The sequence below is a fragment of the Coregonus clupeaformis genome, unplaced genomic scaffold, assembly GCF_020615455.1.
Source record: "Coregonus clupeaformis isolate EN_2021a unplaced genomic scaffold, ASM2061545v1 scaf1700, whole genome shotgun sequence".
Lineage (NCBI taxonomy): Eukaryota > Metazoa > Chordata > Actinopteri > Salmoniformes > Salmonidae > Coregonus > Coregonus clupeaformis.
In genome coordinates, this window is record NW_025535154.1 from 44,133 (window position 1) to 116,221 (window position 72,089).

The window sequence follows — 72,089 nt, forward strand, 5'->3', positions numbered from 1 at the left end:
CAAATGGAGTTGTTGGACTGACTCTGGACTAGTGGAACTAGACAGGTTTCACTTGGACCTTGGCCAAAGAGCTCTGCCATTTTGAGCAGAACTGATCTTAAGACCTTTGACTTGGAAATGTTCAGCAGTGGGTCGTTGTTGGACAGTCTGGTGGATGGTCTGCTAGCCGATCTGTGAACCACTAGGCTTTGTATTTCTGCCGAAATGGCAGTTAGAAAATAGGTCAAGGGGCTGGACGCTCTCCCCTCATTTCCTCCGTTGGCTTTAGCCTTGATGATGCTATCTATGATGATGACTATGACCTGTCCAGCCAGAGGACCCAAGATGGCCTCAAGCTCCCTCTCTAACTCAAGGGGAGACTTGTGGCCGTGTCACAGTTCCCTCAGCCAGAACCCAAAAGCAGACCAGGACAAGGAGAGTTGAACGAAGGTGAGGGTTTATTAGATACGACAAAAGGTGCAGTATAATCCAGGGACAGAGCGGGCGGCGTGGTTGAGTAGTTGGGGGTGCAGTCTGGGTCCAGTGATGGCTCGGCAGCCGCCGACCATCAGGCAGAGGTGGGGTGAAGGTTCCGGACGTGTGACTGCAGGTGGAACAAAAACGGAGGTAAGAACACAAAAACTCAACAAAGTACAAAATAACAAAACTCACGCTAGAACGCTCAACTGATACACAGAACACCTACTGTTCATGGCTAACGATCCGGCAGGAACTGGATGTTGGGCCAGAGCCTAAGAAAGGTGCTGATTAGGCCCAGGTGTGCAGATTGCTAATAGGAAGCAGGTGCGGAAACCAGAGCGCTCCCGGAGCGTTCCCGAACCCTCGGGAAACTGGAGATTACGACCAGACCCCGACTCAGACAGCCGGGATCGTTACAGTACCCCCTCCGACGAACGCCACCGGGCGGACTCCCGGAGCGCCAGGATGGAGGCGGTAAAAGTCCCTGATGAGATCCGCATCTAGGACCTGTCGCCGCGGAATCCAACTCCTCTCTTCAGGACCATACCCCTCCCAGTCCACGAGATACTGGAAACCCCGGCCCCGCCGTCTGGAATCCATAATGCGACGCACCGTGTAGGCAGGACCACCTCCGATCATCCGAGGAGGAGGAGGAGGAGGCGGAGGAGGCAACAGAGGACTGAGGAAGACAGGCTTGAGGCAGGAGACATGAAAGGTGGGATGGACTCTGAGCGTCCTCGGTAGTTTGAGTCGCACTGCCACTGGATTGATCACCTTCTCCACCACAAACGGACCAATAAACTTCGGTAACAACTTCCTAGACTCAGTCCGTAACGGAAGATCCCGTGTGGCCAACCAAACCCTATCTCCGATGGTATAGGTGGGAGCGGGGATCCGGCGACGATTCGCCTGGAGCTGATACCGGTCCGAACCTCTAAGGAGTGCCTTTCTGGCCCGATGCCAGGTCCGGTGGCAACGCCGAATATGGGCCTGAACAGAAGGCACTGAGAGCTCCTTCTCCTGAGAAGGGAACAGGGGAGGTTGGTAGCCATACAGGCACTGGAAGGGAGACATCCCAGTGGCAGATGTAGGGGAGAGTATTGTGGGCATACTCAACCCAAGGCAACTGAGAGGCCCAGGAGGTGGGGTTGGAAGAGACCAGACAGCGTAGCGTGGATTCCATCTTCTGGTTGGCTCTCTCCGCCTGACCATTGGATTGGGGGTGAAAACCAGATGTGAGACTGACTGTAGCTCCAATGGCCAAACAGAAGGACTTCCAGACAGCAGAGGTAAACTGAGGGCCACGGTCGGAAACGATATCACTGGGCAACCCGTGGACCCTGAAAACCTCCCTAACCAGGATCTCGGACGTCTCCGAGGCAGAGGGAAGCTTGGCAATAGGCACAAAGTGGGCGAACTTGCTGAATCTGTCCACGATAGTCAGAACGACCGTGTTCCCCTCAGAAGCGGGCAACCCCGTGACGAAGTCCAGGGCCAGATGCGACCATGGACGCGGGGAATAGGAAGGGGATGAAGTAGTCCAGAGCTGGGCCGATTGGTACTCTTATTCTGCGCACACACTGGACAGGCAGCAACAAAACCCCGAGTATCCTCGGCCATGGCAGGCCACCAAAAACGTCTGCGAAGAAACGCCATAGTCCGAGCCACGCCGGGGTGACAAGCCATCTTGCTGGCGTGGGACCATTTGAGGACAGCAGGACGAACCGACTCAGGCACAAACAACCGACCGGGTGGACCGTTACCGGGACCGGGCTGAGTCCGAAGGGCCGCCAGCACCTCCTCCTCAATCTTCCACCTCACTGCTCCCACGACGCAGTTCGGGGAAGAATAGTCTCGGTCTTGGACCCACTCTCCTCCGTCTTGGAGAACATCCGGGACAAGGCGTCCGCCTTGCCGTTCTTAGATCCAGGTCGGAACGTCAGGGCAAACTTGAATCGTCCGAAAAACAACGCCCACCTGGCCTGACGGGAGTTGAGACGTTTAGCCGATTGCACGTAAGCAAGATTCTTGTGGTCAGTCCAGACAATAAACGGTTGCTCCGCCCCTCCAACCAGTGGCGCCACTCCTCCAAGGCAAGTTTCACCGCGAGAAGCTCCCGGTTACCCACATCGTAATTCCTCTCTGCAGGCGAAAGGCGACGAGAGTAGTAGGCGCAGGGATGGAGTTTACTGTCCGTGGAGCATCGCTGCGACAGGATGGCGCCAACTCCCACATCCGACGCGTCCACTTCAACGGCGAACTGACGGGCCGTGTCCGGTTGAGAGGGAATCGGTGCGTTGGTGAATCGCCTCTTCAAATCCAGAAACGCACGATCCGCCTCCGGATTCCACTTGAAGGTCCTGATACTGGAAGTCAAGGCAGTTAATGGAGCGGCCACACGGCTGTAATCCCGGATGAATCTGCGGTAGAAATTCGCAAACCCCAAAAATCTCTGGAGTTGCAATCTCGTACCGGGCTGGACCCATTCCAGAACCGCTCTAACCTTCTCCTGATCCATCCTAATCTCACCCCTGGAGATGATGTACCCGAGAAAGGATGTAGTGTGGGCGTGAAACTCGCACTTCTCGGCCTTCACGAACAGACGATTCTCCAACAATCGCTGCAGAACCTGCCGGACATGCTGGACGTGGTCGGAAGGTTCCTTCGAGAAGATCAGAATGTCATCCAGGTAAACAAACACGAAGAGACCGATCATATCTCTCAGGACGTCGTTCACCATACTCTGGAATACCGCTGGAGCATTGGTCAGTCCAAACGGCATCACCTGATACTCGAAGTGACCCATCGGTGTATTGAAACCCGTCAACCACTCGTCCCCCTCTCTGATCCGGACCAGGTGATACGCATTGCGTAGGTCTAGCTTGGTGAACACCGTAGCACCCTGTAAGGAGTCGAAGGCAGAACTCATCAAGGGCAGGGGATACTTGTTCTTGACCGTGATGTCATTCAACCCCCGATAATCAATACACGGTCGAAGAGAGCCATCCTTCTTTCCCACAAAGAAGAATCCTGCCCCCAGGGGTGATGACGAGGGACGAACGAGACCAGCAGCTAGGGACTCCTTGATGTAGGTCTCCAACGCCTCACGTTCAGGTCGGGAGATACTGTATAACCTTCCCTTGGGGTAGACAGCTCCAGGAACCAGGTTGATGGCACAATCATATGGTCGGTGGGGGAGGAAGTGACAGAGCCTTCTGCTTACTGAAAACTTCCCCCAAATCGTGATATGTCTCGGGAACCAGGGACAAATCTGGGGGGTTTAGCCTCAATCACCTGACTGGGAACCGCATGGGGGCAGGCAGTCTTGAGACAGTTAGCATGACAATCAAGGCTCCAACTCGTTACCTTGCCCGTCGCCCAATCGAACGTGGGATTGTGTTCCTTCAGCCAGGGGTATCCAAGGACCAGAGGAACATGGGAAGACGGCAGAATGAAAAATGAAATCATCTCCGAATGATTCCCCGACAACCGCATCTTAACCCGGTTCAGTCCTCATCGTGATACGTGCCAGACTACTGCCGTTCAGAGTGGTCGCTTCAATGGCTTCCGGCAATTGCTCCTTGGAAAGCCCCAGCTGTTCCACCAACTCGGCATCAAGAAAGCTTCCATCGGCACCTGAATCGATAAAAGCGTTAAGCGCTAAGCTCTGATTCCTGTTCACAAGGGTAGCCGGGAAGCGGGGTCTGACAGAGGTACTGAGAGGTTGAAACTGGCTCGCTAAAAGTCCTCCCAACTTTAGCGAGCCGGGCAGTTTGACGACCGCCGGGAACAAGTGGAGATGTAATGTCCCGAGCGACCACAGTAGAGGCAGCAGTTGGTCTTACGTCTATGTTGACGCTCCTCCGTGGTTAACCCGTGCCGCCCCACTTGCATGGGTTCAGAATCGGGAGAGAGGTCCTCTCTACTAATCCTTAGTGGTGGAGAATGATCGACGTGTTCTGGTCCACCACCCGATCCGACTGGGAACTGAGAAGCTGATCGATTGGACGGACCCCATTGCTTCTCCCTCCTTCGCTCTCGGACTCGATTATCCACCCGAATAGACAAGGCTACCAAGCTGTCCAGGTCACTAGGCTCCGGATAGGAGATCAACTCATCCTTGAGCTGCTCCGACAGGCCCTGGTAAAAGGCCGCTTGCAAAGACTCCTCGTTCCACCCACTCTCCACAGCCAACGTCTTGAACTCGATCACGAAGTCGGCCACGCTGCGAGTTCCTTGGTGAAGAGAAAACAGACGCCTAGCTGCGTCCCTCCCTCGGACGGAATGGTCGAAGAGCTTCCTCATCTCGGCCGTGAACCCCTGGTATGAAGCCATGCAGGGATCCTGTCGTTCCCAAACGGCTGAAGCCCACTCCAGCGCTCGACCACGCAGCAACTCAATCAAAAAGGCTATCCTAGCCTTGTCAGTGGCATAAGAGTAGGGCTGTAGATCGAACACTAATCCACACTGCATAAGGAAGGAACGGCATCTTCCCAGCTCCCCCTCATATTTATCCGGCGTCGGGACCTTGGGCTCACGGAGGGACACAACTTCAGAAGCGGCAGGCGAGATGGGTGAAACCGGTAGTGAGTCCTCCACCGGACACTGGCGTTGGTTCTGGACCTCCGTCAGGCCGGTAGAAAGGTTCCGAACTGACAACGCGATCTCCTGTAGTACCATGCTATGATGGCCCAACATCTTCTCCTGCTGGGTAATGGCATGGCGAACAGAGTCCAGGTCCGCTGGGTTCATAATTGGCCGGATCGTTCTGTCACAGTTCCCTCAGCCAGAACCCAAAAGCAGACCAGGACAAGGAGAGTTGAACGAAGGTGAGGGTTTATTAGATACGACAAAAGGTGCAGTATAATCCAGGGACAGAGCGGGCGGCGTGGTTGAGTAGTTGGGGGTGCAGTCTGGGTCCAGTGATGGCTCGGCAGCCGCCGACCATCAGGCAGAGGTGGGGTGAAGGTTCCGGACGTGTGACTGCAGGTGGAACAAAAACGGAGGTAAGAACACAAAAACTCAACAAAGTACAAAATAACAAAACTCACGCTAGAACGCTCAACTGATACACAGAACACCTACTGTTCATGGCTAACGATCCGGCAGGAACTGGATGTTGGGCCAGAGCCTAAGAAAGGTGCTGATTAGGCCCAGGTGTGCAGATTGCTAATAGGAAGCAGGTGCGGAAACCAGAGCGCTCCCCGGGCGTTCCCGAACCCTCGGGAAACTGGAGATTACGACCAGACCCCGACTCAGACAGCCGGGATCGTTACAGAACGCAAGCTAGGTAATGCAGCCTGGCTTGGGAAGAAATCAACTGTGGGATACTATTAGGAAATGGAACACATACAAGACTCACTGATAATCCCCCTCGATCTGGGGCTCCACGCAAGATCTCACCTCGTGGGGTCAAATGATCACAAGAACGGTGAGCAAAAATCCCAGAACCACACGTGGGGGACCTAGTGAATGACCTGCAGAGAGCTGGGACCAAAGTAACAAAGCCTAACATCAGTAACACACTACGCCGCCAGGACTCAAACTTGCAGTGCCAGAGACGGTCTCTGCTTGACGCTGGTGGTCGTCTGAAGTTTGCTAGAGTAATAGATGATCCAGAAGAGATTGGGAGAATGCCATATATTGAGTAGAAACCAAAATAGAACTTTTGGTAAAAATTCAACTCGGCTGTTTGGAGGACAAAGAATGCTGAGTTGCATCCGGAAGAACACCATGGTCTGATTGTGAAGCATGAGGGTGGAAACACTATGCCTTGGGGCCGTTTTTCTGCAAGATATTAGGAGATTGATCGTAGTAAAGAAAGAATGAATGGGGCCATGTATGTGAGATTTTGAGAAAACCTCCCTCATCAGTAAGACATTGAAGATGAAACGGGTTTTAGCATGACAATGATCCCAAACACACCGCCGGCAATAAGAGTGGTTAGAAGAAGCATTTCAAGGTGAGGGTAGCAGTTAGATCTAACCCCATAGAAAATCTTTGGGGGAGTTGAAAGTCCGCAAGTTGCCCAGCCGACAGCCCAGCATCACTGCCCTAGAGTGGAGATCTGCATGGAGGAATGGGCCAACATACCAGCAACAGTGTGTGGAAACTTTGGGGCAAGAATTAAGAAACGTTTGACTTGTGTCATGTAAAATAAAGGGTGGTATAATAAAGTATTGAATCAGAAACAATTTTGTATAGACTTCGCAAATACTATTATTACAATTTGCAAATAAATGCATTAAAAAATCCTATAATGATTTTCTGGAATTTCTTTCGATTTGGTCTGTCATAGTTGACGTGTACCCATGATGAAATTACAGGCCTCTCTCATCTTTTAAGTGGAGAATATGCACACAATGGGTGGCTGACTAAATACTTTTTGTCCCCACTGTAGCTCCTCTCACGCATGTAGTAACATGGGACTGCTAGCACTAAACCATGATTTGATTGATCTTCAATATGTGGTCTCAGGATTGGATGAATCTGGCACACATTTCTCTTTATGATTGGTTGAATCTTGAAACCTTGACTTGATTGGCTACACATCTCTGGGGTTAGGGCAGGATTAAACCGATGTTTCATGGTGTTGTGTAGATGTGTTGCCGCGCCGCCATCGAGCGTGGAGCTTTCTCCACAGTACAGCCGTTAGAGAGTTTGGAGGAGCCCTGCTGCCAGTGCGGCGTTGCCATCTCTCAAGTACTGGCTGAGGGCATGCAGGGCCAAGACTGACCGGGCAGGGAGTACGACGCAGAGACGGTGAGTCTCACAGACACAGACACAGACAGAGACAGAGACAGAGACAGACACACAGACAGCCCACCACAAGATTGAGAAACAAGCCTAGTGTCAGTGCATTATTAATACCTTTCATATTGAGCCTTTGGCCAGTGTTCTCTGAAGAGACAAATCCACCCCCAATGGGACCTGGATAAATAAATAAATATAAGTGAATACTTAGTCAGTTGTACAACTGAATGCCTGAACGCATTTAACCCAATCCTCTGAATCATAGAGATGGGGGCTGCCTAAATCGATCCGCTGCACCCAGGGAGAGAAGTGTTGTTGGGATTTTCCCACCTTGACGGCTCGGGATTCAAACCAGGGACCTTCGCTTACTGGCCCAACACTCTAATCATTAGGCTATGTCATCTATTGAAGGGATTTTATAGTGCCCTTAATGGACACAGACATTGACTGTCTCCGAGACTAAAAACAAAGGCTGCATGTACTGCCTATAATTTTGAGGGAAACGCACTCGTCATTATTTGATTTGACTAGCAGGGCAGCACACACAAACTATACATTAGTCAATAACAATCCATGAATATAGGTGATAAATAAAAAGGGGTTGTTATAGGACACAAGAGCACGCCTACTGGGACAAAGCTGAGCACCTGGTATTCCCAGGCGGTTCATCCAAGTACTGACCAGGCCCGACCCTGCTTAGCTTCCGAGAATCGGACGAGATCGGGCGATTCAGGCTGGTATGGGCCGCATGGTGGGAACAACTCTTGTACACTATATAAAGTCAATGTGTCACTCACCTGAAAGGACACAGAAAACGTATCCACTTTGTGATAAACTGAAGAAGCTCAACCTTGTTACATTTCCAATAAATATATATATAGTATATATATATATATATATATATATATTTGAGTCTTGTTGGGGGAGAGGGCATATCCTATGTTGATTTATGACAAGTTCATTGACTAGGCCTATAAAATAAGAAGACCGAATCACGAATCCAGACATTAAACCAAATTCAACAATATTCAAACATTTATTGAACTTAGTAAGAAATCAATTCTAAATCTATTCAACTTGTTAGAAAACGCATTCATTTGCCCAATAATCATAAGACATGGCAACAAAATGCATCAGTGATTCGTGACGCATGAACTTTCTGAAACGGCACAGGAATGCCCCTGTCTGTGTGCATGTGTGCGGGGCACAAGGCAAAGATGTCTACACTTTGTGTAGCCGTGAAGGATGAGATAATAATGATAACCTCTTCTGGTAGGAAGGAATGGCTTTCAAAACCTTTCTCAAGTGAAGTAAATGTTAACTACAGTAGCCTATGCCTGCCTGGTAAGAATTATATCAGGATTATTTACATCAATCCAGTATTTATTTGTCCCATAGCAACACCGCTAAACCAAACAAAGGTTCTCCTGTACGCTTGCATTTAAGGTAACTACATCCCAAAATCTAAATGTCTTACATTTTTCCAGACTCACAAAATGGTCACCTGATAGGGTTTAAACATTGTTGTGTGGACATAGAAATATTCAATTGTGCTGTTTGCTATTAAAAAGGTGTATTTTTGAGAGCGAAAACCTGCTAAAACAGGGACAACCAAGTCAACGGGGAAACTAAACGAGAAAAGGGAACTTGGGAATTAACGAATCAGCAAAACATTGAAGGGATTTTAGGAGAAGTGCCCTAATGGACTACAGACATTGATCGTCTCTGTGACTAAAAACAAAGGCTGCATGTACTGCCTGCATTTTGAGGGAAACGCACTGTCCATTATTTGATTTGATCAGGCAGGGCAGCACACACAACTGCATTTAGTCAATAACAATCATGATATTATTAGGGTGATAAATAAAGGCAGTTGCTCATGACACAAGAGCACGTTTTCCACTGGGACACGCAAAAGTCACAGCACCTGGTATTCCCAGGCGGTCTCCCATCCAAGTACTGACTAGGCCCGACTCTGCTTAGCTTCCGAGACTGACTAGAGATCGCGTATTCAGGCTGGTATGGCCGTAAGCGAGAACAACTCGGTACACTACATAAAGTCAATGTGTCACTCACTTGGAAAGGGACACAGAAACGTATCCACTTTGTGACACAAACTGAAGAAGTCTGTCTTGCTTACATTTCCAATATATATATATATATTTGAGTCTTGTTGGGGGAAGAGGGCACATTCATGTTGATTTATGACAAAAGCCCATTGACTAGGGCCCTATAAAATAGGCTATGGATCAATCACGGAATCCAGATGCACATTAAACCGAATTCAACAATATTCAAACATTTATTGAATCAGTAAGAAATCAACTAAATCTATTCAACTTGTTAGAAAACGCATTCATTTGCCCAATAATCATAAGACATAAAACAAAATGCATCAGTGATTCAGAGTTTCATGAACTTCTTGAAACGGCACAGGAATGCCCTGTCTGTGTGCATGTGTGTGCGGTGCGTGCTGTGATATCTACACTTTGTGTAGCCGCGAAGGATGATGCTAATGATAACCTCTTTGGTAGGGAAGGAATGGCTTTCCAAAACCTCGGCAAGTGAAACACAACTACAAAGTAGCTAAGTGCCTGCCTGGCAGAATTATACGTGATCATTTGCATCACCCAGTGGCCATTTGTTCTTGGCAGCAAACACCGCTTTAACCAAACAAAGGTCTCTTCTGGTGCAGCTGCATTTATGTACCACACCTCAAAATCTAATGTCTTACATTTTTCCCAGACTCACAAATGGTCACCTGATAGGGTTTAAACATTGTTGTGACATAGAATTATCCAATTGTGCTGTTTTGCTATTAAAAAGGTGTACTTTGAGAGCCGTAAAACCTGCCAAAAACAGGGACAAACGGTAATGGGAAATCTAAACGAGAAAAGGGAACTTGGGAATTAACGGAATCAGGCAAAACATTGAAGGGATTATAGGTTTAATGGGATTGGCAGATATTGAATTGTCTCAGATTAAAAACAAAGGCTGCATGTACTGCCTATATTTGAGGGAAAGCACTGTCATTATTTGATTTGATCAGGGCAGGGCAGCACACAAACTGCATTTAGTCCAAGGTAACAACTATGGATATTATTAGGGTATAAATAAAAGCAAAAGCACGATGACACAAGAGCACGCTCTACTGGGACAAAGTGCTTACAGCACCTGGTATTCCCCATGCTGGTCTCCCATCCAAGTACTAACCAGGCCCTAATGCTTAGTTTCTGAGATCGGACGAGATCGCTTATTCTAGGATGGTAGGCGGTCAGTAGTTTGTGAACAACTCTTGGTACACTATATAAAGTCAATGTGTCACCACTGAAAGGGACACAGAAACGTATCCACTTTGTGACACAAACTGAAGAAGCTCAACCTCTTTGCTTACATTTCAATATATATATATATATATTTGAGTCTTGTTGGTGGGGGAGAGGCAGATTCATGTTGATTTACATGTCATTGACTAGGCCCTATAAAATAGGATGCTATGACCGAACTTAACCAGATATTAAACCAAATTCAATAATATTCAAACATTTATTGAACTTAGTAAGAAATCAGACCAAATCTATTCAACTTGTTAGAAAACGATCTATTTGCCCAAGTCAATCATAAGATATAAAACAAAATGCATCAGTGATTCAGGATTTTATTGAACTTTTCTGAAACGGCACAGAATGCCTCTGTCTGTGTGCATGTGTGCAAAGTGCTGGTATATTCACTTGTGTAGCCGTTAGCGACATGCTAATGATAACCTTCTTTCTGGTAGGGAAGGAATGGCTTTCCCAAAACCTTCTAAGTAAATGTTAACTACAAAGTAGTTATGGGCTGCCTGGCAGAATTATACCGTGATCATTTGTATCACTCCAGTGGCCATTTGTTCACAGCAATAATCGCTAACCAAACAAAGGTTTTCCTGGTGCACGCTTGCATTTCATGCACCACCCTCTAAAAATCCAAATGTCTTACATTTTTCCCAGACCTCACACAAATGGTCACCTGATAGGGTTTAAATATTGTTGTGGACATAGAACATCCAATTGTGCTGTTTTAGTTATTAAAAGGTGTACTTTTTGAGAGCTTAAAACCTGCCAAAACAGGGACAAACGTCAACGGGAAATCGAAACGGAGAAAAGGGAACTTGGGAATTAACGGAATCAGGCAAAACATTGAAGGGATTTTTATAGTGCCCTAATGGACTACAGACATTATTCATCTCCTAGACTAAAAACAAAGGCCGCATGTATATATTGAGGAAGACGTCAATATTTTGATCTTGATCAGGCAGGCAGCACACAAACTGCATTTAGTCAATAAACAATCATGATATTAGGGGTGATAAATAAAGGCAGTTGCTCCACATGACACAAGAGCACGCCTACTGGGACAAAAGCTTACAGCACCTGGTGGCTCCCATGCGGTTCCATCCAAGTACTAATCCAGGTCAATTGCTTAGCTTCTGAGATCGACGAGATCGCCGTGATTCAGATGGCAGGTGGCCGTAGTTGAAAAACAACTCTTGGTACACTATAGGTAAAGTAATGTGTCACCACTAGTGATGACAGAAACGTATCCACTTTGTGACACAAACTGGAGAAGCTCAACCCTTGTTACATTTCCAATATATATATATATATATTTGAGTCTTGTTGGTGGGGGAGAGGCATATCCTATGTTGATTTCATGATGTCTATTGACTAGGCCCTATAAAATAGGCGCTATGGACCGAATCAATGAATCCAGACATTAAACCAATTCAACAATATTCAAACATTTATTGAACTTAGTAAGAAATCAACTAAATCTATTCAACTTGTTAGAACGATTCATTTGCCCAAGTAATCATAAGACATGGAACAAAATGCACAGTGATTCGTGATTTCATGAACTCTGGCACGGCACAGGAATGCCTCCTGTCTGTGTGCATGTATGTGTGCACAGATGTCACTTGTAGCCGCGAAGCGATGATACGGATAACTTTCTGGTAGGAAGGAATGGCTTTCCCCAAAACCAAATAAGTAAAATGTTAACTACAAAGTAGCCTATGCCTGCCTGGCAGAATTACATCGCGGATCATTTGCATCACTCCAGTGGCCATTTGTTCTGAAGCAGCAACACCGCTTAATCCAACAAAGGTCTCTTCCTATGCACGCTACTAAGGGTAACTACACCTAAAAATCTAAATGTCTTACATTTTCCCAGATTCCTCACAAAATGGTCACCTGATAGGGCTTGGGAACAGTTGGTTGTGGACATAGAACATCCAATTGTATTGTTTTGCTATTAAAAAGGTGTACTTTGAGAGCGAAACCTACAAAACAGGGACAAACGGTAACGGGAAATCTAAACGGAGAAAAGGGAACTTGGAATTAACTGAATCAGGCAAAACATTGAAGGATTTTATAGTCCCCTTGACGACTACAGACATTGACTGTCTCCAGACTGAAAACAAAGGCTGCATGTACTGCCTATATTTTGAGGGAAACGACTGTCCATTATTTGATTTGATCAGGCAGGGCAGCACACACAAACTTACTTAGTCAATAACAACCATGATATTATTAGGGTGATAAATAAAATACAGTTGTCTACGACACAAGAGCACGCTCTACTGGGACAAAGCTTACAGCACCTGGCATTCAGGCGGTCTCCATCCAAGTACTAACCAGGCCCGACCCTGCTTAGCTTCCAAGATCTGACAAGATCGGGCGTGACCAGACTGGTATGGCCTCGGTAAGCTAAGGAACAATCAACCTTAGTGGCCAATTATATAAAGTCAATGTGTACTCACCTGAAAGGGACACAGAAACATATCCACTTTGTGACACAAACTGAAGAAGCTCAACCCTTTGCTTTGAGATTTCCAATATATATATATATATATATATATATATATATATATATATATATATGAGGTATATATATATATATATATATTTGAGTTTGTTGGGGAAGAGGGGTATCCTATGTTGATTTACAGACAAGTTATTGACTAAGCCCCCTATAAAATAGGCTATGACTCAATCAATGGAATCCAGACATTAAACCTAAATTCAACAATATTCAAACATTTATTGAACTTAGTGTAAGAAATCAACTAAATCTATTCAACTTGTTAGAAAATCCATTCATTTGCCTGTAAGTAATCATAAGACATGAACAAAATTTTTATCGTGTGATTCGTGGGCTTCATGAACTTTCTGAACGGCACAGGAATGCCCCTGTTCAGTGTGCATGTGTGCGGTATGCTGCTGCATATCTACACTTTGTGTAGTCATGAAGGGCGGATGCTATCAGATAACCTTTCTTCTGGTAGGGAAGCACAAATGGCCTCTCCCAAACCTTCGCAAGAACAACCACAAGTAGCCTATGCCTGCCTGGCAGAATTATACTGCAGACTATTTGTATCACCCAGGCCATTTGTCCTACAGCAACACCGCGCAATCAAACAAAGGTCTCTTCCTGGTGCACTCCTGTATTTGGTGGTAACTACACCTCAAAATCTAAATGTTCAGATTTTTCCTCAGACCTCACAAATGGTCACCTGATAGGCTTAAAACATTGTTGTGGACATAGAACATCCAATTGTGCTGTTTTTATACATGTGTGTACTTTGAGAGTAAAAACCAAGCAAAATAGGGACAAACGTCAACGGGAAATCTAAACGGGAGAAAGGGAACTTGGGAAGTCAAACGGAACTGAAAACACAAGGATTATAGTGCCCCATCGACTACAGACATTGACTGTCTCTGGGACTAAAAACAAAGGCGTATGTGTACTGCCTATATTTTGAGGAAAACGCACTGTCATTATTTGATTGATCAGGGCATGGCAGCACACACAAACTGCATTTAGTCAATAACAATCAAGATATTATTAGGGTGATAAATAAAAGGTAGTTGCTCATGATTACAAGAGCACTGTTGGATGTAAGCTTACAGCACCTGGTATTCCCAGGCAGTTCTAATTCAAGTACTAGCTGTGCCTTCTACCTGGGTTTAGCTTCCGAGATGGACGAGATCGGTATTAGGATGGTAAGGGCCGTAAGCGAGGGAACAACTCTGTACACTATATAAAGTCAATGTGTACTCACTCTGAAAGGGACACAGAAACGATCCACTTTGTGACACAAATCTGAAGAAGCTCAACCCTGCTTTACATTTCCAATATATATATATATATATATATATATATATATATATATATATATATATATATATATTTGAGTCTTGCTAGGGGGAAGAGGGCATATCCTAGCGTTGATTTATGACAAGTTATTGACTAGGGCCCTATAAAATAGGCGCCAGTGACCGAATCACGGAATCCAGACATTAAACCGAAATGCAACACACAAAAAATATTCAAACATATTGAACTAGTAAGAAATCAACGAAATCTTATTCAACTTGTTAGAAAACGCATTCATTTGCCCAAGCTTCAATCATAAGACATGAACAAATGCATCAGTGATCATTTCATGAACTTCCTAATGTGCACACAGAATGCCCAATTGTGTGCATGTGTATGTGTATGTGATGTCTACACTTTGTAGCCGTTAGCGATGATGCTAATGATAACCTTCTGGTAGGAAGGGAATGGCTTTCCCAAAACCTCATAAATGTTAACTACAAAGTAAATGGTGCCTGCCTGGTACACTATAGTGATCATTTGCATCACCCAGTGGCCATTTGTTCTACAGCAACACCGCTAACCAAACAAAGGTCTCTTCCTGGTGCACGCTTGCATTTAAGGGTAACTACACCTAACCCAAATGTTCACATTTTCCCAGATTCACAAATGGTCACCTGATAGTTGAAACATAGTTGTGGACATAGAATATCCACTCAGTTGAGCTTATTAAAGGTGTATTTTTGAGAGCGAAACCCAAACAGGACAACGGCCAACGGGAAATCTAAACGAGAAAAGGAACTTGGGAATTAACGAATCAGGCAAAACATTGAAGGGATTGAGAACTCTTAATGGACTACAGACATTGACTGTCTCCTAGACTAAAAATAAAGAAGGCATGTACTGCCTATATTTTGAGGGAAACGTAGTCCATTATTTGATTTGATCAGGGCAGGGCAGCACACACAAACTGCATTTAGTCTAATAACAAATCATGATATTATTAGGGTGATAAATAGCAGCAGTTGCTCCATGACACAAGAGCACGCTCTACTGGGACAAAGCTTACAGCACCTGGCATTCCCAGGCTGTCTCCCCATCCAAGTATTAACCAGGCCCTCCGCTTAGTTTCAAGATCGACAAGATCAAGACCCAGACTGGTAATGGCCGCAAGCTTAAGGAACAACTCTTGGTACACTATATAAAGTCAATGTGTCACTCTGAAAGGGACAGAGAAACATATCCACTGTGACACAACTGAAGAAGTCATAACCCTTGCCATTTAATATATATATATATATATATATATATATATATATATATATATATATATATATATATATATTTGAGTTTGTTGGGGGAAGAGGGCATATTTGGTGTTGATTTATGAGCAAGTTATTGACTAAGCTCTATAAAATAGATGCAGGACCTAATCACGAATCCAGACATTAAACCGAAATTCAAACAATATTCAAACATTTATTGAACTTGCAAGAAATCAACTAAATCTATTCAATTTAGAAACGATTCATGTTTAAGTCAACGGCAAGACATGAAATAAAATGCATCAGTGATTCAGATTTCCATGAACTTTCTTGAAACGCACAGGAATGCCCCCTGTTCAGTGCATGTGTATGTGCGCTCGCATATTCACACTTTGTGTAGCCACAGAAGGCGATGATGCTAATGATAACCTTCTCTGTAAGGAATGGCTTTCCCAAACCTTCGGTGAAGTAATCACAAGTAGCCTATGCCTGCCTGGCAGAATTATACGTGATCACTTGCATCACCCAGTGGCCATTTGTCTACAGCAACACCGCTAACCAAACAAAGGTCTCTTCCTGGTGACTCTTTACTTCAAGGGTAACTACACCCCAAAATCTAAATGTTCACATTTTTCCCAGACCTCACAAATGGTCACCTTGATAGGGTTTAAAACATTGTTGTGATATGAACATCCAATTGTGCTGTTTTGCTGGCTAAAAAGGTGTACTTTGAGAGCAAAACCCACAAAACAGGAAGTGAACTGGAATAACGGGGAAATCAAATCATGGAGAAAAGGGAACTTGGGAATTAACGGAATCAGGCAAAACATTGAAGGGATTTAGTATCTAATGGACTACATATAGATATTGACTGTCTCTAGACTAAAAACAAAGCGCCGTGTAGTTTATTTTGAGGAAAACGCACTGTCCATTTGATTTGATCAGGGAGGCAGCACACACAAACCGCATTTAGTCAATAACAATCATGATATTATTAGGGTGATAAATAAAAAGGCAGTTGCTCCATGACACAAGAGCACGCTCTACTGGGACAAAGCTTACAGCACCTGGTATTCCAGGCAGTCTCCCATCCAAGTACCAGCCAGGCCCTACCCTGCTTAGCTTCTCCAGATCGTATCGAGATCGGGCGAGATTTTTTTTTTTTTTTTTTTTTTTTTAATAACTCAACATAGCTTACAGCTTTTTTTTTTTTTTTTTTTTTTTTGCATATCATAGCTTCATATTTCATCACATCTCATAGCTTCACAGCTATTTTTATGTTATCATATAGCTTCATACTATATCACATAGTCTACAGCTTATTTTTACATATCATAGCTTCATATTTCACATCTTCACATCTCAAGCAGTTTCATGTTTATTTACATATCAGCTTCATATTTGGCATCACATCTTCTACATCTCATAGCTTCACAGCTTATTTTTACATATCATAGCTTGTATTTACATCACATCTTCACATTCTGTATATACTACAGATTATCAGTCCACTATAGTTTACATGCTTACAGTGAACTGTATTCCAAAGGTATCCCCCATCCAAGTACTACCAACCAGCCCTAACCTGCTTTATTTCCGAGATCTGACGAGATCGGTTTATTCAGGATGGTATATGGCCGCAGTTTAGGAACAACTCTTGGCACATCATTATATAAAGTCAATGTGTCACTCACCTGAAAGGGACATGAAACGTATCCACTCAGACACAAACTGAAGAAGCTCAACCCTTGCTTACATTTCACATATATATATATATATATATATATATATATATATATATATTTGAGTCTTGTTGGGGGGGAAGAGGGCACATCCTATGCTGATTTAAGTGACAAGCCATTAATTAGTCTATAGCCAGGGCGCTACAGACCGAATCACGGAATCCGTGACATTAAACCGAATGCACATTCAAACATTTATTGAACTTAGTAAGAAATCAACTAAATCTTATTCAACTTGTTAGAAAACGCATCTTTATATTTGCCCGTCAAATTACAGACAAGGAACAAATGCACTGTGATTATTATGAACTTCCCTGGCAGGACAGGAATGCTCTGTCTGTGTGCATGTGTGCGGTAAGGTGTGATGTCTACACTTTGTGGTCATAGCTGATGCTAATGATAACCTTCTTCTGGTAGGGAAGGAATGGTTTTCTCCTAAAACCTTCGCAAGTAACAGCACTGGCAAAGTAGCCTATGCCTGCTCAAGAGTTATAGGATATTTGCATCACTCCAGTGGGCTATTTGTTCGCACAGCAACACCGCTTAACCAAACAAAGGTCTCTTCGGTGCACTCTGCATTTGGCGGCAACTACACCCCAAAATCTAAAATGTCTTACATTTTTCCCAGACTTTACAAAATGGTCATCACCTGATAGTTTAAACATTGTTGTGACATAGAACATCCAATTGTGCTGTTTTTGTCATTAAAAAGGTGTACTTTTGAGAGCAAAACTCACAAAACAGGGACAAACGGTAACGGGAAATCTAAACGAGAAAAGGAATCCTAAATTAACGGAATCAGCAAAACATTGAAGTGGATTTATAGTGCCCTAATGGACTACAGACATTGACTGTCTCCTAGACTAAAACAAAGGCTGCATGTACTGCCTATATTTTGAGAAAACGACTGTCCATTATTTGATTTGATCAGGGCAGGGCAGCACATGTCATTAAAACTGCATTTAGTCCAATAACAATCCATGATATTATTAGGGTGATAAATAAAGGCAGTTACGACACAAGAGCACGCCCTACTGACAAAAGCTGGCACCTGCATTCCCAGGCAGTTCCCCATCCAAGTAATTAGCCAGGCCCTACCTGCTTAGCTTCCGAGATCGGACGATCGGCGTATTTTTTTTTTTTTTTTTTTTTAAATAATCCATCATAGCTTTACAGCTTTTTTTTTTTTTTTTTTTACATATCATAGCTTCATATATTTCACATCACATTCATAGCTTCACAGCTTTGGTTTTACATATCATAGCTTCATATTTCACATCACATAGCTTCACAGCTTATTTAATATCATAGCTTCATATTTACATCTTCACATCTCATAGCTTCACAGCTTATTTTTACATATCATAGCTTTCATATTTCACATCACATCTTCACATTCATAGCTTCACAGCTTTATTTACATATCATAGCCTTACATTTCACACTGTTACTCCTAATCTCAGCATATAACACAGATGATCAGTCACAGTATAGCTTCACATGCCACAGCAACTGGTGGATTCAAGCAGGTTCATCCAAGCAATTAACCAGCCCTAAACCTGCTTAGCTTCCGAGATCACTGCAGACCGGGGCATTCAGGATGGTATGGCCGTAGCGCAGGGAACAACTCTTGGTACACTATAGCAAAGTAATGTACTCACTCTGAAAGGGACATAGAAACGTATCCACTTTGTGACACAAACTGAAGAAGTGCTTCAACCCTTGTTATTTAATATATATATATATATATATATATATATATATATATATATATATATATGTGTATATATATATATATATTTGAGTTTGTTGGGGGAAGAGGGCATATCCTATGTTGATTTATGACAAGTTACGTTGACTAGGCCCTATAAAATAGGCTATGGACCGAATCAATGGGAATCCAGACATTAAACAAATGCAACAATATTCAAACATTTATTGAATCAAAGAAATCAACTAAACGATTCACCTTGTTAGAAACGCATCATTTGCCCAAGTCAACTTGGCAGACATGAACAAAATGCATCAGTGACTGTATTTCATGAACTTCCTGAAATGGCACAGGAAGGAATGCCCCTGTCTGTGTGCATGTGTGCGGTGGGGTACAAGGCATGTTCAGCACTTGTGTAGCCATGTTTAGATGCTAATGATAACCTTCTTCTGGTAGGGAAGGAATGGCTTTCCCAAAACCTTCGCAAGTAAATGTTAACTACAGTAGCTTCATGCCTGCCTGGTGAATTATACCTGATCATTTGCATCACTCCAGTGGCCATTTGTTCTACAGCAACACCGCTTAACCAAACAAAGTCTCTTCCAGCACTTGCATTTAAGGGTAACTCATGAATTTCAAAATCTAAATGTTCATATTTTTCCAGACTCTACAAAGACACTGATAGTTTAAACATTATGTGATAAGAGAAACATTCACTTAGTTGTTTTGCTATTAAAAAGGTGTACTTTGAGAGCAAAACCTGCCAAAACAGGGACAAACGGCCAACCGGGAAATCTAAACTGAGAAAAGGGAACTTGGGAATTGAACTGAATTTAAAACATTGAAGGGATTTTATGAGTGTTTGGAATGACCATAAGACACACTCACTTTAGACTAAAAACAAGGCTGCATGTACTGCCTATATTTTGGAGGAAAACGCACTGTCATTATTTGATTTGACTGTGTTAGGCAGCACACACAAACTGCATTTAGTCCAATAACAACCCATGACATTAGTTGAAAGTGATAACAGTGGCAGTTGCTCCATGACACAAGAGCACGCTTCACTGGGACAAAAGCTTACAGAATCTGTATTCCCAGGCAGTCTCCCATCCAAGTACTAGCCATAGGCCTTACCCTTATTTTAGTCTAAGAATTGAATTGATCAGCCATTTTTTTTTTTTTTTTTTTTTTTTAAATAACCCATCATAGCTTTACAGCTTCTTTTTTTTTTTTGTATACATCTAGTCATTTCATCACATCTATAGCTTCACAGCTACTTTTACATCATAGCTTTCACATTTCACCATGTTTCACAGCTATTTTTACACATCAGCTTCATATTTCACATTCACATCTCATATTTCAAATAAATATTTTTACATATCATAGCTTCATATTTTACATCACATCTTCACATCTCATAGCTTCACAGCTTTATTTTAAGACTACAGCTTCATATTTCACACTACATCTTCACATCATGATATAACACAGATTATCAGTCCACGCTATAGCTTGTAATATATTTTTATGGCAACTGTATCTTGCGTGGTCCTCCTATCCAAGTACTAATCAGCCCTAAACCTGCTTACTCCCAGATCTGGACGATCGGGCTGAGACTGGTGATGGCATGGCCGTAGTTTTGGTGGAACAACTTTTGGTACACTATAGCAAAGTCAATGTGTACTCACTCTGAAAGGACACAGAAACTTATCCACTTTGTGACACAAACTGAAGAAGCTCAACCCTGCTTTATATTTCAATATATATATATAGACATATATATATATATATATATATATATATATATATATACATATATATATATATACATTGAGTCTTGTTGGGGGAAGAGGGCACATCCTATGTTGATTTATGACAAGTTCATTGACTAGGCCCTATAAAATAGCTTATGACCTAATCACGAATCCACATTAAACCGAATGCAAACAATGATTCAAACATTTATTGAACTTATAAGAAATCAACTAAATTCATTCTAACTTAATGGAAATTTACTCATTTCAAACGTAAGTAATCATAAGACATAAATAAAACAACATCAGTGACCATTTCACATGAACTTCCTGGCACTTGTAATGCATCTCTGTCTGTGTGCATGTGTGTGGAAACAGACATGTCTATACTTTGTGTAATGCTAGCTTATGATGCTAATGATGACCTCTTCTGGTAGGGCTAGTGGTTTCTCAAAACCTTCGCAAGTGAAATGTTAACTCACAGCAGTAGCTGTCAGCAGAAAATATATTTGTAGATTATTTTACTCACTCCAGTGGCCATTTGTTTGACAGCACCACAATCAACAAAGGTTTTCCTGAGCACTTTAATGAATAATATAATTCCAAAATCTAAATGACTATGATTTTTCCCGGGACTGCAATGGAGCCACTGAGAGGCTGGGAAGATGAAAGCAGGGAGAGAAGATTCAATCAAAGGTTTTACAAAGGTATTTTTGAGAGCAAAAATCAAACAGGGACAAACGGTCAACGGGAAATCTAAACGGGAGAAAAGGAACTTGGGAATTAACGGAATCAGTAAAAGATTATGATTTGCGAGTGCTCAGACGGGACTAAGGCACACACTGTCTCCAGATCAAAACAAAGGCTGTATGTACTGCCTTAATTTTAGAGGAAAACGCACTGTCATTATTTGATTTGATCAGGGCAGGCAGCACACACAAACTGTATTTAGTCCAACAACCATATATTATTAGCATAAATAAAAAGTTGCTCATACACAGCACGCTCTACTGGGACAAAAGCCACATAAGCAACTGTATTCCCAGGCAGTCTCATCAAGATCAGCCAGGCTCACTGCTTAGCTTCCGAGACTGGACGAGATCGGGCGCATTTTTTTTTTTTTTTTTTTTAAATAACCTAATGTTAGCTTTATAGCTTTTTTTTTTTTTTTTTTTTATTTTTTTTACATATCATAGCTTCATATTTCACATCACATCTATAGCTTCACACTTATTTTTACATATCATAGCTTCATATTTCACATCACATAGCTTCACAGCTTATTTTTAATATCATAGCTTCATATTTCACATCTTACATCTCATAGCTTCACAGCTTATTTTTGGCAGTAATGTAGTTATATTTACATCACATCTTCACATCTCATAGCTTCACAGCTTATTTTTACATATATAGCCTATATTAATCAGACTCTCACACATCTCAGCATATAACACAGACATCAGTCACGCCAGCTTCTTACAGCATGCTTTGCCAGCAACTGGTATTCAAGGTGGTCCCCCATCTAAGTACTACTAAACCTGCTTAGCTTCGAGATCTGGACGAGATCGGGGTATTCAGGATGGTATGGGCCGTACAGGAACAACTTTGGTACACTATGGCAAAGTCAATGTCACTACTCCTGAAAGGGACACAGAAACGATTCACTTTGTGACACAAACTGAAGAAGCTCAAATCTTTGCTTATATTTCATTATATATATATATATATATATATATATATATATATATATATATATATATATATATATATATATATTTGAGTCTTGTTGGGGGGAAGAGGGTATATCCTATGTTGATTTATGACAAGTTATTGGACTAGGCCATAAAATAGGCGCTATGACCGAATAATGGAATCCAGACATTAAACTGAAATGCAACAATATTCAAACATTATTGAACTTAGTAAGAAATCATAACTAAATCTATTTAACTTGTTAGAAAATCTATCCATATTTGCCCAAGTAATCATAGACATGAACAAATGCATCAGGATTAGATTTTAGAACTTCCTGGCACGGCACAGGAATGCTCCCTGTTGTGTGCATGTAAAGAAGGGCAGATGTATACTTTGTGTGCCATGAAGTATGATGCTAATGATAACCTTCTTTCTGGTAGGGAAGGAATGGCTTTCCCAAACCTTCATGTAAGTGAAATGTTAACTGGCAGTGTTTCTTATGCCTGCCTGGCAGAATTATACCTGATCATTTGCATCACCCAGGCTATTTGTTCTACAGCAATAATCGCTAACCAAAAACAAAGTGGTCTCTTCCTGGCACAGCTGTATTAAGTGCACCACACCAAAATCTAAATGTCTACATTTTTCCCAGACTACAAATGGTAATGATAGGTTTAAATATAGTTGTGGACATAGAACATCCAATTGTGCTGTTTTAGCTATTAAAAGGTACTTTGAGATGAAAACTCGCCAAAACAGGGACAAATGGTAACGGGAAATCTAAACGAGAAAAGGGAACTGGGAATAACGGAATCAGGCAAAACATTGAAGGGATTTATAGTCCCCATCGGACTACATTGACTGTCTCTGACGCCGTGTGGCAAAGCACTGCTCATATTGAGGAAACGCACTGTCATTATCGGATTGATCAGGGCAGGCAGCACACACAAACCGCATTTATCCAATGAATAATCCATGATATTATTAGGGTGATAAATAAAGGCAGTTGCTCCATGACACAAGAGCACGCCTACTGGGACAAAGTCTAGAGCACTCTGGGCATTCCTGGTGCGCCCCCATCCAAGTACTAATCAGGCCCGACCCCTGCTTAGCTTCCAAGATCGAAGACAAGATCGGGCGTATTCAGACTGGTATGGCCGTATTAAGTGAACAACTTTGAAGAATTATAAAGTCAATGTGTACTACTCTGAAAGGGACACAGAAACATATCCACTTTGTGACACAAACTGAAGAAGCTCAACCTCATGTTATATTCAACATATATATATATATAAGAATATATATATATATATATATATATATATATATATATATATATATATATATATATATATATATTTTGAGTTTGTTGGGGGGGAAGAGGGTATATCTATACATTTATGACAAGTTTTCATTGACTAAGCCTTATAAAATAGGCGCAGGACCCTAATCAATGAATCCAGACACAAACCTAAATTCAACAATATTCAAACATTATTGAACTTAGTAAGAAACTAACTAAATCTATTCAACTTGTTAGAAAAACGATTCATTTGCCCAGTAATCATAAGATATGAACAAAATGTACCAGTGATTGTATTTATGAACTTTCTGGAACGGACAGGAACACTGTGTTCAGTATGTGTAAGTGGAAAAGATATCTACACTTTGTGTGGCCATGAATATGATAAGTAACATAACCTTCTTTTCTGGTAGGGAAGGAATGGCTTTCCCAAAACCTCGCAAATGTTAACTACAGTAGCCATGCCTGCCTGGCAGAATTATACCGACTGTTTGCATCACCTGCGGCCATTTGTTCTACAGCAACACCGCTTAACCAAACAAATATCTCTTCCTGGTGCACTCTTGCATTTAAGGCAATTCACCCCAAAATCTAAATGTTCATTTTTCCCAGATCTCACAAATGGTCACCTGATAGGGTTTAAACATTGTTGTGGACATAGAACATCCAATTGTGCTGTTTCATATTAAAAAGGTGTACTTTGAGAGCAAAAACCTGCCAAACAGGGACAAACGGTCAACGGGGAAATCTAAACGGAGAAAGGGAACCTGGGAATTAACGGAATCTAAAACATTGGTGATTTTATATGCCTTGAATGGACTACAGACATTGACTGTCTCCAGACTAAAAAAACAAAGGCTGCATGTACTGCCTATATTTTGAGGAAAACGCACTGTCATTATTTGATTTGATCAGGTAAAGGCACACACAAACTGCATTTATCCAACAACAACTACACATATTATTAGTGATAAATAAAAGGCAGTTGCTCCACATACAAGAGCACGCTCTACTGGGACAAAAGTTTACAGCACCGGTATTCAGGCAGTTTATCCAAGTACTAGTCAGGCCCTACCCTGCTTAGGCTTCTGAGATCGACGATGGGGATTCAGATGGCATGGCCGTAAGCAGGAACAACTCTTGCGTACACTATATAAAGTCAATGTGTCACTCACTCTGAAAGGGACACAGAAACGTATCCACTTTGGGGACACAAACTGAAGAAGCTCAACCCTTGTTACATTTCCACATATATAGATATATATATATATATATATATATATATTTGAGTCTTGTTGGGGGAAGAGGCATATCCTATGTTGATTTACACAAGTCTATTGGACTAGGCCCCATAAAATAGGCGCAAGTGGACCTAATCACGGAACTGGTGACATTAAAACTGAAATGCAACAATATTCAAACATTTATTGAACTTAGTAAGAAATCAACTAAATCTATTCAACTTGTTAGAAAACGCATTCATTTGCCCAAGTCAATCATAAGACATGAACAAAATGCATCAGTGATTGTATTTCATGAACTTCCTGGCACGGCACAGGAATGTTCCCTGTCTGCATGTGTATGGTAAGGCTACAAGATGTCTACACTTTGTGTAGCCATAGCTTGATGATGCTAATGATAACCTTCTGGTAGGGAAGGAATGGCTTTCCCGCAAACCTTCATAAGTAAATGTTAAATTACAAGTAGCCTATGCCTGCCTGGCAGAATATAGTGATCATTTGTATCACTCCAAAATATTTGTTCTACAGCAACACCGCTTTAACCAAACAAGTAGCCTTTCCTGGTGCACGCCATTTAAGGGTAACTACACCCCAAAATCTAATGTCTTACATTTTTCCCAGACCTCACAAATGGATCACCTGATAGGGTTTAAACATAGCTAGACATAGAACATCCAATTGTGCTGAGCTTTTGCTATTGGAAAGGTGTACTTTGAGAGCGAAAACCTGCCAAAACAGGGACAAACTGTCAACGGGAAATCTAAACGGAGAAAAGGAACTTGGGAATTAACGAATCAGGCAAAACATTGAAGGGATTTTATAGTCCTCAATGGACTACAGACATTGACTGTCTCCTAGACTAAAAACAAAGGCTGCATGTACTGTCATGTATTTGAGGAAACGCACTGTCATTATTTGATTTGATCAGGTAGGCAGCAACACAAACTGCATTTGCATTCATCAACAATCCATGATATTATTAGGGTGATAAATAAAGGCAGCGTTCATGACACAAGAGCACGCCTACTGGGACAAAGCTTTACAGCACCTGGCATTCCCAGCGGCCTCATCCAAGTACTGCACCAGGTTCCCACCTGCTATTTCCAAGATCGGACGAGATCGGGCGTATTCAGACTGGTATGGCCGTAAGCTTAAGGAACAACTCTTGGTACACTATAAAGCCTAATGTGTACTCACCTGAAAGGGACATACAGAAACATATCCACTTTAGACACAAACTGAAGAAGTTCAACCCTTGCTTACATTTCCACATATATATATATATATATATATATATATATATATATATATATATATATATATTTGAGTCTTGTTGGGGGAAGAGGGCATATCCATGTGTTGATTTACAGACAAGTTCATTGACTAAGCCTCTATAAAATAGGCGCTATGACCTAATCATTTAGAATCCAGACATTAAACCTAAATTCAACAATATTCAAACATTTATTGAACTTGTAAGAAATCAACTAAATCTATTCAACTTGTTAGAAAATCCACATTCATTTGCCTCCAAGTAATCATAAGACATGAACAAAATGCATCAGTGACTGTATTTCCATGAACTTTCTGAAACGCAGGAATGCCTGTCTGTGTGCATGTGTGCGGTGCGCACAGCATATCTACAATTTGTGTAGCGTTAGCGATGATGCTAATGGATAACCTCTTTCTGGTAGGAAGGGAATGGGCTTTCCTCAAAACCTTCAAGTAAATGTTAACCATAAAGTAGCTCATGCCTGCCTGGCAGAATTATACGTGATATTTGCATCACTCCAGTGCCATTTGTTCTACAGCAACACCGCTAACCAAACAAAGGTCTCTTCCCTGGTAATTTGCATTTGAAGGGTAACTACAATTCCAAAATCTAAATGTCTTACATTTTTCCCAGACTCACAAATGGTCACCTGATAGGTTTAAAACATTGTTGTGGACATAGAACATCCAATTGTGCTGTTTTGCTATTAAAAGGCATTTTTGAGAGCAAAACCTGCCAAAACAGGACAAACGTCAACGGGGAAATCTAAACTATGAGAAAAGGGAACTTGGGAATTAACGAATCAGGCAAAACATTGCTGATTTATAGTACCCTATCGGACTACAGACATTGACTGTCTCCTAGACTAAAAGAAAGGCTGTATACTGCCTATATTTTGAGGAAAACGCACTGTCATTATTTGATTTGATCAGGGCAGGCAGCACACACAACTGCATTTAGTCAATGTAACAATCATGATATTGTAGTGATAATAAAGTTGCTCCATGAGCCACAAGAGCACGCTCTACTGGGACAAAGCTTACAGCACCTGGTATTCCCAGGCACTCCCCATCTGCACAGCTGTAATCTCTTACCTGCTTAGCTTCCGAGAACCGACGAGAGATCGGGCACATTCAGGCTGGTATGGCCGTAAGTAGGAACAACTCTTCTGGTACACTATATAAAATAAAGTCACTACTCTGAAAGGGACACAGAAACGCATTCACTTTGTGGACACAAACTGAAGAAGCTTCAACCTTGCTTTACATTTGAATATATATATATATATATATATATATATATATATATATATATATATTTGAGTTTGTTGGGGGAAGAGGGTGTTATCCTATGTTGATTTATGACAAGTTCATTGACTAGGGCCCTATAAAATAGAAGGCAAGACCGAATCACGAATCCAGACATTAAACCTAAAATGCAACAATATTCAAACATTTATTGAACTTTAGTGGAATAAAATCAAATTCAAATCTATCTAACTTGTTAGAAAACGCATTCATTTTGCTCCAAGCTAACTGGCAAGACATGAACAAAATGCACTAGCATTCTAGATTTCCATGAACTTTCTGGCACGGCACAGAAATTCCTGTCTGTGTGCAGAAGTGTGTGTGTGTTGCCACAGATGTTCACATGGCTTCTTTGTGTGAAGCTTACATATGATGCTAATGATAATCTTTCTTCTGGTAGGGAAGGAATGTGCTTTCTCAAAACCTTCGCAAATGTTAACTACAAAGTAGGCCTATGCCTGCCTGGCAGAATTATACCGTGATAATTTGCATTACCCAGTGGCCATTTGTTCTGCTGCTAGCAACACCGCTTTAACCAAACAAAGGTCTCTCCTGGTGCAGCTTCTTTGCATTTGGTGTAACTACACCCCAAAATCTAAATGTCTTATGTACTTTTCCCAGATCTCAAAATGGTCACCTGATAGGTTTAAACATTGTTGTGACATAGAACATCCAATTGTGCTGTTTTGCTATTAAAAGGTGTGTACTTTTGTTTAAACCTGCCAAAACAGGGACAACCATTATCAAACGAACGGAGAAAAGGAACTTGGGAATTAACGGAATCAGGCAAAACATTGGGATGGATTTTATAGTGCCTCTAATGGACTACATATTGACTGTCTCCTGACTAAAACAAAGGCTATATGTACTGCCTATATTTTGAGGGAAACTGACCACCCATTATTTGATTTGATCAGGCAGGGCAGCACACACAAATCCAGAATAGTCCAATAACAATCCATGATATTATTAGGTGATAAATAATAGGCAGTTAACGCATGACACAAGAGCACGCCTACTGGGACAAAGTTTACAGCACCTGTATTCCCCAGGGGTTCATCCAAGATTTTAACCACAGTGTCCGACCACGTTTAGCTTCCGAGATCGACGAGATCGAATGTATTCAGGCTGGTAAGGGCCGAAGCCAGGAACAACTCTCTTGGTAACTATATAAAAGTCAATGTGTCACTCACTCTTAAAAGGGACACAGAAACGTGCATCCACTTTGTAAGACAAACTGAAGAAGCTCAACCTCTTGCTTACATTTCCAATATATATATATATATTTGAGTTTGTTGGGGGAAGAGGGCATATCCTATGTTGGGATTTTATACAAGTTATTGACTAGGCCCTATAAAAATAGGTGCTGCCAGACTCAATCACTGTGAATCAGACATTAAAATCAAATTCAACAATATTCAAACATTTATTGAACTTAGTAAGAAATCAACCAAATTCATTCAACTGTTAGAAAAACTATCTGGTTTGCCCAAGTAATTATAAGACATAAACAAATGCATCAGTGATTCGTATTTCATGAACTTTCTGAAATGGCACAGAATGCCCCCGTCTGTGTGCATGTGTGCGGTGTGAGATATCTAACTTTCTTGTGTAGCCGCGAAGGATGATGCTAATGATAACCTTCTTCTGTAGGCGAATGACTTTCCCCCAAAACCTTCGCAAGTAAATGTTAACTGCCAGTGAGCTTCATGCCTGCCTGGCAGAATTATACTGATTTATTTGCAGATCACCAGGGCCATTTGTTCTACAGCAAATACCTACTTTTAACCAAACAAAGTCCTCTCTGGTACGCTAGGCATTTAAGGGTAACTTTCACACCCCAAAATCTAAATGTCTTACATTTTTCCCAGACCTCACAAATGGTCACCTGATAGGGTTTAAACATTGTTGTGGACATAGAATTATCCAATTGTGCTGTTTTGCTATTAAAAAGGTGTACTTTGAGAGCTAAAACCTGCCAAAACAGGGACAAACGGTCAACGGGAAATCTTAAACGGAGAAAAGGGAACTTGGGAATTAACGGAATCAGGCAAAACATTGAAGGGATTTATAGTGCTCAAATGGGACTACAGACATTGACTGTCTCCTAGACTAAAAACAAAGTGCTGTATGTACTACCAGTATTTTGAGGGAAACGCACTGTCCATTATTTGATTTGATCAGGCAGGGCAGCACACACAAACTGGTATTTAGTCCAATAACAACTATGATATTAGGGTGGATAAATAAAGTGCAGTTGCTCCATGACACAAGAGTACGCCTACTGGGATGCGTTTACAGCACCTGGTATTCTACGGGTCTCCCATCCGCATTAACCAGGCCCTAATTGATGCTTGGCTTTGAGATCGTGACGAGATCGCTTATTCAGATGGTATGGCCGTGTATGTCGTAACTCTTGGTACACTATATAAAGTCAATGTGTACCACTCTGAAAGGGACACAGAAACGTATCCACTTTGTGACACAAACTGAAGAAGCTCAACCTTGCTTACATTTCAATATATATATATATATTTGAGTCTTGTTGGTGGGGAGTATATCCTGCGTTGATATGACAAGTATTGACTAGTTATAAAATAATACAGACCGAATCAAGAATCAGACATTAAACCGAATCAATATTCAAACATTTACTGAACTTAGTAAGAAATCAACTAAATCTATTCAACTTGTTAGAAAACGATTCATTTGCCCAATAATCATAAGACATAAACAAATGCATCAGTGATTCGATTTACGAACTTGAAACGTACAGGAATGCTCCTGTTCAGTGTATGTGTGCGGGCACAAGTATATTCACACTTTGTAGTCATGAAGATGATGCTAATGATAACCTTCTTTCTGTAGGGAAGGGAATGGCTTTCCCAAAACCTTCGCAAGTAAATGTTAACTACAAGTAGGTCATGCCTGCCAGAATTATACCGTGATCATTTGTATCACTCCAAAGTGGCCATTTGTTCTACAGCAACACCGCTAACCAAACAAAGGTTCCTCTCTTGGTGCACGCTGTATTTAAGGGTAACTACACCTAAAATCTAAATGTTCATATTTTTCCCAGACCTCACAAATGGTCACCTGATAGGGTTTAAACATTGTTGTGGACATAGAACATCCAATTGTGCTGTTTTGCTATTAAAAAGGTACTTGAGAGCGAAACTCAAGCAAAACAGGGACAATGGTAACGGGAAATCTAAACGGAGAAAAGCGTAGAACCGGGAATTGAATTCTGAATCAGGCAAAACATTGAAGGGATTTTATAGTGCCCTATCGGACTACAGACATTGATCGTTCCTGTGACTAAAAACAGCACGTACTGCCCATATTTTGAGGGAAACGATCGTCATTGTCGATTTGATCAGGGTGCAAAAATAATAAACTTACTTAGTCCAATAACAATCATGATATTATTAGGGTGATAATAAAAGGCAGTTACTACACACAAGAGCACGCTCTACTGGGACAAAAGCTACAGCACCCAGGCTCCCATGCGGCTCCCCATCCAAGTACTAACCACAGGCCCGACCATGCTTAGCTTCTGAGATGGACGAGATGGGAAGTATTCAGGATGGTATGGCCGTAGTTTGGGAGAACAACTCTGGTACACACTATATAAAGTCACGTCACTCACTCTGAAAGGGACACAGAAACGTATCCACTTTTGTGACACAAACTGAAGAAGCTCAACCTTGCTTACATTTGAAATATATATATATATATATATATATATATATATATATATATTTGAGTCTGTTGGGGGGAAGAGGGTATATCTCATGTTGATTTATGACAAGTTATTGACTAAGCTCTATAAAATAGGCGCTAAGACTAATCACGGATCAGACATTAAACCGAACAACAATATTCAAACATTTATTGAACTTATTAAGAAATCAAATCAAATCTATTCAACTTGTTAGAAACGCATTCATTTGCCCAATAATCATAAGACATGAATAAATACCAGTGATTCGTATTTCATGAATCTAAACGCAGAATGCCCCTGTCTGTGTGCATGTGTGCGGTAAGGCTACAGACATCTAGTACTTTGTGTAGCCGGCACATGATGCCACGATAACCTTCTGCAGGTAAGGCTCCCTGCAAACCTTCAAGTAAATGTTAACTACAAAGTAGCCTATGCCTGCCTGGTGAATTATACTCTGATTTCATTTGTGAATACTCCAGTGGCCATTTGTTCTACAGCAACACCGCCGCTAACCAAACAAAGGTCTCTTCCTGGTGCACTTTGCATTTAAGGTAACTAGCACTCCAAAATTCAAATGTCTTACATTTTTCCTAGACCTCACAAATGGTCACCTGATAGGGTTTAAACATTGTTGTGGATACAGAACATCCAATTGTGCTGTTTGCTATTAAAAGGTGTACTTTGAGATGAAAACCTGCCAAAACAGGGACAAACGGTCAATTCAAATCTAAACGAGAAAAAGTGGGAACTTGGGAATTAATCAACTAGGCAAAACATTGAAGGATTTTATAGTGCCCTAATGGACGACATTGACTGTCTCCAGACTAAAACAAAAGGCTGGTACTGCCTATATTTTGAGGAAAACGCACTGCCTATTATTTGATTGACTAGGCAGGGCAGCACACACAAACTGCATTTAGTCCAATAACAATCATGATATTATTAGGTGATAAATAAAAGCAGTTGCTCATAGATACAAGAGCATTTACTGGGACAAAAGTTTACAGCACCTGGTATTCCCAGGCAGTCTCCCATCCAAGTACTAAAGCCAGGCCCTACCCTGCTTAGCTCGAGATCGACGAGACTCGGCACATTCAGGCTGGCAGGGCTGCAGTTTAGGAACAACTCTGTACACTATATGTGTCAATGTGTCACTCACTTGAAAGGGACAGAAACGTATCCACTTTGTGACAAACTGGAAGAAGGCTCAACCCTTGCTTACATTTTAAATATATATATATATATATATATATATATATATATATATATTTGAGTCTTGTTGGGGGAAGAGGGATATCCAAAGGATTTTTATGACAAGTTTTAGCTGACTAGGGCCCTATAAAATAGGCGCTATGACCTAATCACTTATGAATCCAGACATTAAACCTAAATGCAACAATATTCAAACATTTATTGAACTTAGAAGAAATCAACTAAATCTATTCAACTTGTTAGAAAACGATTCATTTGCCCCAAGTAACTGCAGACATGAACAAAATGCATAGCATTGTATTTCATGAACTTTCTGGCACGGCATGGAATGCCCCGTCTGTGTGCATGTGTGTAAAAGGTATGCTCTACACTTTTCAGTAGCTGCGAAGCGATGATGCTAATGATAACTCTTCTGTAGGGAAGGAATGGCTTTCCCCAAAACTTTCAGGCAGAATGTTAATTCACAAGTAGCTATGCCTGCCTGGCAGAATTATACTGATACTGCATTACTCCAGTGGCCATTTGTTCTACAGCAACACCGCTTAACCAAACAAAGGTTCTTCCTGGTGCACGTTGCATTTAAGGGTAACTACACCCCAAAATTCCAATGTCTTACATTTTTCCCAGACCTCACAAATGGTCACCTGATAGGGTTTAAACATTGTTGTGGATACACATAGAACATCCAATTGTGCTGTTTTCATATTAAAAGGTGTACTTTGAGAGCGAGAAAACCTGCCAAAACAGGGACAAATGGTCAACGGGAAATCTAAACGGAGAAAAGGGAACTTGGGAATTAACGGAATCGCAAAACATTGAAGGGATTTATAGTGCCCTAATGGACTACAGACATTGATCGTCTCCTGACTAAAAACAAAGGCTGCATGTACTGCCTATATTTTGAGGGAAACGCACTGTCATTATTTGATTTGATCAGGGCAGGGCAGCACAATACAAACTGCATTTAGTCAATATATATCAAGATATTATTAGGTGATAAATAATAGGCAGTTGCTCATGACACAAGAGCACGCTCTACTGGGACAAAAAGCTTTACAGCACCTGGCATTCCCAGCAATCTCCCCATCCAAGAGCCCAACCAGGCCCGGCCATGCTTAGCTTCCGAGATGGACGCAGATCGGGCTACGTATTAGTGGATGGCGTAAGCCAGGAACAACTCTGGGCACTATATAAAGTAATGTACTCACTCTGAAAGGGACAGAACGTATTCACTTTGTGACACAAACTGAAGAAGCTCAACCCTTGCTTACATTTCCAAGAGTATATATATATATATTGAGTTTGTTGGGGGAAGAGGGAATCTTCTATGTTGATTTATGACAAGTTACACTAGGCCCTATAAAATAGTATGCTATGGACCGAATCAATGAATCCAGACATTAAACTCTAAATTCAACAATATTCAAACATTTATTGAACTTATAAGAAATCAACTAAATCTATTCAACTTGTTAGAAAACGCATTCATTTGCTCAAGCTAACTATGATATAAACAAAATGCATCAGTGATTCGTATTTCCATGAACTTCTGAACGGCACAGGAACGCCCCCGTCTGTGTGTGCATGTAAAGTGGTAAGGGCATATCTACACTTTCTTGGTGTGGAAATGATGATGATGCTAATATAACTTTCTTCTGGTAGGGCGAATGGCTTTCCAAAACCTTCTGGCAATGTTAACTACAAAGAGCCCATGCCTGCCTGGGCAGAATTATACCGCGTGATCACCACTCCAGTGCCATTTGTTCTACAGCAACACCGCTAACCAAACAAAGGTCTCTTCCTGGTGCACGCGCTTGTATTTAAGGGTAACTACACCCCAAAATCTAAATGTCTTTATATTTTTCCTGTATTCCTACAAATGGCCTGATAGGGTTTAAACATTGTTGTGGACATAGAACATCCAATTGTAGTTGTTTGCTATTAAAAGGTGTACTTTGAGAGCTTAAAACTCAAGCAAACAGGGACAACGGTCAATGTGAAATCTGAACTGAGAAAAGGGAACTGGAATTAACGGAATCAGGCAAAAGAAAACATGAAGTGGATTTTATATGCTCCAATGGACTATGCAGACATTGACTGTCTCCTAGATCACAAAAACAAAGGCTGCATACTGCCTAATTGGAGGGAAACGACGTCATTATTTATTTCCGATCAGGCAGGCAGCGCAACCATTTAGTCAATAACAATCATGATATTATTAGGTGATAACAAAAGGCAGTTAAGTCGACAAAAAGCTTACAGCACCTGGTATTCCCATGCGTCTCCTGATCCACATAACCAGGCCCGACCATGCTTAGCTTGAGATCGGACGAGATCGGGCGAAACAGGATGGAAGCGGCCGTAAGCAGGGAACAACTCTTGGTACACTATATGCAAGTAATGTGTACTCACTCTGAAAGGGACACAGAAACGCATCCACTGTGGTACACAAACTGAAGTAGTTTTAACCCTTTTGCGACATTTGCACATATATATATATATATATATTTGAGTCTTGTTGGTGGGGGAGAGGGCATATCCATGTTGATTTATGACAAGTTCATTGACTAGGCCCTATAAAAGGCTAAGGCGGACCTAATCAATGAACTAGACATTAAACCGAAATTCAACAATATTCAAACACGTATTGAACTGAGTAAGAAATCAACTAAATCTATTCAACTTGTTAGAAAACTATCCATTTGTCGCAAGCCAATCATAAGACATGAACAAAATGTACTAGTGATTCATTTCCATGAACTTTCTGAAACGTACAGAATGCCCCTGTTCAGTGTGCATGTGTGCGTGCGCGCGCATGTCTACACTTTCAGTAGTCATGAAGTGTGATGGTGATAACCTTCTTTCTGGAAGGAATGGCTTTCCCCAAAAACCTTCGCAAGTAAATGTTAACTACAGCAGCCATGCCTGCCTGGCAGAATTATACCGCGATCATTTGCATCACCTATGGCCATTTGTTCACAGCAACAATTCGCCACCAAACAAAGATCTCTTCCTGGTGCATTGCATTTATGTAAAATTTACACCCCAAAATCTAAATGTCTTTTACATTTTTCCCAGACTCAAAAATGGTACCTGATGTTGGGCATTGTTGTGGACATAGAACATCCAATTGTGCTGTTTTGCATACAAAGTGCGTATTTTTGAGGAGCTTAAACCTGCCAAAACAGGGACAAACCGTCAACGGGAAATCTAAACGAGAAAAGGGAACTTGGGAATTAACGGAATCAGTAAACATTGAAGGGATTTTACCTACCGGACATGGAGACATTGACTGTCTCAGACTGAAAACAAAGGCTGCATAGTTTATATTTGACGGAAACGTGACTGTCATTATTTGATTTGAACTGTGCAGGGCAGCACACACAAACTGCATTTAGTCCAATAACAACATGATATTATTAGGGGGTGATAAATAAAAAGGAGTTACCCACGACACAAGAGCACGCTCTACTGGGACAAAAGCATTACAGCACCTTGGCCCAGGCGGTCTTCCTATCCAAGTACTAACTAGGTCTGACCCTGCTAGCCTTCCAGATGGACAAGATCAAGCGATTCAGGCTGGTATGGCCGAAGCTTAGGAACAACTCTTGGCACACTATATAAAAGTACCACTACTCAGAAAGGGACACAGAAACGAATTCACTTTTGTGACACAAACTGAAGAAATCAACCTCTTACATATTTAATATATATATATATATATATATATTTGAGTGGGGGGGGGAGAGGGCATATCCTATGTTGATTCATGACAAGTTATTGATAGGCCTCATAAAATAGGCTATGGATCAAATAGAATCAGACATTAAACCGAATTAGTTAAACATTTATTGAACTTAGTAAGAAATCAACTAAACCTATTCAATCGTTAGAAAACGCATTCATTTGCCCAAGTCAATCATAAGACATGAACAAAATGGGGGACTACAGGATTCGTATTTCATGAACTTTCTGGCACGGCACAGGAATGCTCCCTGAAGTCTGTGTGCATGTGTGTGTGTGCACGATGTTACACTTTGTGTAATGAAGATGTAATGATAACCTCTCTCTAATAGGGAAGGAATGGCTTTCAAAATAAGGTAAATGTTAACTAAAGTAGCCTATGCCTGCCTGGGCAGAATTTATAATGTGATCATTTGCATTACTCCAGTGGCCATTTGTTCTACAGCAACACCGCTTAACCAAACAGAAAGGTTTTCCTGGTGCACGCCAGCATTTAAGGGTAACTACACCCCAAAATCTAAATGTCTTACATTTTTCCCAGACCTTCACAAATGGTCACCCGATAGGGTTTAAAGATTGTTGTGATATAGAATATCCAATTGTATTGTTTTACAATAAAGTTTTAGAGTTTAAAACTAACAAAACAGGGACAAACGTAACGGGAAATCTAAAACGAGAAAGTGGAACCGGAATTAACGGAATCAGGCTAAACATTGAAGGGATTTTATAGTGCCCCAATGGACTACAGACATTGACTGTTCTGATAAAAACAAAGGCTGCAATAATGCTATTTTGAGGGAAACGAGTCCATTATTTTGATTTGATCAGAGGCAGCACACACAAACTGCATTTAGTCCAATAACAAACTATGATATTATTAGGGTGAATAAAATGGCAGTTATCATGACACAAGAGCACGCTCTACTGGGACAAAAGATTTACAGCACCTGGTATTCCCAGGAAGGTTCATCATGATTTAGCTACCAGGCTCCAACCCTGCTTAGTAGATGAGAGACCGGGTTTATTCAGGCTGGCATGGCCATGTTAGGAACAACTCTTGGTACACTATATAAAGTCAATGTGTCACACACTCTGGAAAGGGACACAGAAATGATCCACTTTGTGACACAAACGAAGAAGCTTCAACCTTTTGCTTAATAAAAAAAAAAATAATTTTTTTATGTGGGGGGGGGGGGGGATATCTATGCTGATTTATGAAGTATTGATAGGGCATAAAATAAAATAGGAATCAGAGTTATAAAAAAAATTCAAACATTTATTGAACTTGGTAAGAAATCAACTAAATTTATTCAACTTGTTAGAGAAAGATTCATTTGCCCAAGTAATCATAAGACATGAACAAAATGATCAGTGATTAGTATTGAATTTCTGAAACGACAGGAATGCCCCTGTCGTGTGTGCAGTGTGGGTGGGCAAGCAAGGTATGTCGTACACTTTAGTGAGCGCAGGGATGCTAATGATAACCTTCTTCTGGTAGGGAAGGAATGATTAAAAGAAGTAAAAGTTAAATATAAAGTAGCCGTGCCTGCCTGGCAGAATTATACGTGATCATTGTGCATACTCAGTGGCCATTTGTTTAAGAAACACTGGCTTAACCAAACAAAGGTTTTCGGGCACGCTTGCATTTAAGGGTAACTACACCTCAAAATCTAAATGTCCTACATTTTTTCCCAGACCTCACAAATGGTCACCTGATAGGGTTTAAACATTGTTGTGGGACATAGAACATCCAATTGTGCTGTTTTTATATAAAAAAAGTGTGTACTTGAGAGCGAAAACTGCAAGCAAAACAGGGACAAACGGGTAACGGAGAAATCTAAACGGAGAAAAGTGGAACTGGGAATTAAGGAATCAGGCAAAACATTGAAGGGATTTTATATGTGCTAGACTACAGACATTGACGTTCAGACTGAAAACAAAGGGATGTATGCATATTTATTAGGGAAATAATAACCATTATTTGATTTGATAAGGTAGGGCAAGGAGTTCAATCAAACTGCATTTAGTCAATAACAATCCATGAGATTATTAAGGTGATAAATAAAAAAGGCAGTTGTTCCATGACACAAGAAGCACGCCTACGGGACAAAAAGCTTATAGCACCTGTATTCCAGGAGTGTCTAATCCAAGTATAACCAGGTAGATGAGAAAATATTAGGTGGAAAGGGCGTAATAGGGAACAACGTAACTATATAAAGTCAATGTGTATCACCTGAAAGGGACACAGAAATATCCACTTTGGAACAAACTGAAGAAGCTCAAACCCTTGTTTAATTTCATATTATGTGGGGGTGGGGGAGAGGGATATTATGTTGATTTATGACAAGTTTATTGACTAGGGCCCTATAAAATAGGGCTATGGACCGAATCAACGGAATCTCAGACATTAAACCGAAATTAAATAATATTCAAACATTTATTGAACTTTGTAAGAAATCAACTAAATCTATTAACTTGTTAAGAAACGCATTCATTTTGCCCAAAATCATAAGACATGAACAAAATGCATCAGTGATTCGTATTTCCATGAACTTTGGAAAACGGCACAGGAATGCCCCCTGTCTGTGTGCATGTGTGGCGGGGGCAGTGCTGTATGTCTACACTTTGTGTAGCCGCTAGCGATGATGTTAATGATAACCTTTCTTCTGGTAGGGAAGGAATGGATTTCCCCAAAACCTTCGCAAGTAAATGTTAACTAAAATACCTGACGGCAGAATTATAGTGATCATTTGCATATCAGTGGCCATTTGTTTACAGAACACCGCTTAACCAAACAAAGTCTCTTCCTGGTGCACGCTTGCATTTAAGGGCAACATACACAAAAAATGTAATTTTTCTGGTAGACAGGTACCTGATAGGGTTTAAACATTGTTGTGGGATATAGAACATCCAATTGTGCTGTTTTGCTATTAAAAAGGTGTATTTTGAGAGCGAAAAACCAAGCAAAACAGGGACAAACGGTTCAACAAATTTAAACGGAGAAAAGGGAACTTGGGAATTAACGGAATCAGGCAAAACATTGAAGGGATTTTATAGTGCTCTTAATGGATCATAGATATTGACTGTCTCCCTAGACTAAAAACAAAGGCTGCATGTAATGGCCTATATTTTGAGGGAAACGTACCGTCATTATTTGATTTGATCAAGGCAGGGCAGCACACACAAACTGCATTTATAAAAGCACCTGGTATTCCAGGCGGACTCTCATCCAAGTATATCCAGGCCGACCCTGTTAGTTCCGAGATGAAATGGGATTCAGGCTGGTAGGCGAGAGGGAACAGCTGTAAATATATAAAGTAAGTAACCTGAAAGGGACACAGAAACGTATCCACTTTGTGAAAAACTGAAAGAAGCTCAACCTTGTTTCATTAAAAAAAAAAATGGGGGGAAAGGCATATCCATGTGATTTATGACAAGTTATTGACTAGGGCCCTATAAAGTAGGTGAGGACGAATCACGAATCTAGACATTAAACCGAAATTCAACAATATTCAAACATTTATTGAACTTAGTAAGAAATCAACTAAATTATTCAACTTGTTAGAAAAATCATTTGCCCAAGTAATATAAGACATGAACAAAAGAATGATTAGTATTTCCATGAACTTTCTGAAACGGCACAGGAATGCTCCCTGTCCGTGGCATGTGTGGGTGAGGATGATGTCTACACTGTAACAGAGCGATGATGCAAGATAACCCTTGGTAGGGAAGGAATGGTTTCCCAAAAGCAATAAATGTTAACTACAAAGTAGCTATGCCTGCCTGGCAGAATTATACCGTGATCATTTGCATCACTCAGTGGCCATTTGTTCTAAGCAACACGGGCTGAACCAAACAAAGGTTTCTGGTGAAGATAAGGGTAACTACACCCAAAATCAAATGTTTAATTTTTTCCCAGACCCTCACAAATGTACCTGATAGGTTTAAACATTTGGAATAGAAGATCCAATTGTGCTGTTTAGCTATTAAAAAAGGTGTACTTTTTGAGAGCGAAAACTGCACAAAACAGGGACAAACGGTCAACGGGAAACTCTAAACGGAGAAAAGGGAACTTAAAAATAGGCAAAAATTGAAGGGATTTTATATGCCTAATGGACTAAGACATGATGTCTAGATAAAAACAAAGGCTGCATGTACTGCCTATATTTTGAGGGAAACGACTGTCCATTATTTGATTTGATAAGGCAGGGGCAGCACACACAAACTGCATTTAGTCAATAAAATCATGATATTATTAGGTGATAAATAAAAGGCAGTTGCTCATGCACACAAGAGCACGCCCTAATGGGACAAAAAGTTACGGACCTGTATTACAGAGGTTCATCAGCAGTTTAAAGACCTGCTTAGTAGAGGACGAGATGGCGTATTTAGGCTGGTATGGCAGTAAGGAGGGAACAACTTGGTACACTATAGAAAGAAGTGTACACAAAGAACAGAAAGTATCACTTTGTGACACAAACTGAAGAAGCCAACCCTTGCTTACATATTTGAGTTTGGGGGGGAAGAGCATATCCTATGTTGATTTATGACAAGTCATTGATAGGGCTATAAAATAAAGGAGAAAACGGAATCAGACATTAAACCGAAATTCAACAATATTAAACATTTATTGAACTTAGTAAGAAATCAACTAAATCGATTAACTTGTTAGGAAAAGCATTCATTTGCCCAAGTCAATCATAAGACATGAACAAAAATGCATCAGTGATTCGGATTTCCATGAACTTTCTGGAACGGCACAGGAATGCCCCCTGTTGTGTGCATGTGTGGGCGCACGGAGTCTACACTTTGTGTAGCCGTAGCATGATGCTAATGATAACTTTTCTGGTAGGGAAGGAATGGTTTCAAAACCTTCGCAAGTAAATGTAACTACAAAGTAGCCTATGACTGCGGCAGAATTATACGTGATATGATCACCCAGTGGCATTTGTTCTACAGCAACACCGCTTAACCAAACAAAGGTCTCTTCCTGGTGCACGCTTGCATTTAAGGGAAACACCCAATAATGTTTACATTTTTTCCCAGACCCCACAAAGGTCACCTGATAGGGTTTAAAATTGTGGGACATAGAACATCCAATTGTGCTGTTTTGCTATTAAAAAAGGTGTACTTTTGAGAGCGAAAACCTCAAAGGGACAAATCAACGGGAAATCTAAACGGAGAAAAGGGAACTTGGGAATTAACGGAATCAGGCAAAACATTGAAGGGATTTTATAGTGCCCTAATGGACTACAGACATTGACTGTCTCCTAGACTAAAAACAAAGGCCGCAGGTACTGCCCATATTTTGAGGGAAACGCACCGTCCATTATTTGATTTGATAGGGCAGGGCAGCACACACAAACTGCATTTAGTCAATAACAATCATGATATTATTAGGGTGATAAATAAAAGGAGTTGTCACGACACAAGAGCACGTAGGGACAAAAAGCTACAGCAAGGTATTCCCAGGCGTTCCCATCCAAGTACTAACCAGGCCCGAACCCGCTTAGCTTCCGAAAAGAAGGGGATTCAGGTGGTATGGCCATAGAGGGAAAACCTTGGTACACAAAAAGTAACGTGTCACTCACTCTGAAAGGGACACAGAAACGTATCCACTTTGTGACACAAACTGAAGAAGCTCAACCCTTGCAAATATATAATATATATATATATATATATATATATATATATATATATATATTGAGTTTGGGGGGAAGAGGGATATCTATGTGATTTATGACAAGTTCATTGATAGGGCCATAAAATAGGGCTATGGGACCGAATCAGGAATCCAGACATTAAAGAAATTCAACAATATTCAAACATTTATTGAACTTAGTAAGAAATCAACTAAATCTATTCAACTTGTTAGAAAACGATTCATTTGCCCAAGTCAATCATAAGACATGAACAAAATGCATCAGTGATTCGTATTTCCATGAACTTTCTGGGAACGGCACAGGAATGCCCCGTTGTGTGCATGTGTGGGGGAGCGCGCGGATGTACACTTTGTGTAGCGGAAGCGATGAGCTAATGATAACCTCTTCTGGTAGGGAAGGAATGGCTTTCCCCCAAACCTCAAGTAAATGTTAACTACAAAGTAGCCTATGCCTGCCTGGCAGAATTATACCGTGATATTTGCATCACTCCAGTGGCCATTTGTTCTACAGCAACACCGCTTAACCAAACAAAGGTCTCTTCCTGGTGCACGCTTGCATTTAAGGGTAACTACACCCCAAAATCTAAATGTCTTACATTTTTCCCAGACCCCACAAATGGTACCTGATAGGGTTTAAACATTGTTGTGGACATAGAACATCCAATTGTGCTGTTTTGCTATTAAAAAGGTGTAATTTTGAGAGCGAAAACGCCAAAACAGGGACAAACGGTCAACGGGGAAATCTAAACGGAGAAAAGGGAACTTGGGAATTAACGGAATCAGGCAAAACATTGAAGGGATTTTATAGTGCCCTAACGGACTACAGACATTGACTGTTCCTAGACTAAAAACAAAGGCTGCATGTACTGCCTATATTTTGAGGGAAACGCACTGTCCATTATTTGATTTGATCAGGGCAGGGCAGCACACACAAACTGCATTTAGTCAATAACAATCATGATATTATTAGGGTGATAAATAAAAGGCAGTTGTCATGACACAAGAGCACACGGTACTGGGACAAAAGCTTACAGCACAGGATTACCAGGCGGTCTCCCATCCAAGTACTAACCAGGCCCGACCCTGCTTAGTCCGAGATCGGAGAGATCGGGCGTATTCAGGCTGGTATGGCCGGAAGCAAGGGAACAACCTTGGTACACTATATAAAGTCAAGTGTGTACTCACTGAAAGGGACACAGAAACATCACTTTGTGACACAAACTGAAGAAGCTCAACCCTTGCTTAATCAATAAATATATATATATATATATATATATATATATATATATATATATATATATATGAGTGTTGGGGGAAGAGGGATATCCTAGTGATTTATGACAAGTCATTGACTAGGGCCATAAAATAGGCGCTAGAGAATCACGGAATCAGACATTAAACCGAAAATGCAACAATATTAAACATTTATTGAACTTAGTAAGAAATCAACTAAATCTATTCAACTTGTTAGAAAACGCATTCATTTGCCCAAGTCAATCATAAGACATGAACAAAATGCATCAGTGATTCGTATTTCCATGAACTTTCTGGAAACGGCACAGGAATGCCCCCTGTCTGTGTGCATGTGTGAGGAAGGCGCAGATGTCTACACTTTGTGTAGCCGACGATGATGCTAATGATAACCTTCTTCTGGTAGGGAAGGAATGGCTTTCCCCAAAACCTTCGCAAGTAAATGTTAACTACAAAGTAGCCTATGCCTGCCTGGCAGAATTATACCGTGATCATTTGCATCACTCCAGTGGCCATTTGTTCTACAGCAACACCGCTTAACCAAACAAAGGTCTCTTCCTGGTGCACGCTTGCATTTAAGGGTAACTACACCCCAAAAATCTAAATGTCTTACATTTTTCCCAGACCTCACAAATGGTCACCTGATAGGGTTTAAACATTGTTGTGGGACATAGAACATCCAATTGTGCTGTTTTGCTATTAAAAAGGTGTACTTTTGAGAGCGAAAACCTGCACAAAACAGGGACAAACGGTCAACGGGGAAATCTAAACGGAGAAAAGGGAACTTGGGAATTAACGGAATCAGGCAAAACATTGAAGGGATTTTATAGTGCCCAAGGACTACAGACATTGACTGTCTCCTAGACTAAAAACAAAGGCTGCATGTACTGCCTATATTTTGAGGGGAAACGCACTGTCCATTATTTGATTTGATCAGGGCAGGGCAGCACACACAAACTGCATTTAGTCCAATAACAATCCATGATATTATTAGGGTGATAAATAAAAGGCAGTTGCTCCATGACACAAGAGCACGCTCTACTGGGACAAAAAGCTTACAGCACATGGTATTCCCAGGCGGTCTCCCATCCAAGTACTAACCAGGCCCGACCCTGCTTAGCTTCCGAGATCAGGGATTCAGGCTGGTATGGCCGCAAGCGAGGGAACAACTCTTGGTACACTATATAAAGTCAATGTGTCACTCACTCTGAAAGGGACACAGAAACGTATCCACTTTGTGACACAAACTGAAGAAGCTCAACCCCGCTTCATCAAATATATATATATATATATATATATATATATATTTGAGTCTTGTTGGGGGGAAGAGGGCATATCCTATGTTGATTTATGACAAGTTCATTGACTAGGGCCCTATAAAATAGGCGCATGGACCGAATCAACGGAATCCAGACATTAAACCGAAATTCAACAATATTCAAACATTTATTGAACTTAGTAAGAAATCAACTAAATCTATTCAACTTGTTAGAAAACGCATTCATTTGCCCAAGTCAATCATAAGACATGAACAAAATGCATCAGTGATTCAGTATTTCCATGAACTTTCTGAAACGGCACAGGAATGCCCCTGTCTGTGTGCATGTGTGCGGTAAGGCGCGCATGTCTACACTTTGTGTAGCCATAGCGATGATGCTAATGATAACCTTCTTCTGGTAGGGAAGGAATGGCTTTCCCCAAAACCTTCGCAAAGTAAATGTTAACTACAAAGTAGCCTATGACTGCCTGGCAGAATTATACCGTGATCATTTGCATCACTCCAGTGGCCATTTGTTCTACAGCAACACCGCTTAACCAAACAAAGGTCTCTTCCTGGTGCACGCTTGCATTTAAGGGTAACTACACCCCAAAATCTAAATGTCTTACATTTTTCCCAGACCTCACAAATGGTCACCTGATAGGGTTTAAACATTGTTGTGGACATAGAACATCCAATTGTGCTGTTTTGCTATTAAAAAGGTGTACTTTTGAGAGCTTAAAACCGCCAAAACAGGGACAAACGGTCAACGGGGAAATCTAAACGGAGAAAAGGGAACTTGGGAATTAACGGAATCAGGCAAAACATTGAAGGGATTTTATAGTGCCCTAATGGACTACAGACATTGACTGTCTCCTAGACTAAAAACAAAGGCTGCATGTACTGCCTATATTTTGAGGGAAACGACTGTCCATTATTTGATTTGATCAGGGCAGGGCAGCACACACAAACTGCATTTAGTCCAATAACAATCCATGATATTATTAGGGTGATAAATAAAAGGCAGTTGCTCCATGACACAAGAGCACGCTCTACTGGGACAAAAACACTTTACAGCACCTGGTATTCCCAGGCGGTCTCCTATCCAAGTACTGACCAGGCCCGACCCCTGCTTAGCTTCCGAGATCGGACGAGATCGAGCGTATTCAGGCTGGTATGGCCGTAAGTAGGAACAACTCTTGGTACACTATATAAAGTCAATGTGTCACTCACTCTGAAAGGGACACAGAAACGTATCCACTTTGTGACACAAACTGAAGAAGCTCAACCCTTGCTTACATTTCCAAATATATATATATATATATATATATATATTTGAGTCTTGTTGGGGGAGAGGGCATATCCTATGTTGATTTATGACAAGTTCATTGACTAGGGCCCTATAAAATAGGGCGTGGACCGAATCACGGAATCCAGACATTAAACCGAAATTCAACAATATTCAAACATTTATTGAACTTAGTAAGAAATCAACTAAATCTATTCAACTTGTTAGAAAAACCACTGGCTTCTAACCTCTCTCTTCATTACATATGAAAACCCCCTACACATTTGAATGCGTGTTGACTCACATCCACACCAAGGTCCAGGAGGTACTTGACCACACTGATCATTCCACTGGAGGCTGCAGAGTGGAGAGGGGTGTAGGCCTTCTTGTTTTTACAGGACACCTCTGATCCATGAGAGGCCAGCAGTTTCACCACCTCAATGTGCCCTATGGTAGAGAGAGAAGGGGAGGGATAAAGAGAGAGAGAGAGAGAGAGAGAGAGAGAGAGAGAGAGAGAGAGAGAGAGAGAGAGAGAGAGAGAGAGAGAGGGAGGGAGAAGTAAGGGGGTTAAGAGAGAAACAGAGATACAAACACAGAGAGATAGGCAGAGAGAGGGAGAGATAGATTAGTTTACAGTGGTACACAGCACCATAAGCAACACCTACATCATGTTAGTACAACTGAAAACATCTAATCAACCTACTTTAGTACATGATTCTGACATAATAACACACTAGACGTGGGCTCATACAGCTGAGCTGTGAGACTAACACACAGTCCATTCATTCATTCATTCATTGGTATAAAGGACATTAGTCAGAATGTAAATGATGTGGTAAACTCATCACCCATGTAAGCAGCCCAGTGGATTGCTCGGCGATCCTTCTTGTCAAAGGCATTAATGTTGGCTCCTCTGGAGAGAAGCAGCCTCACCATCTAACAGGGAGAGGAGAGAGAAACAAAACACAGGTTGAGGAAAACTAAACAGCAAAATCCGCTAAATCTGGCTTCAAAGCCTTCCCTTTAAAATTATATATTTTGTATTCACAATGAATGAAAGATAACATGTAAAGACATGGTACATTTCTCCCCTTTTAGTCCCCTTGACCTCCCCTCCCCCAGAATGCCTCCAAACACATTTAAAAAGAAAGGGAAAGTAATTGAGTTACATGTCAGAAAACAAAACAAAAGTATACAACAACGTTACCTCAAGCAAAAAATGTAATAGCCTAACAATTTCAGGTGATTAAGTGATTTTATAGGCCTATATAGCAGTAATCTCAAGGTGGGGCCAAGAGTACTAATCTGGAGGAAGTGTTTGGAGCTGTTCAAAATAGGATATCATCGGGTCCCAGGAGGAATAAAATGAGTTGGTTGACCCTCGAATGGTAACTTCATTTTTTCTCATTTTAGGAACAGCTTCAGATCTTTGAGCCAAAGAGAGGCTAAGGGAGGATTGATAGATTTCCAATCCAATAAAATCCTTCTGCGGGCTAACATGGAGGCAAAGGCAATGGCATCTAGCTGTCTATTGGTCAGAGAAGGATTGTTGTTTGGTACTCCAAAAATAGCAATTTCTGCACTAGGCTGCAACTTTATATCAAATGCTTCAGAAAGGGTTTTAAATAGTGGACAAATAATCTGCCAGACGGGGACAGGACCAGAACATGTGGGTCAAGTCCGCCAAGGAGCTTTTACACCTGTCACATGTACCATCAATATTTGGGTAGAATTTGGACAATCTGGCCTTACTGAAATGGATACGGTAAAGTACCTTAAACTGTATAAGGCTGAGCCGGGCACAAGAGGAGCTTCCATTTACCCTCAGTAAGGCATTTCACACTCAGATCGGATTTTATTCAAAGCCTCCTCTGAACAAACTCAAGCATACAACTAGGGCTGTGATGGTCATGGAACTTCAGGTGTCGGTGATTGGCGTGTCTTATGTACGTGGTCATCGACAAAACTGACAGCTGACAGGGGGGCGGGACGGACATTAGCAAAGGAAAACATTAGCGCGTTTAGGCCAGTCTTGCTCTCAAGTTTGGGGAAGCTAATTTTCTCCATGAAAAATACAGCATTCCATGCATCATCACATTTGCAAACTTATAAAAAAAAAAAATTGTTCACCTTTATTTAACCAGGTAAGCCAGTTGAGAACAAGTTCTCATTTACAACTGCGACCTGGCCAAGATAAAGCAAAGCAGTGCGATAAAAACAACACAGAGTTACATTTGGGGTAAAAAACATAAAGTCAAAAATACAACAGAAAATATATATACAGTGTGTGCAAATGTAGCAAGTTATGGAGGTAAGGCAATAAATAGGCTATAGTGCAGAATAATTACAATAGTATTAACACTGGAATGCTAGATGTGCAAGAGATTATGTGCAAATAGAGATACCGGGGGTGCAAAAGAGCAAAATAAATAACAATATAGGGATGAGGTAGTTGGGTGGGCTAATTTCAGATGGGCTGTGTACAGGTGCAGTGATCGGTAAGGTGCTCTGACAACTGATGCTTAAAGTTATTGAGGGAGATAAGAGTCTCCAGCTTCAGAGATTTTTGCAATTCGTTCCAGTCATTGGCAGCAGAGAACTGGAAGGAATGGCGGCCAAAGGAGGTGTTGGCTTTGGGAATGACCAGTGAGATATACCTGCTGGAGCGCAGACTACGGGTGGGTGCTGCTATGGTGACCAATGAGCTAAGATAAGGCGGGGATTTGCCTAGCAGTGATTTATAGATGGCCTGGAGCCAGTGGGTTTGACGACGAACATGTAGTGAGGACCAGCCAACAAGAGCGTACAGGTCACAGTGGTGGGTAGTGTATGGGGCTTTGGAGACAAAACGGATGGCACTGTGATAGACTACATCCAGTTTGCTGAGTAGAGTGTTGGAGGCTATTTTGTAAATGACATCGCCGAAGTCAAGGATCGGTAGGATAGTCAGTTTTACGAGGGCATGTTTGGCAGCATGAGTGAAGGAGGCTTTGTTTGCGGAAATAGGAAGCCGATTCTAGATTTAACTTTGGATTGGAGATTCTTTATGTGAGTCTGGAAGGAGAGTTTACAGTCTAACCAGACACCTAGATATTTGTAGTTGTCCACATACTTCTAGGTCAGACCCACGAGAGTGGTGATTCTAGTCGGGTGGGCGGGGTGCCAGCAGCGTTCGATTGAAAAGCATACATTTAGTTTTACTAGTGTTTAAGAGCAGTTGGAGGCTACTGAAGGAGTGTTGTATGGCATTGAAGCTCGTTTGGAGGTTTGTTAACACAGTGTCCAATGAAGGGCCAGATGTATACAAAATGGTGTCGTCATGCGAGAGGTGGATCTGAGAGTCACCAGCAGCAAGAGCGACATCATTGATATACACGGAGAAAAGTGTCGGCCCAAGAATTGAACCCTGTGGCACCCCCATAGAGACTGCCATAGGTCCAGACAACAGGCCCTCCGATTTGACACACTGAACTCTATCTGAGAAGTAGTTGGTGAACCAGGCGAGGCAGTCATTTGAGAAACCAAGGCTATTTAGTCTGCCAATAAGAATGCGGTGGTTGACAGAGTCGAAAGCCTTGGCCAGGTCGATGAAGACGGCTGCACAGTACTGTCTATTATCAATTGCGGTTATAATATCGCTTAGGACCTTGAGCGTGGCTGAAGTGCACCCATGACCAGCTCGGAACTTATGTAAAATAGCTGACTATTCCTAATGTGATTAGTAAATTGGATAGTCATAATTTAGGCTAATAATATAACTCAATCACAGGCTGTTCAATGCAGCGGGTGGTGGAGTAGGTTTCTTTTCACTGGAAAAATGTGGCCTTTTATTATTTTAAAATCACGCAATTCTACTACACTTTATATGACTAGAGAGATTAGCAGAATCTTTTTCAACACGACTTTCAAGTGGCACTGACCCAGTGATAAAGACAGTGAATATGCACACTCACCGGGGATATAGCCGATGCCAATAATACTGTTCCCTCAATTAAGTTGAGGATTTTGATCATTAAAAAGACATTAGTATTTTCATCTTCTTCTCTTTGAAGCAATAAGCCAATTGCTTTCCAAACTGTTTCCCTCCATTGTATTTTGAAAAATTGCGATATGCCTGGTTGAGCCTCTCTTTCACTGACATTCACAACTCAACAGTCATCTATTTGGAAGCCTATTCGCCGCACCCGCTGCCTTCCGACAGGCTACGCGATTTAAAACAATCCAGAAGAAGCTAATGATCATGCTTTCTGGTATAGTATACACACGTAACATGTAGGATTCCCAGAATATGTTCTATATTCTCATTATTAACTCATTATAATCAGTGGTTTAATTAGAGTATGATTGGCTAAATAAAACAATGGGCCTATGGTAATGCAACATTAAGTGATTCAAGGAAACTAGCCTATTTTGTTTGTTTATTTGCTCGGCATCTGAATTACAATTATTCATGAACAATAATTTTGCATAGCTTATTCTTTTAACATTGAATAGCCTATAAATGGTTATTACAGCTTAGTTATTAAAACTTCATTTCTCACAAGAATGAGGTTGTGAATTGGGAGGTTCAGCTCGGTCTGGGCCTTACTAGGTCCCTCTTTTAAATCGCCAGCTCTGCTAAAAAAGTGCCCACCAGAGTTCTACATAGGCCTAGAACACGGCCTGTGCTCTGGCTTCACATTGATGGTGACAGCGAGATGGAGATTGTGGCCAAAGCAATTTAGCCAAGGCCAGTTCAGTTGCCTCACTTCAGCCACAATGTTGGCCCTGTTGTCTGTGGCGATACAGGACATTAGATTTTCGTCAAGGGCCCAGTCAAGGAATTCCGAATGTAGGTTGTTTCCAAACAGTTGGATTTCAGTGTCCAGTCTTTCGTCAGATAGTGCACTGTTAGGTTCATGTAAGGAGTCATATTTACACTTGACCACATGTCCATATTCAGTGCAAAAATAAACAAATCTACGTCTTTAGCTCTGCCTGAACCTCCCCCTTCACCTTGTTGAACAAGGTAGGGACCGCTGTTTGAGACAAATACTTTCTCCCCGGTAACTCGGGAGAGTCTGTCAAATTTCCAGAGCATTTATTTGAAGGCGGGTTTCTCCACCGTCAGTAAAGGCACCATTCCTATGACTAAATAACGAGTTCCAGTGTCTGGCAGTGCTCGCCACTTATCGGTGTCCCGCTTGTGGTGCTGGAATTCTTAGTAGGTAGCCTATGGGTTTTGCGCATATTCTGCAAACAGGCTGGCCAAGTCATCTGGTTCTCCATCGTCGTTAGGTGTGAAACTGAAATGTGCCCAAACAGGTTGTTATGGGGTTTTTTTTGCAATGAGAGCCATCTTTTTCACCTCACTCCTCTGATCTACTGTAACAATGAAAAAGGTCAGAGGTGAAGGTCAGAGGTCAGAGGCTACCCACCCACCCCCAGCCTGTAGGCTATAGATCTAGAGGTACTATAGTTACCCCCGGTCCCCACTTTTCACCTCACCCCCCCCCCTCTTCAATTAACCTGAATTGACCTTCAAAGATTCTCTCCTATTCGCGCATAGAGCAGATTTGGTGATTGCGGTGCATCAAAAGATAGTCCATCTATTAAACTGTCTATATCTCCTCCAACTAAGTCAGCAAAACAATACCATATAATCAATAGTTAACACTCCCGCTATGGATAAAGTATATCTACATTAAAAATAAAGGTGATAAAACATTTTATGGAGAGAAAATCATACTTCTTTTTGGTTTTGACGGTAATTTTATTTTCATGGTGTTCTTCATCCAAAACCGTCAATGTCACGGTTATCCAATTACCGTCACAGCCCTACATACAACCATTGTAAGTAATCGGATGCACAGTAAGCTCAACGTGGGGATAGGGCAGGTATAAAGTGTAGACTACAGTGTGTAATCATGTCCATGCTAATTGCTAACCTCCTGGTGTCCACTGAAGGCTGCATGGTGCAGCGCCGTGCGCCCGGCCCGGTCTGACACGCTCACGTTGCTGAGGAGAGGGACCAGGGCCTCGGCACAGCGGACTGCCTTATTGGCCGCAGCGATGTGGAGCGGCGTTTGCCAGTTCTTGTCCCTGGCGTTCACGTCAGTAGAGTGTTTCAATAACACCTGGACAGCCTCCTACAGGAACACAGTTCAAATCATGTTCAACTTTGTTTAAAGTGCATTTAAAAATCACAACACACTTAACAGTCAAACACATATGCACAGGAGTGTGTGTGAGGGCTGACAGTATCACTACACGTACCTCACTGCAGGAAGCCAAGGCCCGGTGCAGAGGAGTGAGCCACTTGTTGTCTTTGGCATTTACTCTGGCTCCTGGGACACAGACAGAAAAACAGGTGACAGACCGACAGGGGGACAGACCGACAGGGGACACATTCAGTGCCTAACAACACACTATACAATACAAGTAAAATGATATACAACATAATTCTGACAAAAAAAAATGACATACCTGTACACGAAGAGACAACACACAATAGCTTAGCCCTTGGTGCAGCCACAGCCTCGGGCACCTGCGTGAGCACATAGAAACTCACTGTCTAATCAGAGACTTCAACACATTAGTTCCCACAATGAGTTCATCAACCTGCCCATCAACAATAAGCACTGGGACTACATAACAGAAGCCATAAAGTTGAATTTTTAAGTCACACATGCCCACTGGGCTAGTTTGTTCCCACCACAACCCACCAGGATGATGTCTGAAGGAGCTAGAAAGTTCCCCTCTACCACTCCTGCCTCCCTCAACCGAGGTACAATATCTGCGCGCAGAGTAGTAGCCATGGACCCACTATCTAACATCCCCTTCAGCTCAACTTTATCCTGTACTAGCACAGTGGTGTAAAACAAACTGTCATTCTGAGTAATTCTCATTGTGTTCTGAAAAATTACTGTGTTGTTCTTGGGTACTGACTCACAAAAGTAAGAATAAACAGATTGGATATCATCATCAGTGGAGGAAAAATAAGAATGCCCCACATTGCCCTCCTCAGAACGGAGGCTTTTCAGTTTTCCTGAGACCTGCCAGTCTGTCCACATCCAGGGTTCTGTCGCTGCCCAGCCTCACTACAGTCAAAGCTCATGTGGCCCGGAGAAAAGCACTTGACGCACAGCTGGTGCATCTGACACTGAGCTTTGGTCCAGTGATTAGTGCTTCCACAGTCAGCGCACTCATGCTGAAGTTTGTGGAACTGTTTACGGGGCCCTCTACATTTAACATGTTTAAGTCATTTAGCAGACGCTCTTATCCAGAGCGACTTACAGTTAGTGCATACGTTACTTTTTTTTTTCATACCCCCGTGGGAATCGAACCCACAACCCTGGCGTTGCAAACACCATGCTCTACGAACTGAGCCGGCCATTCCCTCCACTACCCTAGGCGACGCTGGTCCAATTGTGTGCCGCCCCATGGGTCTCCCCGGTCGCGGCCGGCTACGACAGAGCCTGGATTCAAACCAGGATCTCTAGTGGCACAGCTAGCACTGCGATGTAGTGCCTTAGACCACTGTGCCACTCACAGACTGAGTATTGCTGAGTATTGCTGACCAGAGCCTTCTCTAACAAAGTCAAAACTTTCTTTAATGTCCCACCCTCAGATACAGATGATGCCTGGTCTGGTTCACGGCCACATTGAGAAAAAAGATGACACATTAGGTCTTTTTCACAGGACCCACTCCCTCCTGAGGGCAGTCAAAAACAGCAGCAACCTGCTGTGAAAGTTGTGTTCTACATGCTTTACGTTCCTTAACAGTTCATCCAACCGATCCTGTACCTCACTGGCTGTCCAGTCACGAATGGGTTTGCTCTTGAACACTTGGGCCAACTCTTTATCAGGACAGTTGCGTACAAACATGACTGCCAATTCTGAGCACTGATTGGGTAAGGTCCTGCCCTCACTCACAAGGTACTGTTCGGCTGCCTCTGCAGCTTTGTTAAGCCTAATCCAGAAATCTATTGGACCCTCATTAGCATATGGTTTGATTGAATAGAAATCAGCTAATGGCATACCTGAGCAGACAGTATCCCCAAAGTGTTGCTTGAAAACACTGAACACCGCCTTAACATCTGTGACAACAAGGTTGTTACGCTTCCAGACTTTGGTCACATCCCGTGCTCTCCCCATGAGCCTAGACATCACCTCCCCAACATTCCCAGACCCAGTGTAACCCCTCTCTCTAGGTAGACTTCCATTAACCCTCCCACTCCAGGACAGAGTACTTATCTGAGCCATCACCCCTAAAAAGAGGTGGAGCACTAACATCTGACTTCACAACCAGATTCAGCTTGGACGCATCAATAAAGGTTGACCCACACTGCTCAGGCAGGGGAAACTGCTGGGGTTGGTGAGGGGGACGGGCAGGAGAAAGACTTGAAACCCCAGGCTGCAGTAAACCCGCTCTGATAGATTCTCCTATCTCTGAACCAATCTGCTTAATAAGGTCACTAAGCTGACTCGGAGGCGTCCCATTATCACCGAGTACTGTGGATGATGGTACATCAAAAGACAGAGGTGGGATACCCTGGTCAGGTGGAACAAACAGCCTACCCCTCCCAGTGCTTGCAAACTCAGGACAAGCAAACGCTCTACTCCCAGGAGCTGACTGTACAATTGGTGTAAATGGAAGGACACCCCCCCTCTACCCACACTAAAATCCACAGCATAACACGTCTTATGGATTTGAGAATCTTCCATGGCTCAACAGAGCACTAAAATACAATGTAATTTAGTGCATTCAAATACCAAAAAAATTAATGCAATAAACAAATTCATCCAAAACATACAAATAAGCACGAATACCTGTATCTAATGAATATTCTACATTCACTTTCACTGTTTACAGTATATATTCACTTACAGTAAGCCATCAACAAATTCACATGCGCAGGTCGCGGCACCTCATCCACATGCACAGCTCCGGCGGTCGGCTTGAGCTGACCAGTCGGCAGGTCACGTAATTAGGACACTGCCACAACTGGAATTCTGATGGTTGGATAATTTTTATTCGACCTGCACACGAAGAGACAACACACAATATGTTAGCTCTTGGTGCAGCCACAGCTCTCGGGCACCTTGCTAGTTGAAGGTCAGGCAAAAATGAACAGGTGCTGCATGCACACATTCAGTGCCTAACAACACACTATACAATACAAGTAAAATGATATACAACATAATTCTGACAAAATAAATGACATACCTGTACACGAAGAGACAACACACAATAGCTTAGCCCTTGGTGCAGCCACAGCTCTCGGACACCTGCGTGAGCACATAGAAACTCACTCAAACACTGACCCAAATACTCCCGAGTTACAATAGGTACCCTAATTAGCGAGCTCGGTGAAAGTTGTTAACATACATCTTTATATTGTCCACATTGTAACAAAACCTGTAGTTGCGTAACAGCACTTTGTGTAACTTTACCACAGTTTTATATCGACAAATTACGGCGCCAAGGACAACATACCTTGCTAGTTGAAGGTCAGGCAAAAGAGAACAATAAGAGGGTACATAAATACAGATAACCCGCGATGGACCAAACCAAAATATACACAACTTTTACAATTAGGTCTATTTGCAATATAGATACATAAAAAATGTTTGTACACCAAAAAATAACATTAGCTATGCAGCTGTAATTAAATAAAGAAACCACATTGAAATTATTATTATTAACTTATTAACATCCCCTCTTGACCTGGCCTACTTGAACTGTCCTTGTGTGCAATTTGGTGCATAATCTAGGGGAACAACATCACACTACTACACATATAATTCAAGTCATACCTTTATTGTCATTCATGCTCTTATTTTTAACCTAGTAGTTTTGCAAAAGTGTAACCTGCGTCAATTCTAGGAAATATTGGAATAACGTGCTTAAGAGGAGCCCTGACACGCACAACAGGATAACACAACTACCACATTTTCAATTGACAATCATTGATTTAAATGGATGTGGTCAATAGATTTGTATAGGCATATATACTAATTTAATTTAACTTGTAAGCCAAGGTTGGATTAGTAGGTCTATGCAACATGCACCTGGATAACCGCGTCATGAATCGGAACGGGCTCCAACGTCCTCATATACACATTATGACAAAATAAAGATCTTAATATTTCACGAAATAAAGACATAGAAGAAAACAGGTTCTAGAAACTCAATTTCTCCATGGCAATAGAATGTAAACATGTAAATTGCGCCAAACATATCCAAATATCGTCTACAACTCAATTCTCAGCGCAGCATATTGGACGACTCCACAGGCATTGATCATTCGCGACTTTAAGTCATTCCTGTTATCTCTAGAGCATCCCGTATATTTATAGCGCTGCATTTCGTCCCCCTCTGACCATGGATAGGGTTGGGAGCATTCCTGAGTTCACTTATGGTCCCACTAAGGTAATCTTAGGAGATATTCCTTTTGGCATACTGTAAATGCCTGTGCATAATGTACCTAATAAAGCATAATTGTTTTAATTATCTTCAAAGGAATTCTGTAGAAGCAGCCTTTATTTTCAGACTCTGCAGGCCTGCTGGGAGGAAGCATATTACAATAAACAGGTAAGATTCATCCCACAAAAAAAGTAACCACAGAAAAAAAGAGATAGATTTAATCCCAAAACAAGAGTTTTATTTCAAGACAGTTTAGAGAAGATGGTCATAAGAGTTTTTAATATCACTTGCAAATTGTGAGACATGAGCAGTTGTGAAATGTTGCGAGAGGCCCTTCTGAAAGCACATTATATGGTCTTTAGTGGCACGGTCTCACACCTTACCTCATCTTGCAGAAGAAGTTCATGGTCCACTATCTGCTGCTCCAGAGTCGAGGCCAGGTCTCGCCCCATGTCACCATGGAGCACATGAGCGACTGGCTGGTGTCTCAGGGCAAAAATCCCTTAGGGAGAGGTGAGTACCACGTCAGCTCTCACCTTCACTGCCATTCTCTGTCACCAGCAGCACTCCAGGAGGTGTGGGTAAAATAAACAACAGATAAATAGGAAGCCAGGAAAGTTGAAATGCTTTGTGTTTTATTTGAAGGGTGTGGAAGGAAACCCTGGAGGAGGGGGAACGAACTCGCTCGGGCTGGTAAGAGAATGAGAGTTAGAGACTTAGACTATCAGTCAGTGAGCTCCTTTCTAGCCTTTCAACAACTAGTCAGTACAGCAGAATATATCTGTTGTGAAATTACACTAATGGGACTTCCTGTTTCCTACGGCAGACCTGGGAAGTAAACACCTGCCTAAAAATGATTGACATGGAGCACAAGGCTGTCTGCAAGCTCCGCCGCTCTATGCACACCACCTCTCAGCTGGCGCTGACATGTGAGTTCCATGTACTGCCCTGCATACAGCTTGCTCCATTCATCTACACATCTGGAGCTATGCAGAAAATAACTAGGGCAGTGTTCTCTGTGTGAACATTGCACATCGTTTAGCTTTCTCTGCTGCTTTTTGTTGATTTCAGCGACCCCAAGGTCCACATCATCGTGGAGAGAGCTGTGAGGAGCATTCTGGACAAGCTGTCCAATAAGCCCGTAGCAACCTGCTCAGCCCATCCCAGGTGGTGGTGGAGCTGGTGCCCAGGATCCTCCTGGCCCTGTGGCTTCAGCCAGAGGAAGGCCATTCAGATCACCCCATCCTCCTAAGCGGGATGGCTGTGAGTATGGTGGTGGCCGTAGGGGGAGAAGCTCTCCAACACGTTGAAGGCCTCTTCTCCTCACACCCCCTTTCTCCCGGGCTGCTGCTTTTGACTCTGTGAGGTCGATCCTCGGGAGAATCAGCCAGTCCTTCTCCCTGGATGACCTCAAGACCCCCTTTTTTATGAGCTCTGTCTGTGCCTTTGTGGCGGACGAGGTGAAAAGCTACTTCCAGCCTACTGCAGACACCCCTGCGAAGTTCCCCCTGTCCTAGTGGTGGCCTTCTCCGCCACACTACCAGCTGATATCCAAGCAGGTGAGTAGCACTCATAGAAAGCACTCTGACAGATGCCTTTTGTCATGACATCCTGGTGCCTTGTAGTAGTAGAGCCAATCAGGATTTTAATTGTCACCCCTAACACAGATGCAGACCAGGCTTCTTCCCACCTGGAGGTTGTGGAAATCCCCGATAACAAAGAGGCAGACCCAGCTTCTTCCCACCCGGAGGTTGTGGACATCACCCCTAACACAGAGAAAGACCCGGCTTCTGCCCACCTGGAGGTTGAGGGATTCACCCCTAACACAGAGTTTGACCCAGCTTCTCCCCACCTAGATGTTGTTGACATCACCCGTAGCAGAGAGGAAGACCCGGCTTCTTCCCACATAGTGGTTTTGGACATCACCCCCTAACACAGAGGCACACCTGGCTTCTTCCCACCTGGAGGTTGCTGACAAAACCCGTAGCACAGAGGCAGACCCGGTATCTTACCACCTGGAAGTTGAGGACATCACCCCTAACACAGAGGCACACCTGGCTTCTTCCCATCAGGAGCTTGTGGACATCACCCCAAACACAGAGGCAGACCCGGGTTCTTCCCACCTAGAGATTGCGGTCATCAACCCTAACAAAGAGATACACCTGGCTTCTTCCCACCTGGAGGTTGTGAACGTCACCCCCTAACACAGAGGCTGAGACGGTTTCTACCCACCTGAAGTTTGTGGACATCACCCCTAACACAGAGTCAGACCCCTGCTTCTTCCCACCGTATGGTTGTTGACATCACCCATAACTCAGAGGCAGACCCAGCATCTTCCCACCTGGAGGTTGTGGACATCACCCCTAACACAGAGGCAGACCCGGCTTCTTCTCACCTGGAGGTTGTGGACATCACCCCCTAACAAAGAGGCACACCTTGCTTCTTCCCACCTGGAGGTTGTGGACATCACCCCTAACAAAGAGGCACACCTGGCTTCTTCCCACAAGGAGCTTGTGGACATCACCCCCTAACACAGAGGCTGAGACGGTTTCACCCACCTGAAGTTTGTGGTCATCACCCCAAACAGAGTGTTCCATCAGAGGTTGGGAACAGACCGTTCTCACCTGGAGCTTGTGGACATCACCCCCAAACACAGAGGCAGACCCGGCTTCTTCCCACCTAGAGATTGCGGACATCAATTCTAACAAAGAGGCACACCTGGCTTCTTCCCACCTGGAGGTTGTGAACATCACCCCTAACAAAGAGGCAGACCCGGCTTCTTCCCACCTGAAGGTTGTGGACATCAACCCTAACACAGAGGCAGATCCTGCTTCTTCCCACCTGGAGTTTGTGGACATCACCCCCAACACAGATGCAGACCCGGCTTCTTCCCACCTAGAGGTTGTGGACATCACCCCAAACACAGAGGCAGATCCTGCTTCTTCCCACCTGGAGCTTGTGGACCTCACCCCCTAACACAGATGCATACCCTGCTTCTTCACTCTGGAGGTTGTGGACGTCACACCTGAAGAAAAGCCTCTCATGGTGGCCGCCTACGCCACTCTGCCATCTGACATCCAAGCAGGTGAGTAAGACTTATAGAAAGCACTCTGACAGGTGCCGTTCATCATGATAACATGTAAAGTGTTGGTCCCATGTTTCATGAGCTGAAATAAAAGATCCCATTCAACTGGCCAGTGTTTAGAACCTACGGTTTGCATTTATTTACATTCTGTCCCGCTTTTGTCCCTTTCCAGAGGATGTTGCTGTGGTCACCCTGGACGTCACCCCACACGTCACCAAGGACGTGACCCTGGATGTTCCATCCAGGGCGAGGAAAGGGGCAGTCCAGCGTTTTTTTGCAGGCTTTGGAGGGCAGTGTGCTGCTGCGCTTGCCACAAGGAAGAGGAGGAACAATATTAACTATTCATTAGACCAGAAACAGGATTGAACCATATACCATTAAATTCTTTGCATTATAGTTGCCTTCAATTCTGATTTTCTTCTGTTTAATTCTTAATTAATTTCAGAACATTTCTCTAAACTTTGTGGAGTAGGTTGTATAAATAGGTGGGAAACATCCCAATCCCAATTTTAATGCTTTTAATAATTAACTTATTACAATTTTTTTAGATGTATTATTTGACAAAAAAGTGGAGGGCGCGACAAAAAAACTTTAATCATCATAGAAAACTCTTGCTCACTATTAAAAAATGCATTGTTTTATTTAAGCAAGGTTAAAAGATTAACGTTTCGGTCTAGTCTATGACGATATGCAAGTTGTGTTTGCCCAGTTAAAGGGGGGACCCAGACTCACCCTGGTTCTTGAGGGTTGCAGACACTGAATAATTATCATTTGAAATAAATGGCACTTTTCAAGTCTTGACTAAAAATCTTTAATGAATATGAATTTAAATACAATTGACTTGAGGATCAGAGCAGGCAGGCTGACTGGCTTGCCCTGAAGGCCCTCTGCCTCTACCTCTGTGTGGTTAATCTCAGCCAAGAGGTTGTATGGGTTGTCTGTCTCTCTCTGGGTGTGAATCACTATCACTATGACCTCTCGCTCCGCTTCTGCCCGTTGGCCTGATTAGAAGGCTTCCCCTCTCATTCCTTGCTCACAGGAGCAGGGGTGATGGCATCCGGGGTAACCTCCTCCTCTCCTGTATCTAACCCATCTTTCTGGCTGTGAGTTCGACTGAGGTCACTCGTTCTCTCTCCCAGGGTGTTGGATAGTTTCTCCTCCTCTGTGTCTTGTGTATTTTCTACATTGTAGAATAATAGTGAAGACATCAAAACTATTAAATAACACATATGGCATCATGTAGTAACCCAAAATGTGTTACACATATCAAAATATATTTCAGATTTGAGATTCTTCAAAGTAGCCACCCTTTGCCTTGATCACAGCTTTGTACATACAGAATAATACGAAATGTTCTGAGACCAGGTTGCGCTTTCACCTCCCCGGTAAGAGGGGAATAAGGCAACCTCAGAGTTACATTCAAGGATACTTTATTGACACACACGGATGAAATGGACATGGAAAGGTAGTGGAATGATAGTGGTCCTGTAATGGACAGATAACAGGGGTAATGAATATGCACAATAACTGATAGCACAAGTAGAGCAACAACGCTATTAACAAAGGAAGGGCTGTATTAATGGCATAATGCTACCCGGAGTATTACACAACACAGTAAAACACAGAGAGGCAACTTACAATAGGCAATGGTAGTAAATATAAAGAACAACAAGTAAGAATGATATACATGTTACAAACTCACTTTGTGCACGTACACTATCCCACGGTATATCTGTGCATTCAAATTGTCATCGATAAATGCAATTGTGTTCATTGTCCGTAGCTTATGCCTGCCCATACCATAACCCCACTGCCACCATGGGGCATTCACAACGTTGACATCAGCCAACAGCTCGCCCATACGCTGCTTTACAAGTGGTCTGAAGTCGTGAGGCCAGTTAGAAGTACTGCCAAATTCTCTAAAGCCGCCTTGGCTTATGGTTGAGAAATTAACATAAACGTATCTGTTAACAGCTCTGGTGGACATTCCTGCAGTCCGTAAGCCAATTGCACGCTGCCTCAAAACTTGAAACATCTGTGCATTGTGTTGTGTGACAAAACTGCACATTTTAGAGTGGCATTTTATTATCCTCAGCACAAGGTGCACCTGTGTAATTATCATGCTGTTTAATCAGCTTCTTGATATGCCATATTTGTCAGGTGGATGGATTATCTTGGCAAAGGAGAAATGCTCGACACAGGGATGTAAACAAATTTGTGCACACAATTTGAGAAAAATAAGCTTTTTGTGCGAACAAAATATTTCACGCTTTTATTTCAGCTCATGAAACATGGGACCAACACTTTACATATTGCGTTAATATTTTTGTTCAGTGTAGTTATTAGGTTGGGAGAATGGGATCCTATCTGGGCTAGCTAAAGCCAACTTCATGGTTAGTAGTATGACAGAGAAAAAATAACAAGACAAATTTAAACATCACAAATCTGAGGGGGTAGGTGACCCTGTGCCCCCTTTGGGCATGACGTCTCTGCTATCAACCACATCATTCTGTCTCCGTGAATATTCAAAACAGACACATTCATTCAGGTCTGGTACAGTTCCTACCATATAGATCAAGGATGGACAATTCCTGTCCTTGGGGGCCGGAGTGGTGTCACATTTTCGACACTTTCTAGGAGTCCAGATGCAATCATTTAATAACCTAATAACCAAAGTTTCGACAGACAAGCTGTCTTCATCAGGGTATCCTGACGTTGGTTATTAAGTTATTAAATTATTGCATCTGAGCTCCTAGAGTGTGCGGCTCTCCTTTTCTTTTTCAAGTGTTCTACTCCGATAGCCAGCACCTCGCCTAAATAGGTGTGCGTTTTTTCGCCTCCATATTAATCTGGTACTGGTCCTACCATATAGATCAGGCATGGACAATTCCAGTCCTTGGGGGGTCGGAGTGGTGTCACACTTTTCCCCCATCCCTAGCAAACACAGCTGATTAAACTTATTGCATTCTAAAACTGAAGCCCATGAGTACTTGATTATTAGAGTCAAATGTGTTAGCTGGGGCTGGGGAACAAGTGTAACACCAATCAGGTCCCGAGGACTGGAGTTGCCCATCCTGATATAGATGCTCTGTTTGCACACATCGAGGGATGTGGTGACAGTGCAGACAAGGGAACACACATAAACAGCTTTGTCCTTTTTAGAAGGTCGTCACAATCCTTACATAAATATGATGTGTATGCAAGAAATGCAGAGCCACTTCCAAAAACATATTGACAGAGTCTAGTATCTAGTAATCTAATCAATTAGTTTTCGACCCTTTGTTATGGCAAGCCTAAATAATCTCAGGAGTAAAAATGTGCTTAACAAGTCACATAATCAGTTAGATGGACTCACTATGTGTGCAATAATAGTGATTTTCAAATGACTACATAATCTCTGTACCCCACACATACAATTATCTATAAGGTCCCTCAGTCCAGCAGTGAATTTGAAACATAGATTCAACCACAAAGACCAGGGGAGGTTTTCCAATGCCTCGCAAAGTAGGGCACCTTTTGGTAGATGGGTACAATTAAAGCAGACATTGAATATTCCTTTGAGCATGGTGAAGGTATTAATTACGCTTTGGATGGTGTATTAATACACCCAGTCACTACAAAAATACAGGCGTCCTTCCTAACTCAGCTGCCGGAGAGGAAGGAAAACTATCAGGGATTTCACCATGAGGCCAATGGTGGCTTTAAAACAGTTAGAAAGTTTAATGGCTTTGATAGGAGAAAACTGAGGATGAATCATCAACATTGTAGTTACTCCACAATACTAACCTAATTGACAGAGTATGCACTCACTAACTGTAAGTCGCTCTGGATAAGAGCGTCTGCTAAATGACTAAAATGTAAATGTAAAAGAAGGAAACCTTACATGCATTGTGTTTGCAATAAGGCACTAAAGTAAAACAGCAAATAATGTGGCAAAGAAATTAACTTTATGTCCTGAATACAAAGTGTAATGTTTGGGGCAAATCCAACACAACACATCACTGAGTACCACTCTTCATATTTCCAAGCATGGTGGTGGCTGCATCATGTTATGGGTATGCATGTCATTGGCAAGGACTAGAGACTTTTTTAGGATAAAAAGAAACAGAATAGAGCTAAGTACAGTCAGAATCCTAGAGGAAAACCTGGTTCAGTCTGCTTTCCAACAGACACTGGGAGACAAATTCCCTCTTCAGCAGGACAATAACCTAAAACACAAGGCCAAATATTCACTGGAGTTGCTTACCAAGATGACATTGAATGTTCCTGAGTGGCTTAGTTACAGTTTTGACTTAATTCGGCTTGAAAACTTATGGCAAAAAAAAAAAATGGCTGTCTATATAATGTATATTGCATATATTTTACAATCCAGTTGTGCAAAGCTCTTGGAGACTTACCCAGAAAGACACAGCTTTAATCGACTCAGGGGTGTGAATACTTATATAAATGAGATATTTCTATATTTCATTTCCAATACATTTGCAAAAATTTAAAAAACGTGTTTTCACTTTGTCATTATGGGGTATTGTATGTAGCTGCGTGAGAGAAAATATTATAATTGAATCCATTTTGAATTCAGGCTGTAAGAAAACAACATGTGGAATAAGTTAAGGGGTATGAATACTTTCTGAATGTACTGTATATCTGCAAGAAAATGATAAATATGTGAATGTTTGAAAGGGGGTCATATAAACATTGCCTTATTTATATTTTTACAGACAATATTAAGTGAATTCTGTCTGAAATAGTCATGCTATAATGGGCATAGTTTCTCAGACCAAATTTCCATTCTGGCTGAAACAAAGCAATCTGATCATGCTCCAGTCAAATACAGCTATAGGGAATGCCTATACATTGTCCAATCTCCTTCCACACATTGATTTCATTCTTCGCATCTTTATTCAGAAACAAACAAACTTGGAAATTAAGTGCTGTTTCAGTGTCTTGTTGCAGGTTGTGCAATGTTCAAAAGTGTGTGTGATATTAGCATTAACTTGTGTGTGTGGTGTCAAGTGTGGATGGTCCTATGTATGCAAATAGCCGAGATTGATATTTCAGCACCATGGACAGCAGCGACATTGGGATAGCGAGATCTGTAATTCAGCAACACATGACACTGGATAGCGGCTGTCTCAGGTGAACTTGGCATTGGGAAAATCCCATCTAATAGGAAACGAGGCATAGGAGTCAAAAAGACTGAAGGAGAAGACTCCCACAGGAACTCTATGCTTAACTGTTCTGCCACATTCATTTCAAATGTTACATTTTTCGATTTGTAAATAAAAGGGAACACATCTGCAAATAATGTAAATTGACTTTTCTAACTACACTGTACAGCTTTAGTGTGTCTGTGTGTCATAGGTACAACTGCAAGCAATTCGCTTCTCAAATCCTTCTCAAATGTCTGTTTAATGTGAGAAACTAAATTAAAAACAACCGTTAGACTAATACAATGCGTACTGTCACAAATTATTACTATTCCCAACAAGACAACGAAGTGATGGTCTTTACCCACCATGGAGACTCATAAAGGCTACTTCCCCCACCAAAAGTTCCCACGCAGAGCGATGTTGTTTACTACATCATTATGCATATGTAGCGTGGGAAATTCGTTCTGCGTTGTGTACTTTTAATTAGGACACTGCCACAACTGGAATTCTGATGGTTGGATAATTTTTATTCGACCTGCACACGAAGAGACAAAAAAATTATGTTAGCCCTTGGTGCAGCCACAGCTCTCGGGCACCTTGCTAGTTGAAGGTCAGGCAAAAGAGAACAGGTGCTGCATGCACACATTCAGTGCCTAACAACACACTATACAATACAAGTAAAATGATATTCAACATAATTCTGACAAAATAAATGACATACCTGTACACGAAGAGACAACACACAATAGGTTAGCCCTTGGTGCAGCCACAGCTCCGGGCACCTGCGTGAGCACATAGAAACTCACTCAAACACTGACCCAAATACTCCCGAGTTACAATAGGTACCCAAATTAGCGAGCTTGGTGAAAGTTGTTAACATAAATCTTTATATTGTCCACATTGTAACAAAACCTATAGTTGCGTAACAGCACTTTGTGTAACTTTACCACAGTTTTATATTGACAAATTACGGCGCCAAGGACAACATACCTTGCTAGTTGAAGGACAGCCAAAAGAGAACAATAAGAGGGTACATAAATACAGATAACCCGCGATGGACCAAACCAAAATATACAAAACTTTTACAATTAGGTGTATTTACAATATAAATATATAAAAATGTTTGTACACCAAAAATTACATTAGCTATGCAGCTGTAATTAAATAAAAACCACATTGAATTAATATTATTATTATTATTATTATTAACTTATTAACATCCCCTCTTGACCTGGCCTAGTTGAACTGTCCTTGTGTGCAACTTGTGCATAATCTAGGGGAACAACATCACACTACTACATTCACCCCTACTGTTTTACACTATATTATAAACACAAAACAAAACACATTACCTCGAAGGTAACAAAGCAAAGAAAGAAAAAAACATTCCACACCCACAGGGGCGACAGAGTAACCCAGTGTAGTCCCTTAATTCTAGACCCACAAATGGTCGATCAGCTGGAAAGCTATCCCGTGAAGGATTAGGAAAAATAAGAGGTAGCTAATCCCTTATTCAACCCTATACAAAAAATGCCAAATACATTTTATGCTGATGAACTACACACAAAGTTACATGAATTGTCAAAAATATTAGACAAACCCACAAATCACTCTAAGACCCACTTAGATTACCACATACACATAACAAAGAAAAGGTAGGCAATATCCTACCGTCACTGAGAAACCAAGAATTGTTTCATTTCCTGTGTAGACATAGTTTGGATTAGCCTATTCACTGGATTAATAAATCTACCTAGTCTAGTCCGAACACCCTCACCCAAAAACCTAGCAGGAATGTCACGGACAGCACCAACCGTGCTCAAAGGTCTAACCTCAGGTTGGGGAGTACTACAGATCAGCATATCCGGAGCCAGCACACTTTCAATTCCGACTAACACTAGTAGTGTCAGACGACTGATCAGAATCCTGGTAGATTGTCACAGACCAGACTGACAAAGCATCTTCAACCAAGTTAACAACATCAGGCACAGCACCATCCCAGCTGAGTGGAGTTTCACTATCAGAATTCTTGTAGGCTTTGGGGATCTCAGCCCCGAAACCTGAAGGATCTGGAGAAGGTCTGTATGGAGGAGCGGGCCAAAATCCCTGCTGCAGTGTGTGCAAACCTGGTCAAGACCTACAGGAAACGTATGATCTCTGTAATTGCAAACAAAGGTTTCTGTACCAAATAATAAGTTCTGCTTTTCTGATGTATCAAATACTTATGTCATGCAATAAAATGCAAATTAATTACTTAAAAATCATACAATGTGATTTTCTGGATTTTTGTTTTACATTCCGTCTCTCACAGTTGAAGTGTATGTATGATAAAAATTACAGACCTCTACATGCTTTGTAAGTAGGAAAACCTGCAAAATCAGCAGTGTATCAAATACTTGTTCTCCCCACTGTATGTACTGGATATCATTTTTATTTTACATTTTTAGTCATTTAGCAGACGCTCTTATCCAGAGCGACTTACAGTTAGTGAGTGCATACATCATTTTTCATACTGGCCCCCCGTGGGAATCGAACCCACAACCCTGACGTTGCAAACGCCATGCTCTACCAACTGAGCAACATCCCTGCCGGCCATTCCCTCCCCTACCCTGGACAACGCTGGGCCAATTGTGCGGCGCCCCATGGGTCTCCCGGTCGCAGCCGGCTACGACAGAGCCTGGATTCGAACCAGAATCTCTAGTGGCACAGCTAGCACTGCGATGCAGTGCCTTAGACCACTGCGCCACTCAAAGGGTGCCAGCTTTGCAACCCATCTCTGCTCGCATGCATCGTCTCGGCTTTGTAAGAATATATTTGAGTGGATCGTTGTCGGTCCACACAGTAAACTTATGCCCTCGCAGCCAATGGCTGAATTTATCATGAATGGCCCATTTCATGGCTAGAAATTCCAGCCGGTGAGCAGGATACTTGGATTGTGCATGATTAAGAGATTTACTAGCAAAAGCTATCGGCCTGGCTATGTCCTTCCCATCTTGCACTTGTGATAGTACAGCTCCCAAACCACTAGTAGATGCATCCACGGAAAGTAGAAATGGCTGAGAAAAATTTGGATGAACCAGCAGTGCCTGGTCAACTAGTGCTGATTTCAAAGCTTCAAAAGCGAGTCGACATTCGGCAGTCCAGTCTGCAGCAGTGAGCCTGCGAGGGGGACCAGGCCTCTTCCTACCCTTGCCTCTCCTAGGCTTCTTCTGACCTGTAGTTAGCTGAAACAATGGCCTAGCAACCATGGAACAATTCTCAATGTAGTGCTAATAGTATACTACCATACCAAGGAAAGAACCTATTTTGATAGGAGACGGTGTGACACCATCAGCTTCACTCTCAGCTTCACTCTCAGTCACATTCAAAATGGTTTGAACTCTTAGCAGGGTCAGTGGCTACACCCTCCTGAGAAATGATGTGGCCCAAAAACTTTACAGACCTCCTCAGAAACTTGCACTTAGACGGAGACAGTTTAAGGTTGTGCGCCTGCAACCGCTGAAAAACCATCTCAAGTCTCTGCAGACTCTCTTCCTCCGTCTTAGCAAAAAACCATCAGATCATCCAAGTAACAAAGGAGACTTAGAACGTTTTGGTCACCAAAGATGGTCAGCATCATTCTCATAAAAGTAGCCGGGCTGTTGCAGAGGCCCTGAGGTAACCGATTGTACTCAGTGCAGACCTAAAGGGGAGGAAAAGGCAGTGTATTTCTTGTCCTCTTCATGCAGTGGCACGTTGTAATACCCTGACGTCAAATCCATTGTGCTGAAGAAGGCATTACCTCCCAGCGCCAGTACATCAGCCTGATGAGGCAGGGGATGAGCATCCTTTACTGTGCGGGCATTTAACCACTTTTTCCATACCAGCACCAATGGTGAGGCATACTCGCTGCTGGATTTTCTGACGATTTCCTTTTCCTCCATATCATCCAGTGTTTCCCTGAGTTTTTGGTAATGAGCTGGAGACAGCCTACGATAAGGTCATCGAAATGGGCGGTCATCAGTCAGCCGTATGCGAAGGCAGAACTCCTTTGCCTCGCCACAATCTAGGCTATGTCTAGAGAACACTGTGTCATACTTCCCAATTAGTTGACAAGTTTATCTTTCCAGAACTGTGAAACTGGACACTCCCTCAACAGACAGGCCTTGAAGTCCAAGATTCCTCAGTGTACTGTTGCCATTATCTACACTGCCACCAACTGAACTCTTAGCTGTCAGACTGCCATGTGATCTGTCACATTGAGCCTTTGCCACATTCTGATGAGCTGCTTGCTGCTTGACATCATTAAAATACTCCAATGCAATGCAAGGGTACACATCCGCCACTTTAGCATCTTCGTCTCAGGGTAACTGGCGATGTTGTTGGATTCACATCTTCACAGGGAGCCATCCATCCCCCCACAGAGGCGTAACTACTCTCCCCACTAGTATGTGTCGATTCACACAACGAGACGTGCTGGGCTCGACAACAACAGTACTGCCCACAGAGAGTTTTGTCTTTGGCGGTAGGCGGCCCCACACCAGATGCTCACTCATGGGTTGGGAGCGTACTGCTATCTTCAACTTAATGGTGCCCACTTTATCTGGGATGGAGTCTCCTCTCCATCTCTCCAGATTTGACATCACACTGGCTAGAGGAACCTGTTGTACCGCCACCCGCCAGTAGCTGTCATTTGATTTGAACTGTCTAATCAGAGACTTCAACACATTAGTTCCCACAATGAGTTCATCAACCTGCCCATCAACAATAAGCACTGGGACTACATAACAGAAGCCATAAAGTTGAATTTTTAAGTCACACATGCCCACTGGGCTAGTTTGTTCCCACCACAACCCACCAGGATGATGTCTGAAGGAGCCAGAAAGTTCCCCTCTACCACTCCTGCCTCCCTCAACCGAGGTACAATATCTGCGCGCAGAGTAGTAGCCATGGACCCACTATCTAACATCCCCTTCAGCTCAACTTTATCCTGTACTAGCACAGTGGTGTAAAACAAACTGTCATTCTGAAACATTGTGTTCTGAAAAATGACTGTGTTGTTCTTGGGTACTGACTCACAAAAGTAAGAATAAACAGATTGGATATCATCATCAGTGGAGGAAAAATAAGAATGCCCCACATTGCCCTCATTTAGCAGACGCTCTTATCCAGAGCAACTTACAGTTAGGTGCATACGTTATTAATTTTTTCATACCCCGGGGAATCGAACCCACAACCCTGGCGTTGCAAACACCATGCTCTACGAACTGAGCCGGCCATTCCCTCCACTACCCTAGGCGACGCTGGTCCAATCGGCGCCGCCTCATGGGTCTCCCGGGTCGCGCCGGCTACGACAGAGCCTGGATTCGAACCAGGATCTCTAGTGGCACAGCTAGCACTGCGATGTAGTGCCTTAGACCACTGCGCCACTCACAGACTGAGTATTGCTGACCAGAGCCTTCTCTAACAAAGTCAAAACTTTCTTTAATGTCCCACCCTCGAGATACAGATGGTGCCTGGTCTGGTTCACGGCCACATTGAGAAAAAGATGACACATTAGGTCTTTTTCACAGGACCCACTCCCTCCTGAGGGCAGTCAAAAACAGCAGCAACCTGCTGTGAAAGTTGTGTTCTACATGCTTTACGTTCCCTTAACAGTTCATCCAACCGATCCTGTACTCACTGGCTGTCCAGTCACGAATGGGTTTGCTCTTGAACACTTGGGCCAACTCTCTCATCAGGACAGTTGCGTACAAACATGACTGCCAACTCTGAGCACTGATTGGGTAAGGTCCTGCCCTCACTCACAAGGTACTGTTCGGCTGCCTCTGCAGCTTTGTTAAGCCTAATCCAGAAATCTATTGGACCCTCATTAGCATATGGTTTGATTGAATAGAAATCAGCTAATGGCATACCTGAGCAGACAGTATCCCCAAAGTGTTGCTTGAAAAACACTGAACACTCGCCTTAACGATCGTGACAACAAGGTTGTTACGCTTCCAGACTTTGGTCACATCCCGTGCCCTCCCCATGAGCCTAGACATCACCTCCCCAACATTCCCAGACCCAGTGTAACCCCTCTTCTCTAGTAGACTTCCATTAACTCCTCCCACTCCAGGACAGAGTACTTATCTGAGCCATCACCCCCTAAAAAAGAGGTGGAGCACTAACATCTGACTTCACAACCAGATTCAGCTTGGACGCATCAATAAAGGTTGACCCACACTGCTCAGGCAGGGGAAACTGCTGGGGTTGGTGAGGGGGACGGCAGGGAAAGACTTGAAACCCCAGGCTGCAGTAAACTCGCTCTGATAGATTCTCCTATCTCTGAACCAATCTGCTTAATAAGGTCACTAAGCTGACTCGGAGGAGTCCCATTATCACCGAGTACTGTGGATGATGGTACATCAAAAGACAGAGGTGGGATACCCTGGTCAGGTGGAACAAACAGCCTACCCTCCCAGTGCTTGTGCAAACTCAGGACTAGCAAACGCTCTACTCCCAGGAGCTGACTGTACAATTGGTGTAAATGGAAGGACACCCTCCCCTCTACCCACACTAAAATCCCCAGCATAACACGTCTTATGGATTTGAGAATCTTCCATGGCTCAACAGAGCACTAAAATACAATGTAATTTAGTGCATTCAAATACCCAAAAAAATTAATGCAATAAACAAATTCATCCAAAACATACAAATAAGCACGAATACCTGTATTTAATGAATATGCTACATTCACTTTCACTGTTTACAGTATATATTCACTTACAGTAAGCCATCAACAAATTCACATGCGCAGTCGCACCTCATCCACATGCACAGCTCGGCAGTCGGCTTGAGCTCGACCAGTGGCATGGTCACGTAATTAGACACTGCCACAACTGGAATTCTGATGGTTGGATAATTTTTATTCGACCTGCACTACGAAGAGACAACACACAATATGTTGGCTCTGGTGCAGCCACAGCTCTCGGGCACCTTGCTGAGTTGAAGGTTAGGCAAAGAGAACAGGTGCTGCATGCACACATTCAGTGCCTAACAACACACTATCCAATACAAGTAAAATGATATACAACATAATTTGACAAAATAAATGTCACCAAGAGACAACACACAATAGGCTTCCCTTTGGTGCAGCTCTCGACACCTGCGTGACTAGAAACTCACTGTCTAATCAGAGACTTCAACACATTAGTTCCCACAATGAGTTCATCAACCTGCCCATCAACAATAAGCACTGGGGACTACATAACAGAAGCCATAAAGTTGAATTTTTTAAGTCACACATGCCCACTGGGCTAGTTTGTTCCCACCACAACCCACCAGGATGATGTCTGGAAGGAGCTAGAAAGTTCCTCTACCACTCCTGCCTCCCTCAACCGAGGTACAATATCTGCGCGCAGAGTAGTAGCCATGGACCCACTATCTAACATCCCCTTCAGCTCAACTTTATCCTGTACTAGCACAGTGGTGTAAAACAAACTGTCATTCTGATTGTGTTCTGAAAAATGACTGTGTTGTTCTTGGGTACTGACTCTCACAAAAGTAAGAATAAACAGATTGGAATCATCAGTGGAGGAAAATAAGAATGCCCCACATTGCCCCTCATTTACAGACGCTCTTATCCAGAGCAACTTACAGTTAGTGCATACATTATTAATTTTTTTCGCATACCCCCG

At 42.3% G+C, this 72,089-nt stretch overlaps 1 protein-coding gene, 1 long non-coding RNA gene and 2 pseudogenes across 3 annotated transcripts; all 4 read right to left on the minus strand.

The window, feature by feature from the left end:
* Positions 1 to 44,294: 44,294 nt before the first annotated feature.
* LOC123487401 lies at positions 44,295 to 44,401 on the minus strand (annotated as a pseudogene).
* Positions 44,402 to 45,568: 1,167 nt separating this feature from the next.
* LOC123487400 lies at positions 45,569 to 45,688 on the minus strand (annotated as a pseudogene).
* Positions 45,689 to 46,047: 359 nt separating this feature from the next.
* Positions 46,048 to 51,770, minus strand: LOC123487399 (serine/threonine-protein phosphatase 6 regulatory ankyrin repeat subunit A-like). The gene is made up of 3 exons (XM_045218641.1): positions 51,716 to 51,770; positions 46,637 to 46,724; positions 46,048 to 46,235 (listed from the first exon to the last, which is right to left on the minus strand). Exons 2-3 carry the CDS (start codon positions 46,722 to 46,724, stop codon positions 46,048 to 46,050), a joined length of 276 nt encoding a protein of 91 aa, XP_045074576.1. The 5' UTR covers positions 51,716 to 51,770.
* A 14-nt stretch (positions 51,771 to 51,784) lies between these two features.
* On the minus strand, positions 51,785 to 55,039 carry LOC123487398. 2 transcript variants are annotated; one of them, XR_006659760.1, is made up of 3 exons: positions 54,997 to 55,039; positions 52,044 to 52,114; positions 51,785 to 51,916 (listed from the first exon to the last, which is right to left on the minus strand). It is a non-coding gene; the product is annotated as an uncharacterized LOC123487398 (long non-coding RNA). The 2 variants fall into 2 exon arrangements; XR_006659761.1 differs by lacking the exon at positions 54,997 to 55,039 and adding an exon at positions 52,254 to 52,269.
* Positions 55,040 to 72,089: the final 17,050 nt, after the last annotated feature.

Bases quoted from the DNA above. Each gene is read 5' to 3' on its own strand.
- LOC123487399 (XM_045218641.1), bottom strand. From the start codon at position 46,724: ATGGTGAGGCTGCTTCTCTCCAGAGGAGCCAACATTAATGCCTTTGAC. The intron at 46,236-46,636 runs GTGATGAGTTTA...TCTCTACCATAG, and splicing joins CCACTGGGCTGCTTACATGG to GGCACATTGAGGTGGTGAAA.